This window comes from Arvicola amphibius, chromosome 4 (genome assembly GCF_903992535.2).
Source record: "Arvicola amphibius chromosome 4, mArvAmp1.2, whole genome shotgun sequence".
Taxonomy (NCBI): domain Eukaryota; kingdom Metazoa; phylum Chordata; class Mammalia; order Rodentia; family Cricetidae; genus Arvicola; species Arvicola amphibius.
The window spans coordinates 32,356,867-32,417,814 of NC_052050.1; the positions used below are offsets into that span (position 1 = coordinate 32,356,867).

Consider the following 60,948-nt stretch of genomic DNA (forward strand, 5'->3'; position numbering starts at 1 on the left):
ATCCAAGGCTATCTCACTGGTACCTTTATTATCTCTTAATATATGTCCTTGGAGCAAGGTGGGAGTATCTAAAAATGGTTCAGCACATCCAGGTCTCAATGTTACTAGGAATGAAAGCCATGATCATCTGAGATAACCCGGCCAAGAGCACTGTCAATACAAGACACTTGACATGCTCACTGCTGTGGGATGTACCCTCCATGGGAAGACAGCCCACAGTGTGGGTGCTGCTAGGCTGTCTGGTTGGCAGGCAGAGTGCAGAATCTGAGAAAGCTGATGATGATGAATTCATTGTTTAGTAACTAGGAGGCATGAAATGCATCTGGTGTAATGAGTCACCAGGGGCAGGACAGAATAGTTATTAGCATCCAGGACATAGCTGAGTGTTACAGTCACCATCCAAAATGCCTTTGGGTGAGCATGGTGGTGCACACCTTTAGTCTCAGCACTCAGGAGACAAAGGCATGTGAATCTCAGTGAATTCCAGGCCAGCCAAGATAACACAGTGACACCAAACACCTTGTTTTAAAAAAGAGAGTTGGGCGGTGGTGGTACACACCCTTAATCCCAGGACTCTGGAGGCAGTGGCAGGCAGATCTCTGTGAGTTCGAGGCCAGCCTGGTCTACAGAGCGAGTTCCAGGACAGCCATGGCTGTTATACAGAGAAACCCTGTCTTGAAAAACCAAAACCAAACAACAACAACAAAAGCAATAAAATCTATTAGAAGGCTTGGGAGATGGCTCAGTGGGTCAGTTTTTTCTATGAAAGCAGAGAACCTGAGTTCAGATTCCTAGCTAGAATCCACATAAAAACTGAGGTGGCAACACATGTCTGCAATACCACTACTGGAGAGTCAGAGACAAGTAGACCCCAGGGGCTCCCTGATCAGCCAGCTCACCAAAAATGGTAACCTCCAAGATCAGTTAGAGATGCTATCTCAAAAAATAAGGTAGAGAATGACTGATAAAGACACACCCAAATTATGCCCAAGTGCACATACCACATGCATATACTCCCCCCCGACACACAAACAAAAAATTTCTGAACAATGCCAAAGATCTAAGACGTGTCATTTGTCATAGAAGTGCTTCATGCTAACGGATTGCGCCACATTGTAGCCATTTGTAATTCTGCCAAGCCAAGTCTGTGAAACCCCTGAGTATGTTGGAACTTGTATGTGGGTGACCAATATTCCATCTCAGTGTGACTGTGGGACTTTGGTCATGGTTGTGAATGCAGACACTTTCCTTTGTAATCAAGCCATCAAGCCTGATGACTTGGGTGTGTTTAATCCTCAGGACCCACAGGGTGAAAAGAAAGAATCAACCGCTGTAGATTATCTTCTGACCTAAACACACACACACACACACACACACACACACACTTTCATTAAATAAATGTAATAAAATTAAAATATGGGGAGAATACTGGGGGTTAAAAGCATGAAGGGGAATGGGATGGGAGTAATTCAGGAAAGGAAAGAGTAGAGGTTAAGGTAAAAAAGTATGAAAAGGCCTTAGAAATTCATCAGCCTGGTCTACAAAGCAAGTTCCAGGACAGCCAGGTCTACACAGAGAAACCCTGTCTTGAACCACTGCCTCATTCTAAAACAAATAATAGAAAGGAAAAAGAAACTCACTACTTTGTAAGCTAATTAGAAATTTTATTTCTTTTCTTTTTTTTTTAAAGAAAAGAATTTGATGCCAGGGATGGTGGTACATACCTTTAATCCCAGGATTTGGGAGGCAGAGAAAGCTGAATCTGAGTTCAAGGCTAGCCTGGTCTAAATAATGAGTTCTAGGCCAGCCAGCCTGACATGGTAAGAACCTGTCTTAAAAAACAAAACAAAAACAAAAACAAATATAAACAACCACTAAAAGGAATTTGAAAGTCCCATGTTCTTGACCAACAATATAGGGATGTATCCATTAACCAACACTAAGTTTTTCAACTTAATAGCTCATGTCTTTGGAAAGAATCATTGTCTACCCATGCAGGGTAGTACTCCTTTCAAATCACCATTGTGCTTAGTTGGTCACCATAACTAGATGGTAAAACTTATTGCTAAAGATATCACATGCCTTTTCTGCAACAGACTGAACTGGCTGGGAAATTTGCTTCTTTCTAGCTAGCTTTCATACAGATGGAAAGGTGCTCCACAGATCACTGGAGCAGAAAAACCGTTAATGGTTTTCTATAGCAGGAGAGCCTTCACGCTACTAACCTGCAGACCAGATGTGCTCACTGGTGCATTCGTGCCATGAAGGTAATGGGTTTCTCTGTAGCTTTGGAGCCTGTCCTGGAGCTAGCTCTTGTAGACCAGGCTGGTCTCGAATTCACAGAGATCCATCTGCCTCGGCCTCCCAAGTGCTGGGATTAAAAGCGTGCGCCACCACCGCCCGACTATTGTCTAGTGTCAGTGTGAAGGGAAAGTGCGGGGCTTATCTGAAGTCCTGGCTGGAGTAATGCATGAGGCTGGACCATCTTAGCTAACTGCTTAGAAGTTGTCCTGAGCAGTTTGTAGTCCAAAGCTGATTTTTGGATGGCATTCGTCAGCTTAATAGTGTTATCGCAGTCCGGGAGATTTGTTGTTGCAGGGCCCCATCATCTTCTCGGAGACCTCAAAGGTCACTGCCAGGAAAGGTCACCATTCACTGCAGAAAACTTAAACATCTTAAATATCATATGCAGCACATCTCTGAGAGGCTAAAGGACCACAACTTGTTAAGCACATTCAGGGTACACAAACTTAGTACCTAGTTACCTGCTTCAGACTCAAGCCAGAAATCACATACAGGAAGCTAGATGAAGTCTATTTCTAGACTTAGTTACTACTCTATATGATCATTAATATCATGAAAGAAAGTTTATATATAAATATATAAACTTATAAAATTTAAGATACCATTTATATCTTAAGAAGAGTTTAAAGAGTCAAAATAAAATCAATGAATTATGTGATTAGGGACAATAGACTAGTCCCCTTAATTTTAGTTTTTTTCTGTCCCGTATCAGGTGGCTCTTCTGACATGAAACATAGATTTTGAATTTTCTTTTAACAAGCATGCTTGGGTTTAGAGAAGGAGAGAGCCACATTCCAACTCCAAATTCAGCTTTAATTTTTAATTGAATTAGGACTACAAGAAGACCATTTGCCTTATGTATCTGAAGAGAACTTCAGAAACAAACATCTGGGAAGATTTATGAGATTTTGTCCTGTTGGAAATGTGCTAAATCATTAGGCTAATTTACTCCTTTTCTTGGGAAATTTTCTCTTAATGATTTGTCCTTTTTTTCCCCCGATATCTTATTTGTCCAATGGTCGTCAGATTCTTTACATGAATGCTTTTATTCTCCTGGAAAGACAAAAACAAAACCCTGCCCCAGCCCTAACTTTGGGGAGTTCCTTTTATGGCAGGTTATAGCTGATCAAATGAAAGACATTTGTTAGTCTTATAAGTTAGTTTAGATTAAATGGCACACCGTTTGATGAACTATTGTATCTCCTAATCAAGAGGTCTCTCTTGTTAGAATCTAATCTTTATCAGTTTTGATGATATCCATAGCTTTTCTTCTCTTGTGGAAACAAAAGCAAAACCTCTTCCTCAATGTAACACATATCCTAGTTTCTATTCTGTGGTCAACACATCCTTAAAATATATAGGCTGATTTAATTCAGCAGTTTTGGGTGCTGATCTTGCCTTTAAAGGCCTAATCACCCCTTTGCATTCTCAACTAGCATTTTTAAAAGCCAAAAGATTCAATTAATATTTGTCCAACTTCTGTTGTTGTTTGTTTTTCGAGACAAGGGTTTCTCTGTAGCCTTTGGAGCCTGTCCTGGAACTAACTCTTGAAGACCAGGCTGACCTCAAACTCACAGAGATCTGCCTGCCTCTACCTCCTGAGTGCTGGAGTATGCCACCATCACACGGCTTGTCTAACTTCTGATATTATTTATTTACAGCTAAAATTAATCTTTGCGAAAAAACTAGCAAAGGCTTTTTTGGGCCTTGTATAATTTTAGTAAATGACTCAGTCCTCTTTCCTGATTCTTCAACCCTGTCCCAAGCATTCAAAGCTGCTATATGACACAGTGCCAAGGTATAATCATGAAATCCAAATTGTCTTTGCAAATCAGCATACTAATCCTTACTGAGAAGCTGGTCTTAGAAAATTTCAATACCTCTAGCCCTACTTCATTGTTCTATGACCCTAGCTTCCTCTCTCCACAATGTTTTTCATTGTAACTGAGAACCAGCTTCCAATATTGCTGTAGCTAAATATTTCCAGTCTTGTGGAATAATTCTTTTCTGAGTTGCCCACTAATTTAACATCTGCTTGACAAAAAGGTGAATGCATACCATATGAAACAACCGCTTCCTTAAATCTCTTCAAATCTAACATTTCTACAGGGTCCTAGTTAACTTCTGTATAACCTTGGGGGTGCATATCATCTGGTGGTCATTTTTGAATGGTAACTGGATAAATTAAGGTTGGTTTCTTAACAACCTCGCTAACATCAACATCATAGCCATAAATGCCTACTCTTTTTTTTCCAAGTGCTGAATATCTAACTCAGAGTCTTTCACACCCTAGGCAAGTACTTTCCTGAGCTACACCCCTAGTCCAATACAGACAACATTTTTGTATAAGTTTTTTTTTTTTTTTAAAAAAAAGGTAACTCGGGGGCTGGAGAGATGGCTCAGTGGTTAAGAGCATTGCCTGTTCTTCTAAAGGTCCTGAGTTCAATTCCCAGCAACCACATGGTGGCTCACAACCATCTGTAATGAGGTCTGGTGCCCTCTTCTGGCCTGCAGACATACACACAGACAGAATATTGTATACATAATAATAATAAAAAAGGTAACTCCCTGTAGGCTAATTCCTGCATTCCTAAAGAAGGATACATCTGCATCTCCACTCTCCAGTCACTGCCACATGCTCCTGTCCTTCCAGCAGGTCACAATGGGAGAATCCCATCAGTCTCTTCTGACTAAGATGGAGATGAGATTCTGCTTCTCCCACTGAGCACAGGCTTTCAGTTCTTATGTCAGGCTGTTGTTTCCTTACATGGCACAGAACCACACATGTGTCTGGAAAGCTCTTCTTTCTGTTTCCGCATCCTATATTAAACAAGCCTACAACTTCGTCAGAATCGGACTCAGGAGAAATGGAAAAGCCCTGTGAGCAGGCCCAGGATCTGTTGGGGGTGGAGTCCTGATTGTGTACATTTCCCTTGCATTGCAATTTCTGACCAGAGCCTATTTACTCTGGAGCTTATCTGCAGGGATTAACGCTGAGTGTTTCCCTCAGTAGATCTCAGCCTGCAATTCATCTGACTTTTGTGTGGAACTTGGAATAAATACAGGTGTGTCCCATCGGGACTCTATGCGTCTGCAGTGAGAAGTTCTGCAAGCCACCCTGTCAGCGCTGATCTTCCAACGCTCCCCCTCCCCCACCCTCATTTCCCCAGGATCTCATGCTGCTTCCCTGAACTAAAATTTCCTACCTATAAATTAAAAATGACCTTGAGGGGCTGGAGAGATGGCTCAGAGGTTAAGACCACTGGCTGCTCTTCCGGAGGTCCTGAGTTCAATTCCCAGCAACCACATGGTGGCTCACAACCATCTGTACTGAGATCTGGTGCCCACCTCTGGCGTGCGGGCATACGTCGAGGCAGAATGTTGTATGCATAATAAATAAATAAATCTTTAAAAAATGACCTTGAAATCCTTATTCTCCTGCCTCTACCTCCCAAGTGCTGGGATTACAGGTATGCACCTCCATGCCCAGTGTATGGGGTGCTGGGGATCAAACTCAGGACTTCCTGCATTCTAGGTAACCGCTCTACCAACTGAAATATAGCCCACTTTTTTTGCAAACCATTTTCTTTTCTTCTCCCCTAAGCCCTTGTGCTGAGGATCACATCAGAGTCTTGTATAGGCTAGGTAACCACTCAGTCACTGAGCTGCATTCTCCAGCCCCAATAAATCATTTTTCCTATATGCCCTTGCCTAATTGCCTTTTCTGAATTTGGTTTAAAAATAACAATAAGGAACATTTTTTTAAAGGAAAACTAATAATTCTAAATCAATTGTCCAAATAAAAACATATTATTTCTTTGGCTCTGGTCCTTGATCATGTATAGAGACTTTAAAAATTGGACATTTAGCATTTCTGTCTTTTTCAAAATGTTCATGCAACCATATAGTGACGGCAATTGCACAATATTCTATCAAGTACTTACGCATACCACAATTCAGCTAACCAACCCCCTACTGAGGGGCATTTAAGCTGTCTCTTTATATTTAGTTGCTATAGAGAAAATGGCAAGAAGCTCAACGTGCATGGATTTGGGTTTCCTTTCGAGTCAGTTCCCTTGGGCAGTTTTGTGGAAATCTGGTTATTGGGTCAAAGGATATGAACGTTTTTTTATGACTCTTGTTAATGATTACTAAATTGCTTCCCCAAAGATTGAACAGATTTGTAGAGCACCAGCTCCCTGGCGTAACCCCTGAGATTTCAAGCACGGAGGGCCAGTCCTTAGATCTAGTCTGCTTCCCCAGGGCATACAACAGAGGGCTCCATTTTGTCCGTCACTCTGCCTTCCTGGGAAGTCAAGAAACCTAGTCACGATAGAGCGAATCGTAGCACTGCCTGGCTGCCTCAGGGACCGTCTTCAGTAGTGTCCTTGCATCCCCACTATTTCTCAAAGAACCCTGGGAAGTTAGAGCTTTATGAGGAAATTATTAGTGGGGAAGGAGAAGGGGGAGGGGAAGAGTAGGAATGGGAGTGTACACGCACATGAGCCACGGCCATGGCCAACATGTGGAGGCACTGTGGTTGCTAAACCCAGGTTGTTAGGCCGGCATGACCAGCGCCTTTATCCATGGACCATCTTGCTGGCCCAGAAGATCTTATTGGCTCTTATCTTACACGTGAGGAAAGGATGGAAAGAAAGACCTAGTAACTCCTAGTAACTTCCCAAGGTCGCACGGCACCGTGGTACTGAAGTGTGGTTTGAACTCTGTCACCTGCTGACTTGAATTTCTCACCACTGATTTCTGAAGTCGCCAGATACTTCCAAAGTCATAGCTATGTTGGCTGAAAATGAAATGTAACAGATTTGGGAGGTTGAAGATGACCACAGTGCTCTTCAGTCACTCCCAAGAAGAGGTAGAGTCTGCCTTAGTGCAAGGAGTAAGAACATTTGCTAGCATTCATGTAAAAAGTCACCATGGCCACATATATAGGCAGGACAGAGACAGCAGGATTGCTGGAGCTGCTGGCTGCTAGCCTAGTTCCAGGCTCAGTGAGAGACCCTGTCTCAATAAAATCAAGTGGAGAATGATACAGCAGGACACTTAATGGTTTCTGTAAGCATGCTCAGTAAACATACATCACACATCACGTAATCACATACACATACAGAAAGAGAGAGAGAGAGAGAGAGAGAGAGAGAGAGAGAGAGAGAGAGAGAGAGAGAGGAGGGAGACAGGGAGGGAGGGCAGAGGGAGGGAGGGAAAATGAGTTATGTATCATCAAGCGATTGATCCCAGAAGCCCATGGAGGTACCAAAATTCAAGGAATTGAACTCACTTTTATAAAATGGCCTCTTCTGTGCATATAACCAAACCATATCCTCCCATGTGCACTCTAAAATTGGCTGTTTGAAACAAGGTCTTGTCATGGAGCACAGGCTGGCCTCAAACTCAAGGCAATCTTCCTACTCTGGCCTCTTGAGAAGGTAGGAATATAGATAGACTATATGCGTATGTTACCATGTCTGGTTGTCACAGGCTCCTTTTATTTATTTATTTTTGTATGTTTTGTGTGGTACGTGCACAAGAGTGAGTGTGCATGTGTGTGTGTGTGTACGTGTACATGGAGGCTTGAGTAGGAATTTGACTGTTTTCTGTACTGACCTTGAGACAAGGTCACTGAGTCAGAAGCTTGTTATTTGAGCGATGCTGGCCTGGCAATGAGTTTTGGAGATTTGCCTGTCCCCACTCCCCAAGCAGCCACACCCCACCTTTTTTATATGGGTGGGTGCTAGGGATTTGAATTCAGGTCTTCATGCTTGTAGAGCAAACACTGTTAACCCACCAAGTCATTTCCCCAATACTTCACAAGGACTTTAAACCATTTCTAGATAGTTCATAATGTCTAACATGGCATATGCTTTATAGTTAGTTGTTTTAGTACATTGGTTAGGGGAAAGAGTAAATAACAACAAGGAAAAATGTCTGTACAGGTTCAGAATAGATGATGTTGTTTTGAGACAGGCTTTCACTCTGTATCCCTGACTGGCCTGGGACACACTATGTAGGTAGACAAGGTTAGCCTTCAACTCGTAGAGATCTACTTGCCTCTGCCCTCTGAGTAATAAGATTAAATGTGTGTGTCATCTTGATGTGTAGCCCAGCCTAACTTTGAGTTGTTGTGGGATATTTGAACACTCTGTGGAGATATATCGCTAAGATTAGTGTAATTAAAATCTGAACAGCTAGGCAGGACGTATAGGTGGTACTTCCACAGACAGAGAGGACTCTGGGAAAGAGAAAGGTGCACGAGCAGTAAGGAGAGATGATGTAATGCAGGAGAATATAGATTAATGTGAGCAGATCTCTTTGGACCAGTTAGTATAAAAAGTGGCTTTCTGAGAGTCCCTCATCTTAATTGTAGGCAGAGTTTTCCTGTCCCACCAGCCTGCTTCCAAATAACCACACTAGCCAGGTGGTAGTGGAGCACACAGGTAATCCTAGTACTCGGGAGGCAGAGCTCAAGGTCAGTCTGGTCTAAAAAACAAGTTCCAGGACAGCCAGAGTTGTTACACAGGGAAATCCTGTCTCAAAAACCAAACCAAACTAAATAAACAAAATCTGAAAATCAAACCAAACTAAATAACAACACTGAATCTTAATATTAATTATAAATGTTAAGTCAATACCTCAGTTACTGGCTAATTCTTACATTTAAATTAGCCTGTATTTCTTATCTATGCCTTGCCATGTGGCTTGGTACCTTTTCTCAGTACAGCATGCTCACCCTGCTTCTCTCTGCATCTGCTGGCGACTCCAGACTCCACCCTACTTTCTTCCGACATGCTCCTAGTCTGGGTCTCCTGCCTATTCTCTTCCTGCCCAGCTATTGGCCAGTCAGCTTCCTCATTAAACCAATCACAGCAGCACATATTCACACAGTGTAGAGGAATATTCCACAGCAGTTAGTGTATGTGGTTTTTAAATGGTGCCCTAGTATCTAATTAGAGAAGCAGGCCATAACTAATGAATAATGGCTGTGTTTCAAAAAGGTTTTATTTTGCCTGGTGATGGTAGCGTATGCCTTTAATTCCAACACTCAGGAGGCAGAGGCAGTTGTCTCTCTGTGAGTTTAAGGCCAGCCTGGTCTACAGAACTAGTTCCAGGTCAGCCAAGCCTACACAGAGAAACCCTGCCTGAACCTGCCCCTCCACCTCGTTTTTATTTTAGCCAGGCATTGTAGCTCACACCCATGATCCCACACTTGAGAGACCAAACTGAGAGGAATGGTGTGAGTCTAGGCCAGCCTGGACTATGTAGTGGGTTCTGAGCCAGCCTCGGCTAGATAGCAAGGTCCTACCTAGAAACAATAAAAACAATAAAATGAGCTATGTATGGCAGCACAGACCTCTATAATCCTGGTACTCAGAAGACAGAGGCAAGAAGATCTGTGACCAGCTCCAGGCCATCCCGGTCCAGACAGATCATCTCTTTCCTAATAATAAAAGCTCCTGGTTACAATGTTTCTAAATGTAAAGTTCTAGCCACCATTAAATCCTGGGTAGTCACAATGTTTCAATGTTTCCTTTCTCTCTCTCTCTCTCTCTCTCTCTCTCTCTCTCTCTCTCTCTCTCTCTCTCTCTCTCTCTCTCTCTCTCTCTCTCTCTCTCTCTCTCTCTCTGTATGTGAGTGTGTGTGTGTGTGTGTGTGTGTGTGTGTTTATGTGTTTTCTCTAGGCAGATCTGCAAAGGTTTCCATGAGGAGGTACTTTCTGGGGTGATGGTTTATGTATATTTTACTTGGATACATTTCTCCTCCCTCCCTCCCTCCCTCCCTCCCTCCCTCCCTCCCTCCCTCCCTCCCTCCCTCCCTCCCTCCCTTCCTTCTTTCCTTCCTTCCTTCTTTCCTTCTTTATTTGACTTTGACATTACTATGCTGCCCAAACTGACTTCCAGCTCCCCATGAAGCCAAAAATCAAGGACGACCTTGAACTTCTTATCCTCCTGCCCCTACCAGTGCAAGGTTACAGATTGGGTTGCCATGTCCAGTTTGTGCCATGCTGGGGACCAAATCTAGGGCTTTGTGAATAGTAGGCAGGCATTCTATCAACTGAGCCACATCCCAGCCCCAGAGATGTGCTATGCTTTAGATGAGGAGAGCTAGAGGCTGAGGACAATGGAAATTTGGCTGCCAAATGCCTGCTCCTATACTGTACTCCCCTACCTTTCCTGGGAACAAGGCACCTTGGCCATCTCACCCACAAGGAAGTTCAGGTTTCCCTGAGTTACTTAAGATTTCTAGATAGCTGTGCTGTTAGCGATGTTCAGAAGGCTATGCACAGAACGGCCATGAAAACTACCCAGATAAACATGGCACACTGAACTACCTGGCTCCTAGCATTCAAGCAGCTACACACTTGGCATCCAGGAAGCTTAGGTAGCCTGCTATCTTTCAGGAGTCCAGGGAATCAGCTAACTGGCTTGCATTCTGCAATGGCTCCACCTGCATGAGCTTTGCCATCGTGGAAGGCTTACATTAGCTTTAGGTAGACTCCAGATTGCTAAGAGCATGCCGATTTTTCTTCTCACGTTCCAGTTCCAAGCTGAATGCTCAGTGGATGAAGCTGAGAACAGTAGAGGAGTGGAGCTCTGGGGAGTGTCCCATCATACCTAGGCTAGCTACACACAGACCAGAAGGGGAACTCAGCCTTTCCCTGTGAGGCCAAAGGGGAGGCAAGCTCCCTTTCACCCCCCCCCCCTAACTGGCATCACATTTCCCTTTGATGAGTTGGTCTCCAGGGGCTCAGGAGAGGAGGGCAGTGATTGGTTTATGAAGTATGACACCTGACTGGCTCAGAACAACAAGAACTTCACTTCTGGAGGAAAGTCTAAAATCAATGTACATCCTGACAGCTGTAGAGGAAGGCTTTCCAGGCCTTTTCCCAGAGTTTGCTGGTCTGCTGACAATCTTTGGCATTCCCCCTCCCCACAACCCACCTTTTGTTTCTTTCTGATGCTGGAGATCAAACTCAGGGCCTTGTATGTGCTAGGCAAGTGCTCTAAAACCAAGGTAACTCCAGCCTTCTTTAAAACTCCATTCTCACGGGGAGTCCTTTCTGTCTCAATGGCTTTGGGACTCTGCTTAGAATAAGGCATTCATCATACCAAGTGTGCTGAGTTAGGGTTATTCTTATAAGAACCCTAGTCTTATTGGAATAGACATGATCTCCACTTAGCCCCCGTCCTCTGTTGGAACAGAGGTGTGATCTCCACTCAGCCCCTGCAGCAGCCTGAAAACCAGGATGCATCTGGAGGCAAAGGGGTTTAGGTCGTCAAAGCATCTTTTTTAAAGGACCTAATTTCCCCTCCCCTAAAACAGATTCATTTCTCTGTGTAAAACTGCTCCCTAAGACCCTACCTCTCTCAATCTATAGTAAAGCCAGCTGGTTAATCAATGGGTTCTGAGTCAGAAAGCTTGGGTTGAAATCTTGACTTTGTTGCCGTGCGTGACTAAGCGATTTGAAACAGGAATACATTACAATAAGAGTTTTTGAGGTTGTTGGAGGATTAGGCCCAAGACCTTTGCTCTGTGTTGGGGATTAAGTGTTGGGAGTACTAGTTACTCATGTGTGGTTAGAATTCTTCCCCGATTCTTCTCAGAGACTTCCTCGGCGATATTCTGCATAGACACGGGGGCTTGGGATATAACCAAATGTGTTTTCTCTGTAAGGGAACTGGGAGTGGGAAGAGTGGAGAGTGGGAAGGAGGGACTTCTTTAAAGTATACAAGCTCATGTTCACCGTCCCTTGGAACATCTTTGTGGACTCTTCCAATAGTAGGGCATTTCTCAAATGTGACCTTGAGATTGGAGAGGCTGCTAAGAGACTTTTTTTTAAAGGGCTTCACAAGGGGCTAGGGATATCGCTAGGTTGGTAGAGTGCTGTTCTCCCATGCAAGAGAGTTTGGTCCCCAGCCCAGGTCACATAAACCAGGGTTGTCAGGCACACCTGTAAGACCAGCATTCCAGAGGGAGAGATGTAAGGGGAAGGGAAGAAGATTTGGTTCTTTTCTTCCACCATGTGGGTCCTGGAAACAAAACACAGGCCTCCCAGCTTGGCAGCAAGTGCCTTTACCCTCTGAACCATCCCATTAGACCCACACACCCACCCAGCTCTGTTCGTTTGTTTGTTTTCAAGACAGGGTTTCTCTGTGTAGCCCTGGCTGTCCTGGAACTTGCTCTGTAGAATCGGCTGGCCTTGAACTCAGAGAGCCTCCTGCCTCTGTCTCCTCAGTACTGGGATCAAAGGCTTGCACTACTACCACCTGGCTCACATACAGCTTTCTTTTCTTTTCTTTTCTTTTCTTTTCTTTTCTTTTCTTTTCTCTTCTTTTTTCTTTTCTCCTTTTCAAGACAGGGTTTCTCTGTAGCTTTGGGGCCTGTCCTGGAACTCACTTGGTAGACCAGGCTGGCCTCGAACTTATGGAGATCCTCCTGCCTTTGCCTCTTGAGTACTGGGGTCAAAGGCATGTGCCACCACCAGCTTTTAACATGGGTGCTGGGGTTCCAAACTCAGGTCTGTGCAGCAAGCTCTCTTGCCCCCTTTACCTTTAAGCTATCTCTCCAGCCCTCTAGTTTTAATTTTTCCTCTTTTCTTACTTTCTTCCATCTCTTCTTTAAAAGACCCCCCCCACTTTAAGCCATGTATGGTGGTACACAGCTATCATCACAGCACCAGGGAGACTAACATGAAAAGTCACAAGTCTGAGCCAGTTCGAGTTACCTAGTTTAAAAAAAAAAAAAACCTACCTAAAGCAAAGCAAAAACAAAACATGGCCAAATATGTATATAAGTGTGTCTGTTCCCTTTTTGCATAATTTTACATATCTGTATTTCCTACCCATTCTTCTTTTATCTCCAGGCTTGCACATCCAACTCAGTTGCTATTTGCAAAGACAGAACAAAGGGTAATGGGTCCCAGACAAACCAAATGTTTGTCTGCTAGCACTTTCTTCATTCTTCGTTCCCACAGTAACTCCAGCCAGCCAGATTATCATTCCATTTCCCTTTCCTTAACCATAAAACATGAGTGAGTCTTGTCCCTCTACTTCCAACACCCTCAGAATCAATGTGCGGGGTTATGTATGCCCATGTATGAAGGCAAACACTCATACACATAAAATCCTTAAAAAAAAAAACAATTTTAGGGGGCTTACTTTGAGATAGGAGCTCAACTCTAGCCTAGGGCACCTTGAAATTATAGAATTCTCCTGCCTCAGCTTCACAAGTGCCGTCTCATGAAATAAATGAGTTAAACAGTAGATACATGGAATTTTACTCACTACTCAGTAAGCATACGGTCTCTTTAAATTTTAAATTTACATTTGATTACCAGTGAAGATTTTTCCAAGTAATGATTAGTTTCTTTTGGTTTTTTGTTTGTTTTTTGTATTTTTTGTTTGTTTTTTGTATTTTTTGTTTGTTTTTTTGGGCAGGATTGTCTGTGTAGCTTTGGCTGTCCTAGGACTCACTCTGTTAGACCAAGCTGGCCTTGAATTCAGAGATCTGCCTGGCTTTGTCTCTTGTGTGCTGGGATTAAAGGGGAGTTGCACCACTACTTGGCTAGGACCAAGTAATGGTTAGTTCTTAGTATGGTATCTTTTTTATATTTTGTTCAAAATATGTGCAATTAAAGTACCATGTTGCCTTTGTAATGCCAACACTTGGGGAGGCGGAGGCAAGAGAATCAGGAGTTCAAAGTCAGCCTCAGCTACCTTGCCAGGTTGAGATCAGTGTAAGTTACGTGAGACAGTCTCAGAATATCACAAGTAAAAAAAAGCAAGAAACAAAAAGTGCCTAGGTTTTAAGGTTTAGAGCAGGGCTGCTCAGCGGCACCTCCATCCTATCCGATTGTCTGAAGGTATTGTTATTTTCCAAAGTTGTTGGGGGAGGCAGCAACTCATGGTGACCCCTTCTTCGAAGGCAAACTTTCTAAACCATTTAGAGGAAAGTCACTTCTACATCATTAAATTTGCAACAATGCGAAAGTAACTTGCATTCGAGTGCTACACAGTATCCATATTACGGAGCAATTTTAATGGCCTCCTTTTATACTCGCAATGCTACATTATTACTCGCAAGGTTAAAATCCGAGACAAGGGGAGCCTTGTCCCCCGCCAGCTTTCCTGGCCTTTTCTAGGGAACACATCACCCGAAGGCAGGAGCCTGCCTGACACCTGGGAAGAGGCAGAGTCCCCACGCGTGCCAAGTTCACTGTGCCCGGTACGCAGGCACCTGGAACCCATCCTGACCCACGCGCGGGACCCACCACCATCTCCCCAGCCCGCCCCGACTGCAGTTCCTCTCGCGAGAGCACCGGCAGGGCGGGCCCGAGCGGAGCCGGGGTGTCAGCGGAGCGCTCCAGACCGCGCCCCTCTTGGCGCAGCTGGAAGAGAGGCGCGCGCAAGTCGGGGGGAGGGAGTGGCCGGCGTCGCGCACGCGCAGGAGGGCGAGCGGGCAAGGGAGAAGGAGGGGGGCCCCGCAGAGACCCGAGGGCGAGGGGCGGGGCTTTGCGTCGCGCCGCGGGCACGTCGTTGCGCGTCCCCAGTATTTAATGTCTCTGTGTTCGCCCGGCCTGGGCTAGCACGTGGGGGAGCGGCCGAAACGCGGCGCTGCGCTGCAGGGCAGGGCCGCGGGGCTAGGTGGGGGCCAGGGGGGCGGTGGCGGGAGGACTGTGTACCTAGACGGTCGCCCGGGAGCTGGTAAGTAGCGGCTGGCGCGGGTACCCGCCTGTCGGGCCCGGAGGGAGAGCGAGTTGGGGGGTGATGGGGAGTCTGGGGTGCAGGTGCAGGGTGCGACGCGCGCTCCAGGTGCGCCAGGGACGGAACGGTGTGTGCACGGCGCCCGCTGTGAAGCGGGCGGGTCTGTGCCTCGGTGACCTGTGCGCCCCCTGCTCCTCCTTCGCCGTCGAGCGGGCTGCTGACAGATCGCGGGCGCTGAGCTTGGGGCGCCGTTCTGAGCCGCTGCTCCCCCTTCCCATCCCCCGCACGTCACTGGCCTCTAGGATGGAGATGAGGGACGCAATTCCCCGGGCGCCCCGGGGCTCCTCAACTTTCCCAGTGCTGGCTCACCCTTTTTGGGTAGCGAACCCGAGCGCGTCCCACCCAAGGTCGCCCAGCCTCGCTCGCGTTTACTTTTCAAAGGTCGTGTGTACCCAGTTTGAGCGTGGAGGGGAGGCAGCGAAGCCGTCTCTGTCCATGACCCGGTGCCCAAGGCGGGAGAACTGGTCCTTGGGGACCGATCCCTTTCCTGGCTGAGGGATCGGAGTTGGAATTGGTCACTTTCAGAGCCTCATCCAACTTCTGGGCCCGGTTGATTCGTTCTGGGTTGGCCCGGCAGTTGTGGCAAACCCGAGCAGGTAGGCAAGGTTCTTGGAGTTCAGTGCCGCAAACTATTGGAGCGAGCTCTGCCTTCGCAGCGGGGAGGATGGGATGCAAGACAGGTCCCAAGCCTATTGGCGGTGGAGGGACCTTAAGAACCGAGTTAGCAAGTCGAGGTCTTGGGTACCTTTAAGGGGATTAGGGTTTGTGGCCTCATAAGCATGTCCCGTATGGTGGAGGACCTTTGGCTAGAGGTGCCCTCTGATTTCTGGGCTGAGGGGAGTCCAGTGTCACATGTCACGCTCCACCTTCCTTTCCGTCCCAGGTCGGTGATCTGGAGGGACTTTGCCGGGGTCATAGGTAAAAATGTGCTCCCAGAGACCTCCGGACGCGTAAGGGGCAGATACTCCGGTGCCAGCTACTCCTGTGCCTTAGGTTATGGCTTTTCCTGTTTCCTTTCCGCGGGAGGGAAGGTGCTGATGGTATTGGACCGTGCAGAAGAGACCTCTGGAAAGCCCTCTACATAACGGGACCTTTCTCCTCCTCCCTCCCCCCCCTCAGGCAAATGCCTCGGGCAACCGATACCTTTCTAAGCACACCTTGGGCTGTGCTTAACACAAACCCGGTGGATTTCCGCTCCAGGTGCGAGTGGAGGCTTCTCAAACCCAGTGGGATAGGGTGTATGTGTAGGGCAATTAGTGAGGTTAAACTGTCGATCTTTCCCCTACTGAGGTTGAGGCTGCTTGGGGTTTAAATTTAACTCCTGCAGCGAAATGAGGGCTGCTGGACCTGATGTAACCATCTCTGTTGGTTTGCCACCTCCCTCTATACCTGAGTATTACAACTGACACGCAGGAGCACAGTTCACAGAAAGCTATTGCTTCTGGGAGTTAACCTTACAGCTCATTTAACTGCAAAATCCTTTCCAGATTAGTAACCGTGAAGTGTTTTGTTTTTTTTTTTTGTTTTGTTTTGTTTTGTTTGCTTGTTTTAAACGTTTAACTTTAGAAAGTGAGGCTTAGAGTCTTAGGGCTACACCTACCCATTCCTCTCTTAAAGGTACAGAGCATCTAGAACTCTGTGAAGGAGTTGTTCTATTAGCTTCTTCTGTTATTGGCATTTAAGTGGTTCACCTGCAGTTTATTTAGGACTTTTTCCGAGCCCAAGGAACAAGTGAGGTTATGTTTGGGGAGCTTTGTGGAAGTATTGTTGAGCCTTCTTTCACCTCTAACTTGTTTTGTAGGTTCTGGGTAATTCCTGAGTGTAGTCTTGTGAAATAGGAAAAAGAGCCTTGGTTTAGAGGACCTTACGGGTATGTAAATCACCGAAGCCTCAGTCATTTTGCTAATTCAATAGGCCTTGTTCTGTAGGGTGTGCAGGTGGCTATCCAACCCCGTGGGTGAGACCTGCTCTAGACCTAGTGGGTTTGTGTCCATGTGGAGTTCCTTCTGGGAGTCTCACCCATCTCCCAGCTGTTTGTAGAAATTGCATTTACGGTTAGCCAATGCAGGGCGGCAGCCAAGATACAGCTATCTCTAATGTACGTCGCCTGCTCAGACGCTGAAAGTAATGTATCAGGTTGCTGAGCATCAATACTTTAAAGCAATGTCTTGCTAACCGGTAAACCAGATTATACTTGGACCTGGCCCAGAGGCTGGTTGTAGCCATAGTTAATGGAGGAAAGTAGTTTTCACTTCCAGTTTCCCCTTTCTCATCCTGAATATGGATGGAGATCATATCCGAGACTTGGGACCATGCCTGGTATATGGCATGCACTTTAGTATAGTATCCCTCTCTCCCAAGGAATCCGTGTTTGACTCAAGTCATTTGATTATTTAAATATAAAAGCACCCCCTCCCCTAGCCTCTGACCTAGTAACTTGCTTAGAATGAAAGAGAAGACAAATTGGTTTCTCCATGCTTAGCCACCTAGCCCCCTGGGTCAACATGTCTCCATCAAACTGGCATTTTAAGGTTTCGGAGCTCATGTGCCTGGAGAGCTGCCCTGTTTTCTTTGGCCACTCCTTCCTAATCTTCCGCGTGAGTCTGTCATGCCTAGGCCTCTGCAGCCCAGTCTTTTCCTGTTTGGGGGAAGTTTGTGTCTGGCATTTGTTCCATCCTAGGAACTTTATTATGGGGAGGTGCTTGGGTTCTGTGGACTCCATGCCCCGCTGAAATCACTCTCATAATATTTGAAAGTTGCTAATCTCTATAGTGGGGTGTGTTTAAGTCCTAAATCTTACTAACTAGGGCAGGTTCTGCTTTTCCTTCCTGGTGTAGTCATCTCCACCTTTCTCAAGTACTTGGGCTTGAATGTAGGGGCCTTATGCATGGTAAGTAGTGAACCCAGGTGTTCTTTTTTTAAACAGTCGTGATAAGTGAAGCCGGCCTAAACCCACAATCCCCCTGCCTCAGCTTTCCAAGTAAAGGGATTACAAGCACACAGCACCACTGTTCACCTTTTCCTTACCTTGTCTTCTTCCTCCTGATGGTGTGTGTCGTTCTAAGGCCTTGCCATTTGGATGCTCTTGCAGTTCTTGTAAACTTTCTGTTCCCTGTCCTGTCTCCTGACCACTTGTGTCCACTCAGCCTTGCCACTGAGACCCATTTGCATCCAGAGCAAAGCAAGGTGCGTTCTGGAGGAAAAAGCCTGCATGCTCAGGATAGGGGGCTGTCGCTGCTGGCCGTGGCTGGCCAGAGTTCAGGGCCTCACGTAGCTCTCCAAGCTCCAACCAGCCTCTTGTTTCTAGGGGTCTGGTTTTTTCAATTGGTAAAAGAGACTTGGCAAACTAAAGGCTTTAAAGATATTCTGATTATGGGCTGAAGAGAGAGGGAGGGAAGGAGAGAGAGCGTGCGCATGAGCATGCACTGATAATCTCAGGCTTATACCTAAAAAGTATCCTGATTGTGGGAGTTAGGGCAAGAGGCCTGGGGGCCTGGGGACTGCTAGAGGAATGTGTTTGGGCTGCCACACTGGGCAGTGCAGGTCACCAATGTTTCATCACCATGAAAAGTTTTGTTTGGTGCAGGTCTAGAATATTCTTTGTCCTACTATAAATCTTAGCTGCCTCTCTGTAAGTCTCTGAAACACCACACGTTTGGGTTTTAGTGTTAATAGCTCACAACCCCAACCACTCGGGTGACATAGTTTTTCTTCCTGTGGAAGGTTAGAAGCAAGTTCTGGGGAGGGGCGTGGTCCCTTAGGAAATAGATTGAGAAATGAATTTAGTGTGAGACCTGGGGACATGAGCATGGAGCACAGTGGTCAGACTTGTAAGCCCCTTAGCCATTTTGGTTTGAGAGCTTTGCTCATTACGTTATAGGGCCTTGTTGGCTCTCCACGACCTGCCTGTATTCCTTGTCCTTGGTCTCCAGATGTCATGTGTCACCACACCTCATAGCTTCCAAAAGCACCTGTGTGAAACCTCTCTGCTAAAGTAGTTTGAGTTTTTATCCTGTGCCTGTAACACATTTTTTTTTCTGAGACCAGTTCTGCCTGTGTGTCTCAGGTGTGAACTGTGTAGCCACAGCTGGCCTCAGATCATCCTTAGAGCCTTCCAAGTGCTGGGATTTCCAGCATGAGCTACTGTATCTGACTTCTTAGCAACTCTTAATATTACGAGTTGTACTTTTGCAGAAGGCAGTGGGAAAAGAGCGGCAACAGTTGCTACTGAAATGTTGGTGTGGGATGGAGCTGTGGGGAGTGGACAGAGGTCTACTTAACTCACATAGGGATCACATGGCTCACTGAAGGGTGGGTACTGTCAAAGTCCAGGTTGGTGGACCAATGAGTTTTATTGGCATTACTTGTAAGAATATGGGTGAGGGGTTGTTTATAGGAGCAGAAATGACACAAAGACATGTTTCATCACCTAGGCCCACCCCCAGCACCAGTGACAGCTCGCAAAAGCTGGGAAACCTAGAGCACACTGCTCAGCCTGCAGGTGGCTCAAGCAGGTTGGAGAGCATCCTTTACAGGTGACTCTGGTCTGAACCTCTTCCCTGAAGCTGGTCTGGTCGCAGAGAGTCTTTGCAACTCTCCTTTCAATCTTCTTTGTGGCTCAGCTCTTTTCCCTCTGAGAGGGACTCAGCAATTTTACTATGACAGGGAGGAGCCTAGTGACTCTGTTCGGTTTCAGGAAGTTCTTGAAGCTAGTTTTTAGTAGTTTACATACCTGCAGGATGGAATGTTTTGATCTGGGAAGAAACTTGTCAAACAACAGTCTGGTTCTGGGTCTGCTTTGTTTGTATCTTTTCGAAGTAGCATCGAACTTAATCTTCCAAATGTGCAGCGTTTGATGAGCACCTGTTAGAATGCTCTATATTAATTTGTTGAAATGGGGTCTTTTGTGTTGCTATGGCTGGTCCCAGGCCCCTGGGCTCAAGGGGACCTCCCCAAACCTCCCCCCTCCCCCCGCTTCTAGGACTACATACCTCTGTACTGCCTAGGTAGATTTTTGTTTTGTTTTTTAAATCCTACTGTTTTTATCCTTTCATCTCTGAGTTTTAAGTATCTCTAGTTTGAAACTGAGATCCCCAAAGAGGATAGGTAAGGTGACCTCCAGGACACTCTCAGTTTTGGGCTGGCTTTGGATGAGTTGATATATTTTTTTCTTCCCCATATGGGTCTGTCCTTGAGACCCTATTTTCTGCTCCATTATCACCCCCTCTTCATCCACAATGTGAAACTGGACTTTTCAAGAATGAAAAGTTCATCCCACAGACAGAGCCTGTTGAGCATTTATTTTGGTTCAGTTAAGCCTCATTCCAAGCCTGTGGAGCTATTCAGGCCCCTTTTCCTAGAAAACTAAAGTTCGGATCTTATTCTTTCAACCCTTTACAAAGCCCTGTCATCATTAGGGAAATGCACCTTTGAAATGCACAAGTAATTACTGAAGAAGAAAGCCTCAGGGTCTGGGAAACTGAGCGGGCTGCAAGACAACCTTGAAGTCACTCATTCCTTTGGCTAATAATAACATTGCCTGTCAGACCTCACATGGAGGTCATGAGACCATCCCCGTCCCTCAGTAGGCTGTTACCCAAGAGAGGAGGAGACAGCGAGATCATCCAAGGCAGTCCCCAGACCCTTCTCTCCAGCCTTGGTCTCCGAGGCTGAGAGATGGCACCCCATTTGGAGGCAGCTCTGGTCTGCTGTTCATCTCTTCTTGTCACTTCGTCAGTGACTTCTGACTTGTCCAGCTGCCCTGGAGAGTGACCAGCTCTTGAGAATAACCTCCCAGCTTTGTCCTTCACTTTGGTGTGACCCACTCCACCAAGCTTGTGGTTATTTTTAGCAGGTGGCATCCTCCAGGAGAGTCAAGTGCATGTGGCTATGTGTCCAGGACAGGTCCTATGGGGGCCACTGCTCCTAATCAGGGGAAGGAGGAGACTAAAGCCACCCTTAGAAACTGCCATGGCCTCAGCACTGGCCTAGTAAGAGGTCTCTGAGGCTGTCTTTTCTATTCTGGGCTTGGGGCCGGACCAGGCAAGCATGTGGCTGACGCTGTTGTCAGTGAGCTAGGGAGATGGGTCAGGTACTGTCTTAGGAAGTGAAGGCCCTTGACACCCGAGTAGTGAATTTTCTGAAAAAAATGGATTAACCCCCATTTCCCACCCATCTATGCCTTTTTAGTGAAGTTGTTCAAGCCTTAGGGCTGGCCACTACAAAACATAAAATCTGAAATTGTGTGTTGTCCAATTGCTGGTGTCTTCTGGCTTTCATCAAAATACAAACGCAGGAGGTGGCTAAGTGACTCCAGTATATGTGTGTGTGTGTGTGTGTGTGTGTGTGTGTGTGTGTGTGTGTGTGTGTGTAAAACCCAGGGACTTTCGCATGTTGGGCTTTACCCTGAGGCATATCAGCAGCCCACACACCTCTAACCCACTAGGAATCCTTTTCTGGGAGGAAGCCACTGAGGCGGAAGAGGGATGAAAAAGGAGCTTGACAAGTTTGCCTTGTTCCTCATACTTTTCTTTCCGCTCTCCCCCTTCCTCCTTCCCTCTAACTCAGCTGCCAACTCCAGCCCATCTATCTGTTTCTGATTAAGAAAGCTTCAAGCCATATAAGGCCCTCTGTGGCCTATGGTTTATGTTGGCTGGAGAGCAAGGTTGTTGTTGCAAGGTCTGGCTCAAGGACTAGTGAGAGCTTTGTGTGTGTGTGTGTGTGTGTGTGTGTGTGTGTGCTTGTACTATACATGTGTGCACCTACCCCTAGGGGCTGGACCCACTTGAGGGGTAGTGCTAAGGACACTGGTCCAGCAGTGGCTCTCTAAGCTAATGTGTAGTGTAGTTGCGGGGCTTCCTAGCAAGGGTGCTTCCTGAGATTTGGGGTAAAAAATAAGTCAGTTTACCCAGAAAACACACTGTTATGTTTCTAGCCAGGAGCAACATGATTCTGGACTAGAATCTGGCGGCAGCTTATGAAGTAAGAACAAAGTACCCTGACTCTGGAGAACGGTTGCCCCACTGGAAGTACATTTCCTTATTTACTTGCTTGCTTGCTTGCTTGCTTGCTTGCTTGCTTGCTTGCTTGCTTTGTGAGTCCCGTGATTCCTTGAGTTTAGCTTTTGTGGGGCATGTGGAGCCTGCCATTCCTCTGACTCTCTCTTGGCCTCTCCTTGCTGTCCCTTGAGCTAGCTAAGCTTGCTCCTGCCTGAGGACTTTGGCACATATTTTCTCTGCCTGAGACTTTCTCTCCCTCTCTGCACCACCTTCATCCTGGCATGGCGCCCTACTGTTCAGCTCCGCAGCTCTGGTGGCCCTTCTTCCAAGAGGCACATTCTCTCACCTTTCTGCGTAGAGCTTCTCATCCCGTAGACTCTCCCTAGCCTTCTCCTGTCAGCTGGAGGGCCCACAAAAGACAAGGAAGCATTTCTTAGCCCTCCCATTACTTTTACATGCATGGGGATGTGAAAGGGTGCCTTAGGGCTGTGCTCTCAAGCAGTTCAGAGACAACAGGCATATTATATCAAGTTCTTCATTGTACTGTCTTATTATCTGAAAGTTGAATCCCTTCCCTTCCTCCACCTTTGCTGCCTTGGTATTGATACCCTTTATTAAATGATGGGTCCTGCTGCATTAGGGTGCGGAGACTGTTGCCATGATTCCCCAAAGCTCTATCAGTTAGCACGTTCTCTTTCTGATTTTTCACTGCTGCGTTAGTTTTGAGGTATCTGAAGCAAAAATGACGTCCGTTATGAGAAAAGAGAGCATTGCAAGCTTGTGCGTGAGTGGACACCGCTGCATATTTATCTTGGTTAGCAAGCAGGACATACTGGGTGGTAACAGCATCCATTGCCGCTTGTATTTAGCCTCAGCATGAAGTTTCATCTGGCCATTGTGGCATACGCATATAATCCCAATGCTTGGGAGGCTGAAGCAGGAAGGTTACAATTTAAAGATTTAAAGTCCGCTTGAGCTACAGAGTGAGAACCTGTCTCAAAAACCAAGACCCTAGATCAACAGCAAAGTCAGACACAGCATTGCTTATGGAAAGAGATTCTTTTTTTAAAAAATTTATTGTTCTGAGGGTTGAATCCAATGCCTTGGCAGACCAAGCTGACTTTTTGATTATATACAACGTTTGAAAGGACAGTCCTTTGCTGGGACTGTAACTAATTGGTACAGGGTATTTCCAGAATGCACCAGACAGACCCTGGATAATTTATTCCCAGTCAGTTCTTTGTCCTAGAGCACCTTGGAAGCTACCTTAGGCCTTTCCTTTCCTTCTTCCTTAGTTCTCTATGTAGTACTTTTAGTGTGTGTATGTGTGTGTGTGTGCGCACACCTATGTGAGAGCATTTATCCAAGTAGCTGGACTCACAGGTGGTTGTGATCCACCTAGCATAGGTGCTAGGACCTGAACTCAACTGCTTGAGGCAACTCTCCAGTCTTTCTAGCTGTCCTGTCGACTTTTATTTGTTTCTAGTCTGTTTGTTTGCTTCCTTTTCCTTTAGAGAATGCTGTCTGGTTTTCTGCTGTGACAAAGTGAACACTCTGTTCATTCCTATACCTTCTTTCTCTTTGTCTCAGTATAGAAGTAGCATAATTTGATAGTTGCTATTCATAAACATTTTCTGTAGCAAAGTTCTCAGTTTCTCATATTTTCTTTTTTCTTTTTCTTTTTTTCTTTTCACTGTGTAGCCCAGGCTTGTCTGGTGTTCACCATCCTGCTGCCTCAGACCCCAACCCCACCCCAAGTCCTAGGATTACACATATGCCCTACCATGCCTCACCTTACCTGCTTTCTATACTTTTGTGCGTCTTTACTAGTTCCCTGCTTCTCCTGAGCAGGCTTTATGCCATTGGTGGGAAGGCTTTTGTGATTAAGCACATCGGGTCCTCCTAAGAGTTCTGTGCTGCTCTGGGGATATAGCCCTTTCTGTTGGTCTTGCCTGCTCCTCCTCCTGGGAATTCTTTCCATCTTTGTGTTCGTTCCTGGATGTGATACCTGCTCCTTCCTGGATGTACCCCCATGTCTCGGTGAAACACATCCTCTAGTACCTTACTGAGAAAGTGTGCGCACACAGGTGGGTGGCTCGCAAGAAGGACGCCAATGAGTGCAGGAGAGTAGGTCCCTTTGAAAGTGTGCAATGAGGGTGTGACTGGATGGATACAGGAGTGTTCAGCAAGAACAGCTAAGCCAGGAGGTCCCTTCCACCGAGGTAACAGAAGGCACCTTTTGGGAGTTGTGATGGAGAGGTGATCTGCAGTTGAGCACCCAGGTGGTGGTGAATGTGGCCGTTGAGTGCAACCCAGCTCTCCTTGGCTCCTCGGCATCCAGTCTAAAGTCCCTTCACTCCCACACAAGGACACTAGAACATCCCCGCCCGAGGAAATGGCTCTCTGTTTTCTGCTTGTTCCTCCGACTACCAGATACTTCTCCTGTCCTTTGGACGGGTCAGTGGCAGCTCCCTAGGGAAGAGGTCATGGGTTTTGACTTCCAGAAAGCTATGGGAAGTTCACTTTCTCATTCATTTTTGCCTACGCTACCTGGTACTTGGAGTTGCCAATAAATATTTATTGAATAAAAATTTTCCTCTTATGTCTTTGTGATTTCTTGGTTGCTGCCACTGCATTGGTTGTTGACCACACATCAGCATCTTTTCTTGTCTCTTGTGAAGATACACACGATCTTTTAGTTTTTATTTGCTGGTCTTGAGACAGGGTCTCTAACTGGTGATCCTCCTGTCTTGGCCTCTGGAGTGCTGGGATTATGATCACTCAAGTATGCTTGTAGTCAGATCACTGCTCAGACCTCCAGGGCAGGCCTATGTGATACCTTCTGTGGTGAGGTGGGAACTCCATGTACTCAGGAGTACATTCCTGCATCACCGCCCCTCAGAGCCTGACAGAATTCACTTGTAAGGCCAAGTGATAAGAAAGAACCTAAGACAGAGTCAGGCTGGCCAGGTTTCAAAACCACACCTCTTCCCGAGGTAAAGAACTGGGGAGACCACTGTAGGAGGGCTGGAGTATTTTCCCACATTACCGGAGAGGCCCGAGGCGGGACCTGCCAGCAGAGAGAGGCAGGTGCTTGCTCTTCTTCTGTGGTGGTTACCTTTATTACCAGGCTTGCTTTCTTTTACTTCTTGTGTGTGGTTGCTTTGCCTGCATCTGTGTATGCACACCGTGTTCATACAGTGCCTTCAGGAGACAGAAGAGGGAATCGGATCCCCTGGGACTGGAGTCACAGAGGGTTTTGAGCCACTGTGTGAGTACTGGGAATTGAACCCAGGACCTCTGCAACAGCTAGTGCTCTCAACAACTGAGCCACCACCTCTCCAGCCCTTGTTACCAGATTCTCTAAACCAGAAGTTAGTTAACTACTGATTGGGCTGGCAAGGAAGACACCGTGTCTAGGATAGGAGTTTTGGCTTCTAGCTCTTCTTACCTGAGCTGCTTGGTTTTAGACTTTAGTTTTCCTTTTGGCCAGAGGTTTCACCAAGCGGGTCTTCCTCTTAGATGTTTTGTTAAGCTTCTGTCCTACTGTGAAGCATTTGAGGAAAGTATTCCATGATGTCCTGATAGCTGGCCTACCTATGCAAGGAATTAGAGCTACCCTAGGGTGCATCTGTCTGTCTTGTCAGCCTGTCTGCCTGCCTGTACTGGCTTGTTTGCTGTCCTGTCAGACTGTCACAATGGAGAGTTTAGGGCTAACCCTGGGCAGGCCAGCTAGCCCATTATGAGCTAATGTGGAATTTTGAGGTGCTCTCATGAGTCACAGCTTGCTCAGCCCCCCAGGGAGGAAGGGAACACCAGCGCTGGGCTAAGACCTGCACACCTGAGGCATGGCTCCATCACTGTGATCCTGGGCCCCAGCCATGCTGCTGTGGGAGAGTGTCCCCGGTTCACCATCACCCCCACCTCAGTGGCAAAAGTGCACTCTGCCAGTAAGGTAGGTGCCGGCTTCACGATTTTGGTCCCGACCTCTTGTGTCCTGGGATTTTCTGGGAAAACCCTCTAGGCTGGGGCCACCAGCATGTAGGTATTTAAATTAACTTTATGTAAGATTAGAAACTGAGTTCTTCAGTCCCATTTTTTGTCATATTTCAAGTGCTCAGTAAGCTCAGTAACATGTGGCAAAGTGGCTGACTGCCATGTTGGACAGGCATCACCACATGGGGCTTGCCCCAACGTTACTTCTGGTGATCTGCCCCACTTTGACCAGGCTGCCACTACCTTGACTATAAAGGTCACAGGCCTCCTCACCAACTCTTTAGGTCAGCTGCTTGGACACCTTCAGGCTCTGCCCAGAGAGTTTGCTCCCCTCTCCTACTCTTAAAGGCATCAGAACCATGATAATGCCGTTTCTCCCCCGTATCTATTGCAACTCATAGAAATCCCTGCCTTAAAAAGAATTTACTTATTTCATGTGCATGAGTGTTTTGCCTGCATATTTGTGCAAATACTGCATGTGTGCCTGGAGGCCAGAAGAGGACGGCAGAAACCCTGGAACTGGAACTGATGATTATACACCTCCTTATGTGTCCTGGGAACCAAACCTATATCCTCTGTCTCCGGAGAGCAGTTAGTGCCTTTAACCATTGAGCCATCTCTTCAGCCTTAATCCTGGTCTTCAAAAAAGCTTTGGTGTACTCTACCAATACTTGGGTGCAGGTGTGTGCTCCAGTCTGGGATAGCCTTCTCTCCGGACCTGAGCTGCTTTCTGGCAGAAGAACTCCTCCATATAAGCATCATGCACAGATAGGAATACGCGAGTAAGCAAGGGAGCAGCTGGCCCAAGAGTTCAGAAGATGCTGCTGATGGAAACGAGAGGGTCTTTTCCTTTGTAGCCAGGCAGGGAACCCCGAGTGCATGTTCTTCCTCCCCTAGGCTCCTACCCCAGGGAACTTCTTTGCAAGCCAGCAGCATGCTGCAGCTTTCCGTACAGGAAATAAAGGAGCGCCAGCTAGGCTTTCGGTTCTGATTGCCTGTTGGAGGAAAGATTCCTTGAAGGAAAGGCACATTTTGTGAGAGCTGGCTGTGCTTTGCTCTGGAGATAGACCGGTCAGGGCACACACTTTCTGGGGAGATGTCACTGGGATGGTGGGAGGAATGTTCGAGTTCCAATCAAGAGGGTGTGTGGACAGCTGTCCAGAACACAAAGTGGTGTGGATTTACCCACCAGAGCCAAGCCCACACTGGACTTGGGCTCTTGGCTCCTAAGCTCTTGTTTTTATGATTGACTTTCCTGTCAGTTACATGTAGTCCCTTTTCCCAGTAACTGCAGCCAAAACTGACTTAGTCACTAGGGCCAACACCGTTCTGTGCCATTCCCAGGGATTGTTTCCTTGTTTAGAAGGCTCTAGACTGTGGTTACAGTTTGTGAACTGGTTTGTGAGTGAGGCCATTGCTTCCCCAAAGGCCATTCTGAGAAGCCACAGGTACTTGTGGAAAGAGAAGGGATCCTTTTAGAACCTGGAGTGAGCAGTTGAATGCAAAGGCTGCAGGCTGTAGCACGTGCCTGCCTGCAGCTCTGTGTGACTGCTTGGCCACAAGCCAGCAGGCATCTATTCCTGGGCAAATGGACCTGCTAAAAATAAGCAGGCAACAGTTTAATACCAGCAGATTCAAAATAGCTGAGTGTCCTCCTCATCAGTTAGCATCCTTGTGGGAGGCTTTCCCTGACTGCAGGCAGCCTGCCTCCTGTGGGGAGAAACTGGCCTTGGCAGCTTCTAGTGTAGTGTGGGGGCTCTGGGCCCTGCTGTATTCAGTCCACTTATATCTTAGGAAGTCCAGGTTTAAAAGCCAAATGCCAGCTGGGCGGTGGTGGCGCACACGTTTAATCCCAGCACTTGGGAGGCAGAGGCAGGCAGATGTCTGTGAGTTTGAGGTCTACAGAGCGAGTTCCAGGACAGCCAGGGATACACCGAGAAACCCTGTCTCAAAAAACCAAAAACAAACAAAACCCAAAACCCAAATGCTTGGGACAAAGAGCAGCTAACAGGCTTTGTTAGGGAAGGAAGATAGTGGGAAGCCTTGTGAGGCTGAAGGTGTGTGTGTGTGCACGTACACACACATACACACACACACATTCATGTAGGTGCATGCACAGCAGTCCTATTTGGACTGTTGGGAGGTGGTGCACCCTATGTCACCTCTTTTTTTAAAAAAGAATGTGTCAACCCTTATATGTTAGACCATGTTGGGGAGTGGCCTTTTATAAATTCCCAAGAAGGCTGTTTGACTGACATGAGACTAGCTTGGGGTGAGGAAAAGAGAGGCTGTTTGTTTTCTTGGTTGTTAGGAAGTGGAGCTGGTGGAGGGGCATCAGTTGCCTTAGAGAGCCCCCTGTGGGTGCCTCCTGGTACCAGACATGCTTTAAAAAGACAATTAGGTTTGCCTTCAAGGCCTTTGGGTGTGTAGCTGCTGGTCCCAGGGGCTCCTTTCTTGGTGGAGAATGGCTGCTGCCCCACCCACTGGGAAGCAGGAGACAAGGAAGCCCTGCTCTCTGTGGGGCTCTTGGAGGAAATCCTTCACTCACAGTCTTTGCCTGGAAACGGCCCTGGGGAGAGGGGCTTTGTCCTGAGCGCTCACCCCCTCAGTAGTGGGTCTCTGGGCTATGGAGCAGTGGGCATTGTGAATCTCTTTTGGGTTCATTGTATTGGCTGGTCTCAGGTTAGCACAAGAGAAGGAGACTGGATGGAAATGTCACCACAACTTCTCTCCTGGGCTGTCCTTTCAGCTGAAGTCCTACAACAGAGTTATCTGTACTGGGTAAGCTTGAGGCTTAGAGCTTCAGTCTCTGGGACTGAGTCCAGAGGGAAGGGAGTCTTAGATAGGCCGTGGTGGTGCTAAGCACAGAGCAGCAGGAAGGTGCTGGTCCTGGACATTCTGTCTGAGCTAGGACTGGAAACAGCTGGGGAAGTGATGGAAGGGAGCTCTTGGCATGGTGGGCCTTGGGCATAGTGTGGACCAGCCAGGCCCTGGACTAACGCTAGATTGGAGGGCTTGCTGTTGGGCCTCTCTTTGTGGTGTAGCTAGCTTCTGGGGTTTGAGGATGTAAGAGTAGAGTAACCTGTAACAGAGAAGGTGGGACTGTGGGCTTCGATTTAGTTTCAAAGGGGGCAGAGCTCCTCCCTACTGGACTGGAAGCCATTTCTGTCTTAGGTACCAAGCTGTCTCTCACACATATCCTGACCTTGGTCTTGGCTTTCTCTGCGTTAGAGGGGAGAGCTGCTCTCTGTTGGCATGGCTGTGGGTTGGTTCTCCTTTTGTCTACTCCATTCCACTGAGTCTTTTTCCTGAGGCCAGAGAACTCTAGAATTCTGTAGGAGTTACAAACGTGAGTCCTGCTGGGAAGGATTGCCTTTTAGCAAGGGGTCAGACATAGAAATGTAAGGTCATGTTCAGACTCCAGTGCCGCTCCTGTCAGCACGCGCCTGCTGGGCACCGCCTTCCTGAGTCTAGGCTGTGTGCTCCTGCCTGCCAGCTACACCATTTCCCTCCCGAACTGTCTCGTTACTCTTACTCCTTTGTATGAATGACACTGACCGTGCATCCAGTGAGTCTCATCTTGCTGCTGTGTTTTGAGTGTGTGGAGGATGTTGCAGATCAAAGATTGTCAAGCCTGACTGAATACTGGGATCACCTGGGTTTAAAACCAAGCAAACCTGGTATTGATTTTTGGGTCTCAGATTCTAATTGAATTGGTTTGGGTGCCATCTTGGCCTCAGGCCCTGGAGAACTTCCTTGAATCTGGGTGTGGTGACTCACACTTGTAACCCAGTGATAATCGTAGGAATTGAGAGACTGAAACCGGAGAGTTTGAAAGTCCAAGGCCAACCTGGGGTGCCAATAAAACAAAGTAAAAACTTCCTAGAGAGGGAACTGGAGAGGTGGCTCAGTGGTTAAGAGCACTTTCTGCTTTTGGAGGGGCCTGAGCTTGGTTCCTAGCACCCACAGGTGTCTCACAACCACCCATGAGTTGATTTCCACGGAATCTGATGCCCTCTTCCGACCTCCAAGAGCGTCAGGTACACATACATACATATATTCAGGCAAAACACTTGAAATACAGAAGATAAATCTTAAAAAAACTTCCTCGGTGATATGTGTGAATGGAGAAAAAAATAAAAGGAATAAAATTAAAAAAAAAAAGAAATAAAAAGGAAAGGACAGGACTGTTCCAGGGTTTGGTGGAGGAGAAAGTTTATTGTGGATAAAAGGGAGATTGTAGGCAGAGGCCATCTGGGAGTCCCGAGTGGACATTACTAGGCTGAGCTGGGCTATGAGGGAGAGGGAAAGGGAGCAGGGAGAGGGGAACTCGGTGCAGCAGCCAGAAGGCCAAAGGTACAGGAGGGAAGGGTAACCAAAATGTCTGGATTATATGTAGGGAAGAGCCTCTGGGGGAAGAGCAGCTGGAGTGTTCAGGGTGGGGGTGGGGTGGGGATGCCAGCCCTGTCCTGTAACAGGTAGGCAGTGAGGGCTGGTTGGGAGAACCTGGTGGTCTTAGAAGTTGTAACAAATCTACTAAAAAGACCATACTAGTAATGAGTTCACAGTTGGATTATGCAAAATCAGTTTGCAGAAACTGCCTTTCTCCTCCAGCTTAGTCTGAGTCAGTTTTCCACACCCCAACCCCAGCTATGCTTTGGTTTTCTTCATTACAGTGTTAGTCTGTGCACAATTTCTGTAACACCAATACAGCTAATTAGTGATGATTCTACAGTATATTTAGTGATCATTGCTCTGAAAAGGGCTAATTCCAACTTAGTGTCAAACAATAACCTTGGTGGGGGTTCTGAAGGGCCTCTGCCTATGCACAGGTATATTCGTTTTATGTTGTTTGTAGCTGGATCGTAGGGTATGCTAATAATGTTTGCCAGGCTATTGCTAATGCTCTAAAATGGTAGGCATGAATTTCTCCTTTTTTTTTTTTTTTTTTTTGGCTCACACTGCACATCTTCCCTTATGGATCAACTGGCAAGTAAGATGGAAGCTGGGTTCCCGTTCCTCAGCTGCATTACGCTGAGTTATCTAGCCACCCAGGTAGTGATAGGTTCCAAACGAGGATGGATGGGCAGGTTGAGGATGGAATGATCCAGGATGGAGCTATTTGAATCTGAAGCCACAAGTAGCATCATAGACGTTTCCTGCATGGAGGGGTGATTGCTAGTCCCCTGAGCCCTGGCCACTGCTCAACCACTTTACAGTCTCCTTGCTTTGCCTTTCGAGGTACATCTTAACAGCTGGAAGGGCTTTCTGGCATGACCTCTTTTCCCTGTACTTCATCATCCCCTTCATTTTGGGGTATCTAGGTCTCCTGTTCTCAACCATTCCTCCTAACTGTAGTGTGCCTAGAGCGTTCCTGGGGAGCTTGTTAAAAGTACAAACGTGATTGAGTAGGGCTGGGCCTCTAGCAGGTTCTGGGGTGTGGGTAGCGGCTTTGGTCTGTAGACCACCCTTGAATTAATGACAGTCCTAGAAAGGTGTTCTCAATCTCTGCTGAACATGAGAGCCAGTCAGGGAGTGCTGAAGTGTTACATTGTTTCTCTTTGCAAACAAACACAAACCCATGTGCAGGTGTAATGTACTGGGTCAGTGCCCAGTCCCCGTACCCACAGTTGTTGTCAGTGCCCAGTCCCCGTACCCACAGTTGGCTGTCAGTGCCCAGTCCCTGTACCCATAGTTGGTTATCAGTGCAGAGTCTCTGTACCCCCAAGTTGGTTGTCAGTGCACAGTTCCCATTCCCCCATTGGTTGTCAGTGCACAGTCCCCGTACCCCCGATGGTTGTCAGTGCAGTTAGTTGTCAGTGCACAGTCCCTGTACCCCCAGTTGGTTTTGTTCGTTTTGTTTTTTGAAACAGAATCTTACTATGTAGCCGTGACTGGTCTGGAACTCATTATGTAGACCAGGCTGGCCTTGAATCTGACAGCTGCTCCCAAGTGCTGTCAAGGGGTGCACCACCGCTGTGCCCAGCTTTCTATACTGCCTAACTGGCTTCTGTAACATCTCTTCTTATCCTCACTTTCCCTAGGCATAGATAGCTTCTTCACCTCGCCTCCAAGATGGCAATCCAGTTCCGTTCACTCTTCCCCTTGGCGTTGCCTGGAATGCTAGCACTCCTTGGCTGGTGGTGGTTTTTCTCTCGTAAAAAAGATCGACTCAGCCGCAGTGATGAGCAGATGGAGACACTGAAGGTTGGCCCGGCTATCAAGGACCGACTCCCCACTGAAGAGGCCTGCACTAAAGTCCTGTCTGTGCCCCACAGTGTTGCACAGCCTCCAGAACCAGAAAAGCTCTCTGTGGGCAAGTCTTCTATAGAACCCCCAGCCCTGCCAAGGACACGTCAGGCTCGCCGAAGATCAGAGTCCTCAGGCTGCCTCCCCAGCAATATAGACACCAGGTCGCAGCCGTGTAGAGACGACAACTCAAAGGTGGAACTCTCCCTGATGGGGGACGAAGCCAAATCTGTTCCTCTTGGATATCCCCTTCTCCCAAAGGAAGTGCCCTTCCCCTTGGAAGCAGTGGAAGGGTATAAGCAAGATTCTGCCTTGGGCAAAACACCTGGAAGGGGCTGGCTGGGCCAATGTGCAGCCTCTGGAGAGAAAGCAAGAGAGACAGGCGGGGCAGAGGGGACTGGAGACGCTGTGTTGGGGGAAAGTGTGCCAGAGGAAGTCCTGTTGTCCCAGGAGTGCATCTCAGAAGCGAAGAAAAGTGAGGCTCCAAGCCTGGCCCCCTGGGGAGGTGGAGGAGAAAAGGTGAGCAATGGCCCCCCACAGGTGACTGAGCTTGCAAAGAAGGAAGAATGTGTTGTTGGGAAGTTGCCAGGTAGCTTTGTGGAGCCGGTTCACTCAGAACTGGTTAAGGATGAGGACGTGTTGGTACCCCAGGTCAGAGGTAGCAATACTTGGAACAGAGACCTGGCTAGCGAGCAGGTCAAAGAGGAGACCTTGCCTAAAAATGATCAGATTGAGCAGGCTGCTTTCCAGATTATCTCCCAGGTGATCTTGGAAGCGACCGAAGAGATGCGGGCCACTACGATGGGCAAGACAATGGCACAAGTGCATCCAACCCCGGCCACTCAGCCTCAGGAGCTGGAGGAGAGCTCTGTCCCAGCCAGCCAGGAAACTGGCCTGGGACAAGACACCCCAGATCCTGCTTCCGGCACGAACGCCACTGCCAGCCCATTAGCAGAAGCCTTGCCACCAAAGACCTATGTGAGCTGTCTTAGCAGTCCTCTGTCAAGCCCCACCAAGGACCAGAAGCCAAAGAACTCTGCACATCACATCTCCCTGGCCCCCTGCCCAACACCAGTTCCCCTCCGGAGACAGTCTCTGGATGGGGCAAGTTCCCCAGGAGGAGATGACACCACTTTTGTCACCTGTATGTCCAACAACAGGCAGGGTGTCCTTTCAGTGGCCACCTCGGGGCCGTGCTCAGATTCTTTGAGTACTTCGGGGTTTGAAGACTCTTGCACAGACACCAACTCAAGCCCCGGAGACAAAGCTGTCACCCCACCACTGCCAGATAGTACTGAGCCCTTCAGCAATGGGGTGCTGAAGGAGGAGTCCTCAGACTTGGGGACTGAGGATGGATGGACCATGGATGCAGACGCAGATCACTCAGGAGGTAGGAGGACCTCGGTGCTTTCTTGGTGAATCTGGGAGGGCTCCCGTTATTTGCTAGGCAAAAGCTACTGGGCCATCCTTCCCTTCTCCCATGTGTTCCATGAAGTGATGCTGCCCATCTCTATGTTATCCAGACACCTGTGCCACTGGGCACCTCACAAGGTGGTGGGTACCCAAGAAGTCAGGTGACCATGAGGCCCCGAGGCATTGAGAGTTGTCCATGGGTTGTCTAGCCAGGGAAGCTCCCCCAACCTTTAGAAGGGACCAGGGCTGTTGGGTTCACCAGTCAGCCTTAGTGCCTCTTCTCATTTGGACACCCATTCTTTGGTGGGCCTCTAAGGATGAGGACCCTTTAATGGTACCTCCCAAGCTCCAGGGATGGGTAAGCATCTCTTAATGGTTGACTTCCTTTACTCACGTGCTTGTTCCATGTCTCCACCTGCTCTCCTCCAGAAGCCCTCGCAGGGTAAGTTCCGCCAGGACAGCCACAGCTTTGAGCACTGGTGGGAGGCTCTTTGCGCTGTCTTGGGTTGTTGCTGTGACCTCCTCCTGCAGAGCCTCAGCCGTCCTTTTTCTGTGCAGTTGCAGTTCCACCCCGGGAAAGAGGGCACTTTGGTAACGGAGGGTGCACCCCAGCGTAGACAGTTCAGACCGCTAACATACAGGTCAGCAGCTCCTGACCCTGCTCTGCAGCTCCCCAAGGGGGTACTCTGATTCTCTCCCAGTGACTTCCAAGCGGCTCATGGCTTGTTTGTTCCCAACCATTCAGTTTTATCCAGAAAGCTTGGGAATTTTTCTCGGGTGTTTTTACTGCTTTCATTAGAATCTGGTGGGGGGGGGGCATCACACTTTGGATTTTGTCACCCCAAGATGCTGTTGATTAAGACCACGATGATTTTTACATAGCTCTAAAAGAAAGCAAATTCTGCTCATTGTAAACTATGGGAGGCCAGATACTGTAAACTACACCCCAATGCTGGAGTGCTAAAATGTTAAGGTAAAAAATTTGCATCTTAAAATGTACAAAAAGAAAGGTTTTTAAAAACATCTCGAGTAAAGGAGTTTCTATTTTCCTGATGCCCGTTACTGTAATGAACTCCTCAGCCTTGTTCCAGCTCTGGACAGATTATAGAAGCTGTGCAGAAAAGCCTTGAGGCTTCTGAGCATAGCAGGAGACCATCAGTGGGTGGGAGGTTCAGGGTTTCCCATTGGTCATAGCCTGAGGATAGAGCACTGGTGTTCTCAGGTTAGCCTTAACCCTACTTCGTGCGCTTCCCCTGGGGCTGAAGCTCAGCGGGCTTCTGGACTGCCTGGCCGAGGGAGCTGGAAACTAGTCAATGAATGCAGCCCGCTGAAGGCCTAGTATGGTTCTGAGTTACTCCTGGGAGCCATTGAACCGCAGGTATTGGCCAGTCCTGTTCTCTTGGCTAAAGGCCAAGGGCCTTGTGGCAGTTAAAACCCCAACCAGCCTGTTTTGCTTCCAGAAGACTGGCCAAGCAGTTTTTTTGAGTGTGTAGGTGGGTGGGTGGGGTCCTTGCCTCAAGCCTAGTGTTGAGGGAGGTCACTTTGGAGGTGACTCTTCTCTTTTTCACCTAGGGGTGGAGAGTTCCATTAGGCCTTAGTCTTATATCCAGGCAGTTACATGGCTTGCTTGGAAAAGTGTTAGTCCTGCGTTTGGGGAAACCGGGTGGAAAAAAAGCCTAATTAGTCGGCTCTCAGGAGTGATCTGTTTCAGGCCATTAAGTTGGCATTTCTGCCAGAGCCGCTGTCTTGCACTGATGGTCCCTGGTGCTTCTTTGGTCTTTTCCTCTTCTGCAATGGTCCTTTTGTCATGTCCTGGGAAGAGCTGAACACATTCAGAGCTAAACAAGCCAAGCCCAGCGGAGAAGGGAGGAAGCTCACCAGCCTTTGTCCATACCTGGCCGAGACCAGCGGGCCCTGATCAGGACTGAGAATAGGACCCTCCGTAGGCTATCACTGTGACTGCCAACCTACCCCAGACCTCCCATCCTCATATCCTCAGCCTGGGCCTGAGGCCTTGGAGGTCCTTGACCTGAGAGGCCGGGACACTTGGAAATGGAGCAAGGCCTGCTCCTGGGCCCGTGTGGATCTGTGGGTCATCTTGTTAGCTTCCCTCTCCGCTACACCATGTATATGCCTCTCCCTGGGCACAGAGTGTGTCTCTTCCTAGCTTACTACGTGTGAGTCTGACCCAGCAGCTGTGGCTAGGCACGGCTGCCAAATAAGCCAGCAGGACTGTTAAGTGACAGGCTAAAATTAGGTGTATGGGTACCCTAGGCCTCCTTTCATTGGGTTTTACTGAGCCTTCTAGTCTGTGAGCTGAGTGGTGTCTGCCAAGCTTGCAGAAGGGAGGTGTCCAGGGTCCCCCAGTATTGGGGATTTGGGAAGCTGTGATAGTTAGGACTGAGCTGGAGTCTCTCTGTGTGTGTATGTGTATATGCCGCTTCCTCCCAGCAGGTTCTGACGGAAACAGCATGGATTCAGTGGACAGCTGCTGTGGGCTTACAAATCCTGACAGCCTCCAGAATGTCCAGGCCAGCTCCAACCCTAAGAAGGTGGACCTCATCATCTGGGAGATAGAGGTGCCAAAGGTAAGGGTGGTAACATTCCTTTAGGCCGGATTCTGTGGGAGGTCAAAGTTCCCTTAATGCCAGGTTTAAAGAAGGTCTGTGAATTTGATGAGCCAGGCTGGGAAGCTGCAGGCAGGCCATCTGACATCGGTTCTAACTCGCTCGCATGCTTTGATGGTCCTCCAGGCTCCTGTGTGTGGGCTGCGCTCAGACACCTACCAGCTCTGCACTGTAAAGTGTACTGGTAGCGAGGAGAGCTTAAACTGCTGTAGAAAAAGGAACGCCCAGAAGCAAAGGCCGCCAGCTCTGGCCCGCCTGGCAGCAGCTGGGGGCACACTCATTTAAAACCAAGACTGTGGTGTTTTAATTAATACTTCTAAATAGTTAACCATTTAATTTTCCTGTGCTAGTCTTTACATTGTTTTAACTGCATTATTCATTGTATGAGCGTTGTTGCTTCCCCAGTCCCCAGTGGTTTCTAGCCTCTTGCTCTTAGAACTTAACAACGAATTAGTGTTTATCGCTGGGACTCAGAATTGGCAGACTGCTTACTCCCAGGGCACTTGGCTCCGTGCTGAGCTGGAGACCTGGCTCACTCTGAACTTTGGGTTAAGACTTCTATGCTGACCCCGGGCTGCTGGCTCCCGTGGTAATTTTTCTTCCCCAGTGACCTTATTAGCAATCCTGCCCTCAGTGGTCACAGAGGGCATGGTAAGGCAGGCTCTGGGTGAAGGGACCATGTCCCTTGCTACCCTCCAGGACTGGGGTCATTTAGAATTGTTGTGGAGCTTGCCTTAACGTTGTGCTTAAGTCTGGTGTCTTCTGTTTGCCTTGAACTCTGGTGCAGTAGGCCCTCAGACATGCTGTCCCTCCGCAGCGGGGTGGGAGCCTGGGTGTTCTTAGGCTTCCATTGTCCCACCTGTTTCTTTGTCTGTGACCACTAGAGGGGCAGGGATGTGAGGAATTAGAGTCGACCCTTCTAGCCTGAAGCTTTGAGTGAGTGTGTGCCTACATGCGTGCGTGCACATGTGTGAGTAGGAGCAGTGCGGCTTCTTTAATGCTCTACATCTTGGCCACATGGCTGGGATGAGATGCTGAGTCCCAGGCCGGACCTGCCCACTTGGACTGCTCAGCAGCTGTGTAGTCTTGGGTGGGCCACAGCAGTTTGTTTCTCTTCATGTGTAAAATGATCATGTTGTCTGTTCTATAGGTTCTATGGTTGAACCTAAGTTAAAACAGTTCTGAAAAGTAAATGTGAGCTTGACTTTACACAAAACAAGCCTAGGTCTTTGGGTAGCGAGGAGCTGGGTTCCTGTTTTCCTCACCTCTCTCCCTCTCTCCCTGGAAGCACTTAGTGGGTCGACTGATTGGCAAGCAGGGTCGGTACGTGAGTTTTCTGAAGCAGACATCTGGTGCCAAGATCTACATCTCCACCCTGCCTTACACCCAGAACATCCAGATCTGCCACATAGAAGGTCAGTGCTGTGTCTCCCCTGTGCTCAGTTCCCTTGCCTGGAATGTAAGGCAGGAGCATCCAGGTTGCAATTGTCCATTTGGAGTTTTAGCCTCTGAACAGAAACCATAGGTTTCTAGGTAGAGTGCATACCGGGGACCCCTTCGGGCTCTTCCAGTTCAGGTGCTTGCTTGCAGGAGACACTGTCCCTCTGCACCATCTCTCTGTCTGGCCAGGATAAGGATGGGTGCTCAATGGATATGGCCAGGGTCCTGGGGCACAGTGTGTGTCACCCAGATTTCCCTCATAGAGCACAGGTATCTTCTGGCCAAAGCCATTCATGCCTTTCCCATCTGCCAGCTTCTTTTTCTGTTCAAAGAATGGGTCAGATTGGCAAAGGTCAGAGGTGAGTGGATTTAAATAACTTTATTCCTAAAGCAAAACCAACTATTTGGCACCTTAGAAACCCTTGCACATTAGAATCCTATGACGTGGCATGTGGGTAGCTTTGTGCTTGCTGTCACTTGGCTCTTACGGTGGCTGTGTGTCTTGTCCCTTGCCCTTAGGCTCTCAGCACCATGTAGACAAAGCTCTGAACTTGATTGGGAAGAAGTTTAAGGAACTGAACCTCACCAATATCTACGCGCCACCACTGCCTTCGCTGGCACTGCCTTCCCTGCCGATGACGTCTTGGGTGAGCATGTTCGCCAGGATCCTACTTCTTGTCCCTTCCCCTAAACTTATCCCAGTTGAGAGACGGTTAGCACATGGGTCAAACAGACACATGGGTGTGTCCATAATCAGCCCTGCCCTCTACTCAGCTCTATTGCCGGCCGGCGTGTTCTCTGAAGACAGGATAGGTGCTGACAAGAGGCCAGGGCCTCTTGACCCCACACTGGGAGGACTATATTTTCCTGCCACTTGGTCATGCTTTCTTTTTTCTAGGCATTTGCCTAAAGAAGTCTGAGATAGGAGACTGGATGTGGTCTCCTAAAAAGCTGGGGCTGTACCTAGCGTCACTGCCTATTACCAGACACCTTGGGTAGGATCTGCCAAGAGAGATTTTGCTGAGAGTTAGATGGGTCCTTATGTTCTTTCTAGTCAGCTGGGCTGAGTGTTGGCCCCTGGTGTGGGATTCCCTCGTCTTCATCTCACCAGGAACTGCCTAGACTGTAGTTGGTAAATGCAGAGTCCCCAACCTGGAAGCCCTAGAATTTAGAGAAGCTGTTATCTCCCAAGCAGTGAGCAGGCGTGCCTCAGGCCTTCGTGGGGCGCCTTGTTGAGAGTAGATGCACAGAGTTCTCTGGCCACAGACTATTATTGCATTTCACAGCTGGGCTGAGCAGGCTGCTTCAGGAAAATTGACCCTTTGGGTTTTGTCTAGGACGGAGGTGTTTGAGCTGTCTTCCCCCACCATAGACCCTTGCGCAGTGGGGGGTTGGGTGGGGTAGTGTTCCTTTCTTTCACTGTGGGTGTTCAGGAGTAGGCTGGGCCCACTCCATGCTTTACTCCTGAATCGGAGGTTTCCCAGGCGCCTTGGCTTCTTAAATAATGGAGTGACTAGAATATGTGGTTTCCTCCCCTCATGTTCTGCTTGCTCTCTGGGACTGGGAAGGAGACTCCAGATGCTTTGAAGTCTGCAGAGCTGTGAGGACCCACAGAAGTCAAAGGAAGTTCTTGGGGCCACCAGGCAGGAAGGTGCAATTCAAACCCTCCTGTGTGCAGAGCCCCGCTCCACTACCTTAGCTTAGCATTGGGGAAAATGGTGCCGGAGCACAAGCCAATCAGAGAGCACATGGCCTTTCACATGGGGCCTTAAAGCTGAGCCCACCTACAGACCCCACCCAAAGTGAAGGGATGAGGGGACTCTGTGGGGGTGGAAGAGAGCATGATTTAGGGGCTAGGTAGAAGGCACAGAGGAGTAAATAGGATGCCAGCTCTGCAGACCTTAGCAGCGGGCCTGTACTGAGGCCACTGCTTGTTTTCTAGAGGCAGAGAAATGCTTTCTGGAGTCTGCTGCAGGTCTGCAGGGGCCTGAGGCTGCCTACCTGGTGTTCTCAGGCATGTCCTGAGCAAACTGCTCACTCCCATGTTTGCCTTCCTTGAGTGAGTCTTACATGAAAAGAACTAAGGAGGGAGGGAGGGCAGGCATGCCCCAGGGTTTGGACCCCTGCCCAGCCTGTGTGAAGATACAGCACTACACATACAGTTAGTTTGGACTAGGGAGTCCCCCTGTCTGATCCTGAGGTGAGGCTGCCTCTATTGGCAGGTCTTGGTATTACTGCACAACAGCCAACAGACCTCTGCTCTCTGGGTGCCAGGACTGTGTCAGCCCACAGACTGGCCCTGGGTCCTCGGGGTATATCTCAAACATGAGAAGAACTGATACAGTGTTGGCTGCTTCTTCCTCCTCCAGCTCATGCTGCCTGATGGTGTCACTGTGGAAGTCATTGTGGTCAACCAGGTCAATGCTGGGCACCTGTTTGTACAGCAGCACACACACCCCACCTTCCACGCGCTGCGCAGCCTGGACCAGCAGATGTACCTCTGTTACTCTCAGCCTGGCATCCCCACCTTGCCCACCCCAGTGGAAAGTAAGTGCTGCCAAGAGAATCAAGGAGAGTCCTGGGTTCTGGTCTACCCATTCCACACTTGGTCTGGACTAGGAAAAGACTGGGACTCCCTCAAATGGCAACATCTGAGTTCTTGTGTTGTCATGGAATTGTGCTGGGTTGAGTTGTCTAGCTAGCTAGCATTTCCACTGACTGACCAAAGCAGTAGGATTGGAGTGACATTTTTCTCGTGGACTCAGATCGTAGCCCCAACACTTTGTCTTTTTAAATTTTTTTAAAATTACATTTATTCATTTTATTCGTGAGTATTTTGCCTGCATAGATGTACGCGTACCACATATATACTTGGTGACCATGGAGATCAGAAGAGGGCTTCAGGTTTCCATAACTGTAGTTAGGGATGGTTGTGAACTACCATGTGGGTACTAGGAGTCAAACCCAGTCATCTGTAAGAGGAGCCAGCACTCCTAACCATGGAGCCATCTCTTCAGTCAGGGCTTTGTGTCTTCTAAGTGGGGTGATACCAAGTGGTACCCAGGCTCGCCACCAGGAAGTAGAATGATAATGCAGTCTGTGTCATGTAGAACACTTGAGGCATATGTATTTGTCAATGGGTTGTTGCCACATGGCAGGTTAGGAAACGAAGGGACTTTATCAGACAACGCTTGAGCAGGGGCTGGAATGTAACTGGTACCTTTGTTGCTTTTATCATTGGGGAGGGAACTAAATGTCAGCATTCCTCTTATTCTCCTTGTGGGCTTTGAGACATAAGGAACATTTTGAAGTTATCTGTTGCGGTTTTGTTTGTCCCCTTTTGGAAGAATGAGGTTTTCATTTTCATCAGGTTCTCCAATGCCTTAGTGAGAAGTGCAGATCAAGCTGGAGTCTAAGGGTGACTGTACCGGGGCTTCGCTGTCTGTCAGGACCAGGCATAGTCGGCTACTGGAGGTTCTAGGGGTGTTTCTGTGACCATGGCTACCCAGCTTGATGGCTGCCTGGGGACACTCTGTGCTTCCTGAGGCCAAGGCTAGATGCTAGGAGCTAGAGACAGACCTAGGATGTCTGGCCAGGCTCCCCATCAGAGTCGCTGTGGACTGGAGCAGACTGGACCCTAGGTGCTGGGCCATTGAGCTCTGCTGTGCTTGGAAGTTCTTGATTCTTTTGGGGACTGTTCCTGAGGCACGGGCTGGGGCGGTAACTCAGTAAAATGAGTTTGATTCCCCCATTTAAAAAAAAAAAAGGGTGTGTGTGTGTGTGTGTGTGTGTGTGTGTGTGTATGTCTGTGTGTCTGTGTGTTAGGTCTGTGTGATCCAGCACTGGGGAGGCAGGGATAGGCAGAATACTAGGGTTCACCCTGCCAGCCATCATTTAAAAGACAAGAACAAAAGAACAAAAAGACACAGTATGGAAGGATGACAGCTAAGCTGTCCTTGCCCTCCACATGCGTGCACAGACACACAAAAGGCCGGCTCTCACCCCATTTGCTGAGTTTTACATTTTACTTGACTAAGTCATGTGCTAGTTTCAGGTGAGTCATGGATCTAGGCAGAAGGCCTTTCAGTGTTTGGTAGCTTTGGGAATATACTAAGCAGAATTTCCCATGTTCTGGGTTTTCCCTTGTTTGTCTTTGGCTCTGGGAGGACTCGTATTGTCCCCGCCCACTGCCCATGGAAATGCAGGCCTCTGCCCATGTGGGAAGGTGGGGAGCAATGACCAGGGTAGCCCTCACAGCCCTGCCTAGGCCAGTTGTGTTCCACACGCTTGTCCTCCTGCCCTGCAGTAACTGTTATCTGCGCTGCCCCTGGTGCGGACGGGGCCTGGTGGCGAGCCCAAGTAGTGGCCTCCTATGAGGAGACCAATGAGGTGGAGATTCGCTACGTGGACTATGGTGGATATAAGAGGGTGAAAGTCGACGTGCTCCGGCAAATTAGGTGAGTGGGATTCCTTGGCTAGTCACCAGTCACCCTGCATGGCATGGGGTGCATGGCTAAGTTCTGCCCAGCTTCAGGTGGGGCTGGAGTCTCCCCTCCTGCTGCCAGCTTCGTGGTAACGGAGTCAGGTGTAGAGAAACACAATGACCTGCCCCAGCTCCATGTAACTAGAGGCTGGTCTGTGGGAGAAGCCCCAGGCGTCAGGCATCGGAAGTGAGAGACTGTGACTTTGGTAAAGGAAGGGCCTCCGAGTCAGGCTTGCCACAGTTTCCTGCCTGCGTTCGGGGGTGCACGTCATCCTGGCTTGTAGGCTGCTGTGCTGAGTGGAAGGTAAATTCAAGTACTGGTGGTCCGTGTTGAACCCTCCCTTCCTTGCCTTTCCAGGTCTGACTTTGTGACCCTGCCATTCCAAGGAGCAGAAGTCCTTCTGGACTGTGTGGTTCCACTGTCAGGTAACAGGCAGGGCCTCCAGCTGGGGGTTGGGCACTGGTGGGCACCGGGCTTTCTTGGAGCCTCCTTCCTTCTCTTCTGGAGCCTGTGTAAATATGGTTGGTGCCACTGTAGCTTCTGGTTGAGTAGGTGTGGACTGGGGCCCAGGCTCTTGGATTTCAAGCAAGTCCCCAGGCCATGCCAATACTGCTGTGGCCCTTCATCCAGGGTCTGCTGCTTTGCATTTTACCCAGTGCCCGCCTGAGGCTGCAGGGAGGTACTTTAGAGCGTGGTCTGGGCAGGAGGTCAGCACGCTGCTTGGCATGATCACCGCTCCTTAGGGCATGGTGGGGACTGTGCTGACCTGTGTGTCTGAGACTGGAAGCAGTGCTGGAGGACGAGTGAGAAGAGTGTTCCCATCCCTTAGCCCGACTGCCCTCTGGTCTGAGGCTGGTGCTTGTCTTTCAGGGTAGCTGTGAGTCACATGTGTACTGATGTAGACAGTGGTAGATCACAGCTTCTATGGCTGTTGGTAAAGGTCTTTAATCCATCCCCCTGTCTCCCAGGCAGGGCCCTTCGGATCCTGTTTTGTAGAGAGCAGTTTCAGTGCTGTAGACATACTGCAGTAGAACCAGGCATGGTGCTGCACACTGGCCATGCTAGTGCTCAGGAGGCCATGAGTTGGAGGTCAGCCTAAGCTACATATACAGCAAGAGCCTGTCTTACAACAGAAGGGAAACAGAAGCATTACAGCCAGCCCAAGTCCTGTCAGAACACTGTCAGGCTGTGTTTCGTTCCCTCCTTTCTCGCCTGCCTTTCTCTCCATTCTGTCTGTCTAGGCAATCTGGCCAGACCCACCGAGATAGGCCCTCCTTTATCGCCAGGTTCTTCCACACCGTGAAAGCTCCTGCTTCCACCTTGTCACTTCCTGCCCGGGCTGTGTTCTTATCTGTCACTTTTGTACGCCAGCCCAGTGGAAAGCACCTCGGCGTCCTGCCTGTTAGAGGGTGGCCGCCCATAAATGGGCCAGCTGATTAGATTAGAGTGCCACCTGTGCCCCGGTGGGAGCCGGTTGGCCTTTGAGGATCAGCCTTGGCCTGTAAAGTGGACGGATGTACCCTCCTGTCTGCTGGGGCGTTGCTGGTTTGGTGGAGGTGCACACACTTTTTTGCATAGCTGCAGATAAATGGAGTGAGGCCTGCTTGCTTCGTTGGCAGCCTTTCTGTCTGAGCTATGCCTTGGGGGATGCATGCAGCTGGGGCTTCTCTGTTCGCCCACCTGCGTCAGAGAGGCATAGGCTCTGCCAGCAAGGTGGTTCTCCTAGACACAGTCCTGAAGTCTGCAGCATCTGAAGTAGCCTGCAGGTGACAAGATTGTTTTGCCCCAGTGAGTATCTGACCACTCCTTTTTCTTTTTCTTCTCTTCAAGATGACGACCACTTTTCACCCGAGGCAGACGCAGCCATGAGTGAGATGACAGGCAACACAGCACTGCTGGCCCAGGTGTGTGGTTGGGGCAGGAGGCTGGCAGACCAGCCAGGCACTCAGTGGAGGCTCCTACCTAGTGCAGCCAAATGTCCAGGCTTCTTGAGATCTGACATTTAAATTCCTTCTGTCCTGTGGCCATGAGCCTGGAGTGACTGTAAGCTTGAAGCGCATAAGCCAGGCCTGGTATACTCCTATGACCCCAGCACTCCAGGCTGAGTTTGAGGCCTGCCTGGGTTACATAGTAGAACTTGCGTCAAGTTTTAAAAACATGCACAGTGTAGCCTAAGCTGTTTCTATGCCTCATGCCCCTCCAGGTGACACGCTACAGTGCGACTGGCCTTCCTCTGATTCGGCTGTGGAGTGTGGTTGGAGAGGATGTGAGTCTGCCCTTTTCCACCCAGCTTGCTGTCGGCAGCAGTGGCTAGCTGGGAACCACTAGCATTGTGGACCAGTGCCACAGGGGACACTGGGTTCCATGGTTGGGCGTGGTGGTGTTAGTGGCATGTAGCAGGTGGAAGCTAGAAGTGCTATCGAACCTGTCACTTCTGGGACAGCCCCTTCCAACACAAAGGACCCTTAGTGCCAAGCTGGGGAGATCCTGCTCTAGATCCCCCAGGACCTCTGTCCGTTGTTCCTATCCTACTGTCAAGGCTCAGGTTTCTTCAAGCTGTTAGAGTGGCAACAACATGTAAGAAAGAACCCTGTTGTAGTTACGCCCTGGGCTGCACCTGTCCCTGGCTGATGACTGGGGACTTGGGTAGGGGAACCCACACTGTCTTGAGACCTAGCCCCAAGGTGCTGTGCGGAACTCTGAATAAAACTCTGTTTTCCAGGTGGTGTTGATAAACCGGTCGCTGGTGGAGCGAGGCCTTGCACAGTGGGTGGACAGCTACTATGCCAACCTTTGACCTCGGCCCCCTGAGCTACTTCAGTCTTTTTTGCACTGTTTAGATTGGGCTTGGCACTCAGGACAGAGATTTAACATCAGAGTAACAAACATTTGTTCTCTGGAGTCTTCTTTCCCCCATTCTATAGTCCTGCGGAAGCGTAAAACCTTAGGATGGGGTTCACCAGCCAGCTGGCTTAGCCCCGCTGGAGGCTGTTGGAAGGAAGGTCTCTTAACCAGCTTGTCCTGCTCCCGTTGCATCCTCTGCCCTCTCCCCACCCAAATCCCACACACTGCAGCAGGCAGGCCAAGGCGGGTGTGGGGCTGGCTGAGAGGGTCTGTTTCAGAGTCTTTATTCAGGGAATGAGACTTGGACCGACTGGTAGGATCCCTCCTATAGCTCACATGGATGAATTGACAGCATTTAGCCAGTTTTTATATACTTCCTCCAGGTCTCTAAGGAGCTCAGACTTTTTTAAACATAGATGTAAATATGGAGCAATCGTCACACCTGACCCCAATGAGAGGGGAGAGGGGAAGCTATTATCTTGCCAAGCCTGGTTGTAATTTGTAATCATTTTCTATTTGTGCAAACTCTGTAAATATGTTTAAAAATGTAACATTTTGTACAAGACACACTGGAGAACAAAGGGAACTCAAAACTCTTCTACATTCTTCACCCAGAAATAGAAGTCCATCCCACAAAGTGGGACTGCTGCCCCTGCTGCTCCAGCTGGGGGCTCCTGCTGCCCCTGCTGCCCCTGCTGCTCCAGCCGGGGGCTCCTGCTGCCCCTGCTGCTCCAGCGGGGGAGGGGGGACTGCTGCCCCTGCTGCTCCAGCCGGGGGGGCTTCTGCGGCTGCCTGTGCACAGACAGGAAGCTGTATGGGGAGATTGCCATTTGGGGATTTTTTTTTTCTGTACACATTTATTTAAAAAAAAATAACTCATTGAATTACCTTGCAGTGGTGTGTTTGACTCTTTTATAGGCTGTCATTAGCATTGTGCAATTTAAGGATAACTTAAGTATCTTGGACTTACATAAATCTTGAATTGTATAAACTACAACCTTGAGTCTATTTTTCTTCAGTGGTGGCAAAGATTTGGGGTTGGGGACTGAGGAGGATGATTGTGGTCTACAGAGGGTCCAGCTGTCGCTCTCCAAGGATCATGATAAAAGGGCCCATGCATGAGCTTAGAAGACATTTTGGCCAGCTCTTCCTCTTCATTTTACACCACCAGGTGGTGGCCAAGCTTCCTCTGGCTTCCGCATCCAGAGAGCACAGGTGTAGGGAGAGGACACAGAAGGTGGCAGGTAGAGAGGCACAAGCCTTCACAGTCCTGGTGACATCAGAATGCTTCCGTTGGGATGGACAGGGTGTTGAGACAGGCTCCGTGGGCCAAAGCTGCAGGATCTGGGGAGGAAGAAGACTCTTGGCCTCTCAGATCTTACGGTCTTATCCTTGGAGGATGGTTCTATAGGGCATGGTTAGAAATTGAGGAGGAAAAGCAGGTCGGAGGGCTAATCATGAAGGGCTTGTACTCTTCAGTCACTCGGCAGAGGAGCAGGTTTCTGCAGTTTTCCAAACAAGCTCATTGGATACTCCTGTTACATCAAGGAGCATCTTAGCACGAACCAGGAGTGTATGGGAGAAGAGACCTTGACTGACTGCTGGGGATGGAAGGCTGGGCTGCGATGTTGTACTTTGCCCAGTTCAATGCAGTTAGTGTCCTCTGAACACTGAGAGATACAGGGAGTGGCTGGTCATAGCAGAGCCTGGGTTCGGGGGCTATAGCGAGTACAGCTTTGGTTACACAGCATCAGCATCCAGCTCCAGAGAACTTAAGTCATTTGTAGCCATCCCAGGCTTACAATAAAACAAGATTCGGCATATTTCCATAGTGAGCCAAAGGGTGAATGCTTTTAATGTGTGATGAACTAGAAAGAAAAGATCAACCTCCACTGGCATTGTCATAGATAGACAAAGAATCTGGCTCTCTTTGTAGCCTGGCACTGTTCAGTAGAAATACAACCTGACTCACCAATGTGGTAAAAATTTTCCAAGAGTCAACAAAAAAAAAAAAAAAAGGAATTTTCTTTTTCATTTTGGATTTTCAAGACAGGGTTTCTCTGTGTAGCCCTGGCTGTGCTGGAACTAGCTCTTGTAGACCAGGCTGGCCTCGAACTCAGAGATCCACCTGCCTCTGCCTCCCAAGTACTGGGATTAAAGGTGTGTGCCTTTATTATTGTTGACTTTATTATTATTAAAGGCGACACCCTTTAATAATAATAAAGTCAATCTTACAAGACATATTTTGACCCAACTGCTTGTTGTCTTTACTGCACACCTGTCTGACACAGCTACTCCCGAATTCATTTGACGCATCTTTCCTCTGGGCTGTGATTTTGTTTTGTTTTCAGGACACAAGAACCTTAAATGTGAGAATGTGCGTGTCTTCTCGGCCTGCGAGGCAGCGTTGTTTGGCTGGAAATCTCTGGTTAACTGGGTGTCCCTTGCTAAGAGTTCTATCTAGTCCACAACAGAAATGTGACCTTCAGGCCTTTGGGACTTAAGTGTGAACGCTGGGTCCCGTCTGACCTATTGTGAGTTAGAAGTGGCATCACAGGGGCCGCAGTTACAAGAGCGCTTCTTGCTTTCCTCTTCCCCCTCTGCTTAGTGTCGGCCACGTTTAGCTAACCCTTGACGGAGGTAGGGGCGAGAAACAGGATGGTCGTAAGTCACCAAGATGGAGTTCTGTGTGTCATGTGATCTGTTCTAGCTCAGCCTGCTTGGTGGTGGTGGTTTAGGCACCTGCCTTAGCCTGTGTTCTATGGCCGCGAAGAGACACCACGGCCACAGCAACTCTTATAAAGGAAAACATGTAACTGGGCCTGGCTTACAGTTTCAGAGGTTTAGTCCGTTAGTGTCATGGCAGGGAGCATGGCTTCACTCTGGCTGACATGGCACTGGAGAGGTAGCTGAGAGTTCTACATCCACACTGGCAGGCAGCAGGAAGAGAGCGAGCCACTGGAATTAGCTTGGGCATTTGAAACCCCTAAACCCACTCCCAGTGACTCCCAACAAGGCCACACCTCCTAATCCCTGTCAGGTAATGCCACAACATTCAAATCTATGAGCCTATGGGACCATTCCTATTCAGGCCACCACAGCCCCCAACCATCTCTCTCCTCTCTGAAGACAGAACTCTGGCCGCAGGGTCATCTGTGCACTATGTTCTGCTTGACCTGGGCGAGTTCCCTGCTCTCCCTGTTCCCATAACTCTCACTCGGGAGGTGATGGGCTGGACAGATGGTTCAGTACAAATGCTAAGTGGGAAGACCTGAGTTTGGATCCCTAGACCTCACACAAAGCTGGATGCTGTGTGCATCCGTAATCCTAGTGTGGCCACGACGGGAGGAGACGACAATCCCCAGATTCTAGGGGTGGCTGTGTGCAAGCCTACCTGTCAGGGTGGAAGATGAAGACCAACACTTGACGTCCTGTGACCTTCATACATTTGCTGTGACATTAGTGCATTCCTGGACACACACCATACAATACCGCTCTTGCTCTCTCTCTACACACACACACACACACACACACACACACACACATTTTGGTTTTTTGAGACAAGATTTTTCTGTGTAACAAGCTCTGGCTGTCCCAGAACTCACAGAAATCAGGCTGTCTTTGAACTCGCAGAGATCCTCCTGCCTCTGCCTCCCAAGGACTGGGATTAAAGATGTGTGCCATTGCCACTCAGCTTTTAGCTATGCATTTTAAATGAAGGTGAATGTTAATAAACTTGCCAGGTTTGACTTGGGCATTAATCTGTTCCACAAACAAGGGCCAACTGAAGATTCCTCTTACTGTCTCTTTACAAAGACAGTGCTCTAAGTGAGATGTTGTCTGTTTCTTGCTAGAAGCAGGCCTAGCTGACATCTGGTGGAGACAGACGGCCGTGGTAGAGAAGCCCAGGTGCCCTTGGCAAGGAAGGCTAGTCCTACCTGCCTGCGCTGGGATGGAATCTTGTCCACCACAGCCCTGGGAAAGTACTCAAACTTTGGTGATGAGCAAGGGAACAGACTCTGGATCATTAAAATAAAGAACCAGGTTCAGTGACTTGTAGGCCCAGTTCCTTAGGAATTTTGGCACCCAAATTCCCGCAAAGAGCAGAGCCTGAATCCCAGAAGACATGGATTCAAGGCCAGACTCAGCTGATTCTGAGCCTAGTCCCTAGCTCACCAGAGGTTATCAGGACCCCACAGGGTAGTGAAGAATGGCCCCCAGATGATAGGTTACCATCATCTGTTAGAATCACTGGCCCACGTTCTCAGAGATGCTTCCTGAAGGTTGGGTTTGTCTCAGCTTTGTGGCCCCTAGCAGGCTTGGCATACACACACAGGAAACCTTTAATTGAGGTGGCTCACTTACAGTTTCAGAGGTTCAGTCCATTGTCAGCATGGTGGGGAATATGGCAGCGTGCAGCCATACGTGGAGCTGGAGCTGAGAGTGCTCTATCTTGTAGGCAACAGGAAGTCAACTGAAAGTCACACTGAGGAAGCTTGAGCCAAAGAGACCTCAAAAAGCCCTCCCTCGCGGTGACACACTTCCTCCAACAAGGCCACACCTCATTTGGGGGACATTTTCTTTCAAACCACCACACTCATTCACAAGTGCTGAGAGCATAGGATTGCACCACCATTAGGACTTCCTTTATGGTGGCCAGGCGGGCGGGCACCCTACCTACCAAGCCACATCCCCAGTTTCTTCTTTGACTTAAACAGTATTAGTTCATGTGGATGGGTGTTTTTTACCTGCAGGTCTGTTTGTGTATCCCATGAGTGCCTGCCTGGTACCTGAAGAAGTCAAAAGAGGGTTGTCGGATCCTTTGGAACTGGAGTTTACAGATGGTTGTGAGCTGCCGAGAACGCAAACCTGGACCCCTGGGAAGAACACCCAGTGCTCTTAACCACTGTATCACCTCTCCAGTCCCGCCCCCAGCCCTTTGACACTTAAAGGGTGAATGATAGACATGCATGGTCTCCTATGCAGCCCCGACTGTTTCTGCTAACTAGGGGACCATCGTTGCAGGAGGTCACAGTCCTTCAGACAGGGGCTCACATTAGAGGCTCACGCCGTTTGCTTTAGTTTACGTATAATGCTTGCAAGCGGCTGGATCCTAGCACAGGCCCACAGAACCAGAAATCGAAAGCTACATTTTTTTGGTCGGTACTGGGGCATGAACACAGACCTTCACACGTGTTCTCCCGCTAGGCTGTATTGCTTGTCTTTTCACGTTTTCATTTGGAGACAGTTGTCCGAGCCGGCCTTGAACTCACTCTGTAGTCCGGGGAGTGGAGGCAGGCCCTGAGCTTGTGACCCTGCCCTTTCCTTTTTATTTATATATATATTTTTTGTTCTCTGAATCTGAGTTTCAAACTCCCTTCAAACAAGAAGGATGACCTTGAATTTCTAACCCTCCCACATCTACCTTCCAACGGCTAGGAATGGGATTACAGGTGTGACCACTAGAGCCAATTTATGTGGTGCTGGAGAACAAACCTAGGGCTTCACGCAAGCCAGGGAGGTTCTCTATCAACAGAGCCGCATGCCCAGGCCTCAGTTTCTTCTGAAGCAGATATGTTTTTCCCCTGGGTTGAAGCAACGTGGAATCCTTGGTTGCTCTGGTGACTTGGCTTGTGGTTAGAGTTAATTGCTGCATAATCTGGGTGCTGTTCTGCTGTCTGCCATGTGTTCAGTGTTATACCTTAGGTCAGATGTTTCTGGAGGACAGTTACCAAAGGTTACACAGTTTCTAGACTCAAAACACCCACTTCCTGTTTCGTTTCTACCACATCAAGCAGGACATAGTTTGTAATAATCCTATTCTCCTGTAGTTTTTCAGACGATGGAAAGAGGTCACTTAAACAGTAAAAAGCCTACCTTTTTAAAAAAAAGGAGTCAGTAAAGGAGAGTATGTTTTTGAAGTTTTTGTAGTGGAGTAAGTCTCTGCGATGCACAGGGCAGATTGCGGCTGTTGCGATCTCTAGCCACTAGATGGCGCTACAACACAGGCTAATGTAAGTATCCCCTCCCTTGGCCTCATCCCTATCTGAGCACAGAGGTTCTCCTAGCTAGGTCTCATTATTGAACTTATTAGGAATGCAAATTTCCAGCTAGTATCCCAGACCTACTGAATGAGAACCGTGTAGCATTCTGTCCAGGTGGTTTAGATGAAGACTTGCGTTTGAAAGCCGCTGCCCTAGAATCCACCTTGGGGTAGCTTGGGGAGTGTGCCCCTAGAAAGCCGAGAGTGCTTGCTGGGGTGGGGTGAGGAACCCGGAAACGCCGCGGGTGAGGAAAGGAGGGTGGAGGGTGGAAGAAGGTCTCTGATGCAGGAATAGTTAATGCCAAGGATCTGTCCCAAACGGGAAGCTGATACGGACTGGGTAGCAAGGCTGTCTTTTTTTCTTTCAAATAGGCGAAATGCAAGTGGGGTCGGGGGGAGTAGTGGAAAGAAAGCGGGGCCTCTCCAAAGGGATCCCCTCCTCTAGGGAGACAGATCGTGAGCTAGCAGTTGGAATGGAGGCTGTCGGAGTTCTGCCGGGAGCCCCGGGGGCAGTTTGTGTCCTCATTGTAGCCGTACATCTCAGCCTGTTCTGAAATTTCACCAACCTACTACTGTGTTAATGGGTTGAAATCTTGCAACCCTCCCAAGATGACCCAGGAAAATGGATGCTCAGAAATAAAAAAAAAAAAAAAAAAGCTGGAGACGGGGTGAGAAAATCGCTAGTGAATTTAAAACCTTATTTTTGTCTTTTCGATCCCACCCGTCCCCTCAGGGAAGGCCAGTGCAGAATGAATTCATATCTTTTTTTTTTTTTTTGACACTGACAAAAATTCCTTGTGCGGGTCACTACCGAGGCTTCAAAGGGGTGACATATCATGCAAATATTTTTTTTCCAGCTGTGATGTATACAGTTTTTTGGTTTGATTTATTTTTGGTGTCAGAAACAAAATGGAAGTTAGCTCTTTAAAAATGAGCGTGGCTGGCTGAATAAATAAATAATATGCTGTTGGCCAGAGCCTGCCAGCACCTCCTTAATTGCCCATTGATTCTCTAATTCTCTGCACTTTACCATCTACGGGATTAAGAGGCCACAGAGCATGGAGATGTCTTTTGGGACACACTTCTTAAGAAGCAGGGGGTCTTGATGGTATAGTCCTTCCTGGGAGCTTTGACCTGGCGTTCTGAGGCAGAAGTGGCTCAAGAATGAGAGCCTGGTGTCTTCCCTGGGTCCTTCCCGAGCTCACCTTGACTTTCCTGCCACGAATATGTGTGTTGTGTCCGGAAGCCAAGAATGTGGACTCTGGTATGACACCCGTAGCAGCAGGGATCCAACTGTCCCTCCTGTTGGTCCCTGGATGTTGCATAGTCTGGTGTATCCTCCCTCCAGCAGTTGCTGGTATTCAGATCTTTCAAACTAGCCGGATAGACCCAACCACAGGCCCCGGGGTACCTCCTTTCTGCTAGGGGAGACTGTCCCGAAAGCTCCTTTCTGTCCCATTTCTGGAATGGATGCTGTGACCAGCCAGCCCCGCCCGCCTCCCCCCGCCCCTGCAACCTCCCTGCACTTCCTCAGAAGTCACCTAGCACCATCTGTCCAGCCTCCTCAGCTTCCAGACTCCACTTCTGTCTCCTCCAAATCCCTGCAAGCTACAGAAGCCCATACTCTCATCTCAGGCTGTCCCAAAGGAACCTTCTCCTCAATACAAGCCTCTTTAAGATTCTGCCCTGAGGCGCCCTTCTCTGGAGTCTCAGTCTCAGCACTCACCCCAGATGGGGTAAGGACAGGACCCGGCAATTGCTTCTCTGTAGAACATCATCTGCTTCCATGGGCCCTAGGGTGGGGATTCGCCTTCTCTTTCTGGGTCCATAGGGCTCATCATGTCTTCCACCCTGGGGGCACAATGCCAGTTACCTCTGCCTGCCCCGTTACCCCGAGTCTCCATGCATGTCTGTTTGGCTGTTGTTGGGGTCCTCATCAGAACATCTGCTCTGGGCTGGGGGCCAAGGCAGGGATGCCCGGGCAGGAGCCTTACCATTTGCCTTTGGGCCCTCAGCTGTCCCTCCTCTCTGTCTCCATTCCCTTTCTATCAGCATCTTCCTTGAATTAGAATTCTCACTCTTCCACTTATCAAGTCAGCATCGTGCCTGTCTGTCTCCTCCACTGTCAACATCCCCGCTCCCTAGTCTCCAGCAGCCAGAGCTCTGGGCCGCCCCTCTCTCCCTGGCAATTAGGATTCCTTCCCCGGCTCACGTCGGAAGTCTTTGTTCTTCTCCCTGAACATTCAAGTTAATTTCTACTGACTGTTTATTCAGCCTTTGTACTGTCTGGCTTGCTACTTACTCAAGAAAGCAGGCCCTCCGAGGCAAAGCGTGGGGATGTGGGGGACTCAGAGCAACAGTTTAGGACAGGAAGGAAGACACTTCAGAGGAGGAGGGGGCCAGACAGGAATTCTCAGGGTCCTGGAGACCAGGATTGGTATCGTGAGCCCTGGGAGGGGAGGGGAAAGGAGAGTAGGAAAGAGAAGGGGAAGAGGGCGTAGGTGGGGGCACAGAAGAGCTGGCCTCAACTCTCAGGCCCCACTTCTTGTGTCTGGGGGCATATGTGCATGTAAATACATATGGAGACAGGTGCACTCCAACTTACCTAGAGACCTGCTGTGTGGAAAACCAAACAAAACAAAACCAGCATTAGCCGTGCAGACTTGCCCTCCATGTTAGCCTTTTGTTCTGCCAAGCGTTTGAGAATTTAAGAGGGGATCGTGGGCCAGCAAAACATCATGCTCCATAGATACAGGAGAATGGATCCCATGGGGAGGGGCACTGAGCAGGGAAGGGATAGGGAGCAGAGTAGGGAGGGAGAAGGCTGGGATGGGTGGTGGGTGAGGGGAGGTCTCAGGACCAAGGACCACGTGAAGGTCCTGTGGAGTTGCTGGCTGGCTAGGAGACAGTGTCATATGGCTCCTAACTGGAGATTGTGCTCCTGGGGGCAGCCCCAGCCCTAGTCCTTTCTAGTTTTTTTTTTTTTAATAATTCTGAGAGACATTATTGCTTAAGTCCCAGACTATTCTCAAACAGAGACTCTCCTGCCTCAGCCTCCTGAGTAGATGAATTTGTAGGTACTTTCAACTGGCCTGGCTGCAGTCTGTCTCTCTCTCTATAGGTGACATAGATATAGATAATATATAATATAGATATAAATATAGATATTATATGATATAGATATAAATGATATATAACTACAGTTAATATTATGATATAGACATAAATAATGATATAGGTCTAGATTATATAAGAGATATACAGATGAATATAGGTAATAAATGATATAGATATAGATAATAGATTATATAGATATCAATAATAGATGATATAGATAATATAGACAATATAGATATGGTCCTACTATGTAGGCATGGCTAGGCTAGCGCTTTCTATGTAGACCAGGTTGGTGATGAACTTCTCCTCCTCCTCCCAACTCCTTAACACTTGATTTACCTGAGTGTGCTCTCATGCCTGGCTATAATCTCTTGAAAGCGCAGTGGAATGTGTTTGTAGCCTTGGCTGACATTGAATTTTTAATCTTCCTGCCTCAGCCTCTGGAGACTACAGGTGTGTGCCACCAAATGCCCTGGGTTTTGTTCCCAGCACAAAAAAAGTGATGGAGGATGTCTTAGGGTTTCTGTTGCTGTGATGAGACACCATGACCACAAGCAACTTGGGAAGGAGAGGGCTTGTTTGACTCACATTTTCATAGCACTGTTCATCACTGCAGGATGAACATCAGGACAGGAACTCAATCAGCGCAGGAACCTGTAGGCAGGAGCTGATGCAGAGGCTACACAAGAGTGCTGCTTACTGGCTTGCTCTATGTGACTTGCTCAGCCTGCTTGTACCCACCCCCTCAAGATCTATCGATCTATCTATCTATCTATCTATCTATCTATCTATCTATCTATCTATCCACAGTGTCCTGTCTGCCTGTTTGCCTGCACGCCAGAAGAGGGCACCAGATCTCATTACAGTTGTTTGCTAGGAGCTGAACTCAGGATCTCTGGAAGAGCAGCCAGTACTCTTAATCTCTGAGCCCTCTTTCTTTCTTCCTTTCTTTCTTCTTCTCCTTCCTTCCTTCCTTCCTTCCTTCCTTCCTTCCTTCCTTCCTCCTTCCCTCTCTCCCTCCCTCCTTCCCTCCCTCCCTCTCTTTCTTTCTTTTTTTTTTTTGATTTGAGACAAGGTTTCTCTGTGTAGCCCTTGCTGTCATGGAACTCACTCTGTAGACCAGGCTGGTCCTGGACTCAAAAAGATCTGCCTGCCTCTGCCTCCCAAACTCCCGAGTACTGAGATTAAAAGCTTGCACCACCACAAGTGCCCTGCCTCAACTTGCTTTCTTATAGAACTCAGGATCATTAGCCCAGGAATGGTACCATCCACATGGGCTAGGCCCTCTCAAAGTAATCATTAATTAAGAAAATGCCCTACTGGTTTATCTACAGCCCAATCAGGTGGAGGCATTTTCTTAATTGAGGGTCCTCCTCTCAAGAGACTTTAGCTTGTAGCAAGTTTACATAAAACTATTTAGCATAGTGAATAAACTTTTTTAAAAAATCAAGATAGAGTCTCTCTATTCAGCCTTGGCTGGCCTGGAACTTACTGTGTTGACCAGGCTGGCCTTGAATTACTAGAGATCCACCTGTCTCTGACTCTGGAATGCTGGAATTAAAGGCATTTGCCAACCCACCCAGTGAATAATTTTTTTAAAAGTATAATGGATTTCTTCCTTTTTTCTTCAAAGAAATCTTTCCAAACTCCATTATGAAAAATAAACAAAATAAATATTTTATTTGTATAAATTTACATGCTTGGGCTAGGGGTATAGCTCAGTGGTAGAACTCTTGTCTGATATGCATGAAGTTTGACCTCAGCCTACAACAAGTAAAAGTTAAAAATCAAGCAAAGTGGTATGTTGATGTGTGTAGGAATTTACCCATAAAATGATGATTATTGAAATAGATGAAATTTGGATTAAATTCGATGAGGTGACCTGGATTGAAGCTGAGAACCAAAGGCCCTCAATGGGAAGCTGTGCAAAGTGAAATCCTTTCTTAGCAGCAGGAGGGGCGTGTCTCTCAGTTCTGAGGGCAATGTTAGGAGAAAACAATGCTGGGGAAGCTCACTTAGAAGCTGCCGTTTTCCTGCAGATAGAAATTACTACTGAGAAAAGCTTCCTTCCCGAGCCTTTATGGCATCCATGAATAGATTTCACAAATGGGCAAATATAAATCCAAGGCCCTGGCTACAGAAGGCAGGGAGCTCCTTCCGTCCACAAGTTACTGCTACCCTTTGTTTGCTTTGATCTCACAATATTGAGAGAAATCTTGCCTCTGGCAACCAAGTCATTGGAAATGGCATCGGGTTTGAACGGCTCCTTCACTGTGGTCTCAGGCTCCTTGAGCCCCTAGAAGGATGGAGGGGAGGAGACGCCACATCGGCGCAATGCAAGTCTGTGGGTCACCCTTTGCCTTTGTTAAAGACAACAATAATAAAAATATGGAGAACAATTGAGGAAGACAGCAGACGCCCTCCATATATATGTACACACATTTGTGCATTCACACACACACACACACACACACACACACTCAGACACACGAGAACCAGTTTGTATACCGGGAGCGGCAGGTACTTAAGGACGGGCCGTTCTCAGATTCTGGGTTCCTTCCATGCCTGAACTTGTGGGTTTTTGGCGTCTGGAGCTCAGACGCTTCGCAATAGATTCCCTACCTCAGAGCACGTGACTGCAACCAAGCTCTTAATAAATCAGCCGGGAGCCCGCGCCCGGGCAAGAGCTTCCGCCGTACATCATTTTTGTTTTCCTTTTGGGAAGAACAACCATGCTACAGCGATAACCTGCCACGTATATGTCTCAAAGCCCTATTTATATAGCCATATGGATAAACATATATAAATAGGACTCTGGGATAATAGATTAAGGGGTCTGCTCATCCATTGAAGACTTATGAGGCTTTCAGGACCGAATGGCGGCCTGATTCAGTAAGAAAAATGGGTCTCCGGTAGAACAGTGCCCGAGAATCCGATGAGCCCGTAACCCAGGAGAAAGCCCATCGATGGAGAGGCGTGAAGGGGCTGTAGCAGGAATGAGCTGGGCAAAGCCGTGAACCCTGAGCCGTCTTCTCAGCTTGGCTGTTTTCCTGGGTGACCTTGGGAAAGTCACTTGCCTTCTTTGAGTTCCTTATGTATAAGTGAAAATCTGGACTCACTGGCTGCAAAGCCCCTCTCGGCTGTCATGTTTAAATGATGCTGAGGTCTGTGGTCACCTTCTTTGGGTGGGAAAGATTAGGAAAGCTCAGTTTATTGACATTTTCTGTAGTTCTTGACTGCTCACTGGCACGACTCATGGATCTCCTACCTTCTGGAAGCTTCCATAGAAGGGGTCTGTGTCTACTAGGAGCCAAGTCCCTGGGATCGACTAAATAACAATACCCAATACTGTTACTTTTTGGGATCTGAACATCCAGGGCATGGTGCTTGTCACTTGGATCTATAGACAGTATTTCCTATTGGCTAGTAGCCAGGCACCGTCCTGTGAACGCTACAGATGTCATCTCAGTTTGTCCCCAAGGTGGGAACCATTGTCCTTAGTTATAGATGACAAAATCCAGAGGGGCCCAGACTGTTGTCCCAGGCCATACAACAGCGGTGGCATGAACCAGCACATGTAGGCAGAGTTTGTACCCCGAGTCTGGACCCCACATCATGGACTTCTGGTTCGCAAGGGCACGCACTGGGGCTCCCAAAGGAGAACCCAGGCAAGAGCTCCACGGTGAGCCACCAGGTTGCTCCTGGGCATTTCCCAGCCCGTCTGTGTTTTGGGGACTGGTTACAGGGAAGACGCATGCTTGCTGTTGGGAGATTTCTTTCAGTTTTTCAAAGACAGCTTTTTTTTTTTCTTGCAAAAGTCTATTTACTGGAGAGCCTTACAGGACCCAAGATAACCAGGCATCGGCCATGCTTCAGTGAACCCCAAATCAAAGATGGACTAGATAACCCGTAGCTGATGCATTACCTTTGAGCATTCAGGCCCTCTCTGGTGGCTGAGGCCAGGCTTTTGCGAGTTGATGAGAAGGCATTTCTCCTGGGGTGTGGGGATGCAGCTGGCGTCAGATCAGGCGCTGCTGCAGAGGGGAGCAAATGGGACATGGGGAGTTAATCCCGGGGCCCCTTTCTAAGACCATGGATTCTGTGACAGCTGGCTTCCTCCGTGACCCACCCTCATCACATGGTCAGACAGTGACCCACCCACACCAAGCACCTGCCATGTGCTGAGCCCAGAGCTGAGGGTTGGTTGTGTTCTCCAAATGCCTCCTGGATGGCCCTGCTATTACCTCCACACGACTGACTGGAAACTGAGGCAGGGAGGTGAAGCAGTTGGCTTCCACGCCTCGCCTCGTAGGAAACTGAGCTTCACCTGGCTCAGGCTGGCTCAGGGCGCGTGGCTGGTAACATCACTCTCTGACGCCTCCAGGACTAGTCACACTTGTAGGAAGTCAAAACACAAGAACTGTTGTTTAAAGTGTTTTCCTCTTGAAAACTGGAGCACACGAGCATGCATACGTGGGTCTGTGTGCACATTTGTGGGTGTGCGTGAGCCGGGACCAGAGGTCAGCAGTAGTCGTCATCCTTGTTTGCTCTCCACCTCGTGAAATGTTTGCTCATTGTTGAGTGTCTCTGCATACACATGCGTCCTCCTGCCACAGCCTGCGTATGGAGGTCACAGGGTAATTTTTTGGAGCTGGTTCTTTTCTCCTACCTTTAAGGGGCTCCAGGTATTAAGCTCACATTGCCAAACTTGAAGAACAAATGTATTTACCCACTGAACCATCTTGGCCATACCCACCTCTCTCTCTCTCTCTGAACCTGGTATTCACTGAATCAGACTGCTAGCCAGTGAGCCCTAGGGACCCACCCGGACCCACCCTCCCTTCTCTGTCTCCCTAGTGCTGAGATGGTTGCCCCACCCACCTTGTTCTCTGAGTGCTGGGGATCTAAACTCAAGTCTTGATGGCAAGCACTTTACAGATTGAGCCATTTCTCCACAGTCCTTATTTTATAATTATTAAGATTTTTATAGAGCTTTATTTTAGTTTTAGGTATGTGTGCATCTCTCTCTGTGTGTATATGTGCAAGTGGGTGCAGTACCCATGGAGGCCAGAAGAGGGTGTCAGATCCCATGGAACTGGAGTTACGGGTGGTTTGAGCTGTGAATGCTGGGATCAGAACTCCGACCCTCTGAAAGAAAGAGCAAAAGACTCTCTTAACCATTGCTCCATCTTGCCAGCCCTTGGGTATAGCATTTTAAAAACATGTACCCGAGCAATCACTATCTAGTTCAGAATATTTCTGACGTCACACTGTCTTCCCATGTCCCTTCTAAGTTCCCATAACCCATAACAACATTATGGCTGCTATTATTACTGTTTGGCTTTGCCTGATCAAGTTTCATATCAATGGGCTAACACGATGTGCATTCTTTTGTGTCTGGCTTGGCCTCTGGTACGTGGCATCTGTGAAACTATTCATAGTTTTACAGAGAGCAATCGTCTTTCTAAGCTCTGACAACATAGAACACACGTTTAAATTTGTAGGATGAATGTGTGTTCAGATTTCTTCAGAGGCATCGGATCTCCAGGGGCTGGAGCCACAGGCAGTTGTGAGCCATCCAGCGTAGGTGCTGCAATCTTTGGGTCCGCTGGAGGAGCCCTGTGTGCTCTTAGCTCTCCAGCCTGGTCACCTTCTCAGTGCATGAAAACAGCATTTTTGAGACAGGTCACAGTTTTGTTTTATCTTCTAAAGTGTTAGAGTTTGGAGAGGCTGTCTGTGGGGGCTGGGCCATGTGTTGGTACCCACCAGTATTACCTCTGGTAAAAACAAAAGCCTCCATGTGAGCCCCCCTCATCGCAGGAACTGCAGAGCCTCTCCTAGCCAGCCTCACTTGCCCAGACGATTTCCAAGTCACGAAGAGAGGGGCTGTGAGGGAAAGAATGAGGCAGAGGGAGACAGGAGGGACGGTGTAGCCACCTGCATCAGTGACACCCTGCGCACCTTCGGAAAGACATGTGGACAGCCACCCTTTAGGCCTCTTTGCTCCGTTCAGTGGGCACTCAGGGCTGCTCCCATGAGCCCAGGTGCTGCCCTGGTCTTGTTTATTGTTCCAAGAGCCCCTGTGGATTTGCTGGTGTTCACTAGCCCGCTGTGTCTAGTTAATACCCATTCTCTCTCTCATCTTCTCAACCCTGCATTCGTAAGGGAAAATGCAGAGCAGAAGAGGTCACCTGCACAGAGCCTAACACACACACAGTTCCTAAGTGCATCTCCTACAACATGACACTCCACACTGATTCCGGAGGGCAGTCAGAAACCACATGGCTTTCTGGTAAGGGACATCTCCATTGTTGGCTGTTGGCATGTGCAATGTGTACAGGTAGGTGCACACATACAAGAGTGTGCCTGTGAGCATTAATGCTCGCATTAAAGACTAAACATAATAGGTGTTATGTTTTCTATTGCTGTGAAGAGACACCTCGACTACGGCAACTCTTCTTATAAAGAAAACATTTCATTGGGGTGGCTAGCACACGGTTATTCATCAGTGAGCTGACTTTGTTTTTGAGTCAGATCTTGATATGTATCTCAGGTTAGCGTAGAATGCATAGCAATCCTCCTACCTTACCCCCTACCTGACTCCTCCCGCCCCCTCTAATCCCAATTTGAGAGGTAGAGGCAGGAGGATCTGGAGTT

The 60,948-nt window shown here is 48.5% G+C and overlaps 1 protein-coding gene across 3 annotated transcripts; it reads left to right on the forward strand.

Annotated features, from left to right (window-relative positions):
* Positions 1-14,889: 14,889 nt before the first annotated feature.
* On the forward strand, positions 14,890-46,128 carry Akap1 (A-kinase anchoring protein 1). Of its 3 annotated transcripts, none has more exons than XM_038325677.1 (11): positions 14,890-15,020; positions 32,119-33,713; positions 36,188-36,324; positions 37,652-37,778; positions 38,323-38,450; positions 40,173-40,350; positions 42,110-42,260; positions 42,645-42,712; positions 44,118-44,191; positions 44,491-44,553; positions 45,010-46,128. In XM_038325677.1, the coding sequence occupies exons 2-11, from the start codon at positions 32,150-32,152 to the stop codon at positions 45,082-45,084; spliced, it is 2,565 nt and encodes an 854-aa protein (XP_038181605.1). In that variant the 5' UTR covers positions 14,890-15,020; positions 32,119-32,149; the 3' UTR covers positions 45,085-46,128. The 3 variants fall into 3 exon arrangements, with proteins under 3 accessions (XP_038181605.1, XP_038181607.1, XP_038181606.1); XM_038325679.1 differs by having other exon boundaries at positions 36,191-36,324; XM_038325678.1 differs by lacking the exon at positions 14,890-15,020 and adding an exon at positions 15,480-15,676.
* The last annotated feature ends 14,820 nt before the right edge of the window (positions 46,129-60,948 follow it).

Coding starts and splice junctions, on each gene's coding strand:
- Akap1 (XM_038325677.1), top strand. CDS start 32,150: ATGGCAATCCAGTTCCGTTCACTCTTCCCCTTGGCGTTGCCTGGAATG. Junction 42,261..42,644: donor GACGTGCTCCGGCAAATTAG/GTGAGTGGGATT, acceptor TTGCCTTTCCAG/GTCTGACTTTGTGACCCTGC. Junction 42,713..44,117: donor CTGTGTGGTTCCACTGTCAG/GTAACAGGCAGG, acceptor CTTCTCTTCAAG/ATGACGACCACTTTTCACCC.